The sequence below is a fragment of the Rattus norvegicus genome, chromosome 7 (genome assembly GCF_036323735.1).
Source record: "Rattus norvegicus strain BN/NHsdMcwi chromosome 7, GRCr8, whole genome shotgun sequence".
Classification (NCBI taxonomy): Eukaryota; Metazoa; Chordata; class Mammalia; order Rodentia; family Muridae; genus Rattus; species Rattus norvegicus.
Window position 1 is genome coordinate 71529608 of NC_086025.1, and position 72089 is coordinate 71601696.

At 42.7% G+C, this 72089-nt stretch overlaps 1 protein-coding gene and 2 long non-coding RNA genes across 8 annotated transcripts in view; 2 read left to right on the plus strand and 1 right to left on the minus strand.

Moving 5' to 3' along the window:
* Positions 1-10103: 10103 nt before the first annotated feature.
* Azin1 (antizyme inhibitor 1) lies at positions 10104-36908 on the minus strand. 6 transcript variants are annotated; one of them, NM_022585.2, is made up of 13 exons: positions 36518-36908; positions 32449-32586; positions 26842-26999; positions 22102-22298; positions 21108-21281; positions 19755-19927; positions 18515-18649; positions 16603-16684; positions 15743-15817; positions 14836-14998; positions 14079-14194; positions 13384-13598; positions 10104-12430 (listed from the first exon to the last, which is right to left on the minus strand). In NM_022585.2, exons 4-13 carry the CDS (start codon positions 22201-22203, stop codon positions 12319-12321), a joined length of 1347 nt encoding a protein of 448 aa, NP_072107.2. In that variant the 5' UTR covers positions 22204-22298; positions 26842-26999; positions 32449-32586; positions 36518-36908; the 3' UTR covers positions 10104-12318. The 6 variants fall into 6 exon arrangements, with proteins under 6 accessions (NP_072107.2, NP_001288631.1, XP_063120248.1 ...); XM_063264178.1 differs by having other exon boundaries at positions 10129-12430; positions 14079-14191; positions 26854-26999; positions 36518-36658; XM_006241568.4 differs by having other exon boundaries at positions 10129-12430; positions 26854-26999; positions 36518-36658.
* A 3850-nt stretch (positions 36909-40758) lies between these two features.
* LOC120093640 (uncharacterized) lies at positions 40759-52059 on the plus strand. The gene is made up of 3 exons (XR_010053786.1): positions 40759-42861; positions 46404-46528; positions 46617-52059. It is a non-coding gene; the product is annotated as an uncharacterized LOC120093640 (long non-coding RNA).
* Positions 52060-60524: 8465 nt separating this feature from the next.
* Positions 60525-72089, plus strand: part of LOC120093641 (uncharacterized) — a 13838-nt gene continuing 2273 nt past the window's right edge. The window contains exon 1 of the long non-coding RNA XR_005487070.2: positions 60525-70490. This is a non-coding gene — a long non-coding RNA (uncharacterized LOC120093641). The remainder of the gene's footprint in view (positions 70491-72089) is intronic.

The window sequence follows — 72089 nt, forward strand, 5'->3', positions numbered from 1 at the left end:
CCAGCTGTTCAGCTTGCTTCTCGTGTTCTAGTTCTGGCTAGGTGTTACTGAAGGGCAGGGTTTAGTTGGAGTTTGGGAATGTGGACAAACTGCCTTCTCCACTCCCAGCCTGCCACTCTGAAGTCAGTAGACCAACACAGGTTTCCCCTTCCTCTGGAGTCCCTTTAGGACTAACGTTTACACTCGCGCCCTCTTCTGGGATTTTGAGAGAAAGCAGCGGTGGCGTGATTTACTTTTCTCGAACTGACCGCTAGCTTGGGCAGGCCCTTCCAGACCAAAGTGTGCGGCCAAAACGTGCCACATCTCCAGTAATAGGTTTTAACACTTTTCTCTCATATGCAGCCAACAAGAATGGCAGTATCCCCAAATTGTTTGGGAGCCTCGGGGGCTTGCCCAGCTCACCCATTCCCCCAACACTGGGATTTTCATTCAGTTAATCTTATGGCTTCTTGGTGTGCCTTCCCTATTCACTCAAGGTGCTCTGCATTTAAACACCTAATTTACTAGGCACAAGGGTTTTTTTTTCTCAGTCCTCTTGTTGGGCATCATCTACACTTTACCCATCCTTAAAGGTTGAAGAGTTTTACAGAGATGTCTGATCCTTGTGTGCTGAGCCAGATGGTTTTCCCAACTTACCCCTTTAGACCCCTGCACGCCTTCAGATGCTTCTCTAGATCTTGAGCACACTCGGAGGTTGGTGTTACATCTGCAATGAAATCTTTGTATAAAGGATGGGTAGGACGTCTGAAAGCCCGTCATTCCAAACAAGTGCCATTCGGTCTTGGGATCCAGCAGCTAAGGAGATGCAGTGCAGGAAGGAGGGGTGTACCAAAAGAACCCTCACTTCCATCACATGCCTCAATTGTCTCCTTTAAAAGCTGACGCCCGGGGCTGGGTGGCCCAGTGGTTAAGAGCCCACTAAGCTCTTGCAGAGGATCCCAGCTCAGTTCCCAGCAGCCAAGTGGCTTACAACTGCGTGTAACTTCAGCTCCAGGGAATTCCATTTCTTCTGGCTCTCAGCTATCACATACACAAAGTCATGCCCAGATGCACATAATTCACACAATTAAAAATTAAAATATTGGATTGCAGGCTGGTACAAACCACTCTGGAAATCAGAAAATTCCTCAGAAAATTGGACATAGTACTACCTGAAGACCCAGTTATACTTCTCCTGGGTATATACCCAAAAGATGCTCCAACATATAACAAGGACACTTGCTCCACTATGTTCATACCAGCCTTATTTATAATAGGCAGAAGCTGGAAAGAACCCAAATGTCCTTCAACAGAGGAATGGATATAGAAAATGTGGTACATCTACACGATGGAGTACTACTCAGCTATTAAAAACTATGGTGTCATGAAATTCATAGGCAAATGGATGGAACTAGAAAATATCATCCTGAGTGAGGTAACCTAGTTACATGGTATAAGTGGATATTAGCTCAAAAGCTTGAAATAACAAGATACAATTTACAGACCACTTGAAGCTCAAGAAGGACAACCCAAGTGTGGATGCTTTAGACCTTCTTAGAAGGGAGAACAAAAATACTCACAGGAAATATAGAGGTGTGGAGCAGAGACTGAAGGAAAGGCCATCCAGAGACTGCCCCACCTGGGGGATCCATCTCATATACATACAAACACCAAACCCAGACATAATGTAGATGCCAAGAAGTGCATGCTGACAGTAGCTTGATATAGCTGTCTCCTGAGAGACTCTGCCAGAGCCTGACAAATACAGATGTGACAAATACAGCCAACCATTGAACTGAGAAAAGGGTCCCCAATGGAGGAGTTAATGGATTGAAGTAGCTGAAGGGGTTTGCAATTGCATAGAAAGAACAATATCAACAACCAGACCCTCCAGAGCTCCCAGGGACTAAACCACCATCCCAAGAGTACAAAGGGATGGACCTATGACTCCATCCACGTATGTAGCAGAGGATGGATTTGCTGGGCATCAATGGGAGGAGAAGCCCTTGGTCCTGTGAAGGCTTGAGGTCCCAGTGTAGGGGAATGTCAGGGTGGGGAGGTGGGAGGGAGAGGGTATGTGGGTGAGGGAGCATCCTCAGAGAAGCAGGGAGAGGGGGATGGGATAGCGGGTTTCTGGAGGGGAAACCAGAAAAAGGGATAACATTTTAAATGTAAATTTTTAAAAATCCAATAAAAAAATTAGTTAAGAGTAAAAAAAATTCTAGCACAGCTACAACTGTTTAATACACACTTGTGTTTTAAGCAAAGCAGCATAATGATAAAAACAAAATAAATAAAAATAAGGGGGTTGGTGAGTGGGGGAGGAGCATCCTCTCAGAGGCAAAGGGGAGAGGTGATGGGGGAAGAACTCTGGGAAGGGGGGCAGTGTAAATAATTTAATAATAAAAATTGAAAGTAAATAAAAATAAAAGCCTATCTTTATAAAGAATAGCGTTGGTAGAATGCATTACTTCATTCAACTCTGATGCAATTGTTCTCCATCAGCTACTTTAGGTTCATGTGCTAGGGCCCTGCCTCATTCCTCCCCTGGTCTGAGGCGCTCAGGACTAGAAGCTTGCTCTATGTATCCTACCAGAGTGAGGCAAGAGTAGGGTTAGGCTTCAGGCTCCCAGCGTCTGACAGACTCTGGACTGGCTAAGCCTGTCCGTTGGCTACATTGGCTGCTGGGAAGGCCCTGGAATTGAGTGAACAATCTCCACCCCAGCACATTTTCTTGCAGGGGAGACGTGTACACAGCCTCCTCTTGGACAGTTGCCTTTCCCCAACACAGCATACACAGAGACGTCACCCTCTGAGTTGCTCTGTTCTATCATTCATAACCCTATTAACATTTGCCCAGGTGGGCAAGAGGCTCACAAGTGCTCGTCTGGCTTTCTGTCAACATTTTCTTTAGGAATTCTGACTCAACACAAGTCTTGCCACGTTTGCCCTGCCTGCCTCCCCTTTACAGTAGAGCTCTGTATAAACCTGGTTTGCATGCCAGTCTAAACCATTCCAACCTGCCAGAACCTTTTCTACCTTGTAAAGCTCATGACTTACCTTTGGACTCAGCAAAGCTACTACTAATGGCTCCATAAAGTCCCTAAGGTCCCTGCTGAATTAAATTGCTTTGAAAAATAACACATTCCTTCATGCCATAGTGCATGAGAGGGGGATCATTCACTGGGGTTGGTTCTCTCCCTTCCCCATGTGAGTCAAGGAATAAAATTCATGTGACTAGTGCCATTACCTGCTGAGCCATCTCACCAGTCTGTAAATTCTTTAATTCTCCTATGAAAGCAGTCCCATCAGGACCAGTGACTGGCCATCAAATACCACAGCCACCACTTGATGGGGATGTAGTGCCCACAGTAAAGCCTGTCCTTCCTTCAGAGTCTCCAGTCCCTGATATCCATGGGGACTTGAGTTCGTGACAACCAAGTGCCTGTACACTTGTGTAGGTTACTTTCTGTTGCTGTGACAACACACTATGACTGGGACGGCTTGAAGGAGTGTGTTGGGGCTGACCGAAACTTAAAAGGTCACATTGTCAACTGCAAGCACAAAGCAGAAAGAGTGAACTGGAATTGGGTAAAACTATGTCCTCTCAAAACCCAACCCCAGTGACACACTTCTGCCAGCAAGGACACATTTTCTAAACCTAACAGCACCAGCAACTGGGGCCAAGTGTTCAAATGCCTCAGCTTATGGGGATGTTTTTCATTCAAAGCACAATGGCTCACATGAACCGGCCCATCAAAGACATATTATTTCCCCTCAGATTGCCTTAGTTCTTAGGCTCTTTACTCCCACAGGGCTCACACGGATCCCATCCACTCCTAGGTCCTATAGCCTACTAATTATGTTGCAAGAGGGTCTTTCACATTTTGTTTGAAACTCTTTCCTGCTGGGCAGCACAAGTCTTTAACCCCAGCACTCTTTACTGGGGGAAGCAGAGATAGGTGAATCTCTGTGAGTTCAAGGCATTGTCTGCAGAGTTACATAATAAAGACCCTGTCTCAAAAAAAAAAAAAAAAAAAAAAAGAAAGAAAGAAAGAAAGGAAGGAAGAAAATAAAAAGGACAATGTGAACAGTGTCTCCCTGGTTGTTAGAATCCTGTACTGCTCACTGAGAGCTTGGCCTAAGGGAGGGGCTCCCTTCCTTCTCCTCACTGTCCAGTTCTTCCCCTAGGTTTCGGGATTTTGGATAGCAAGGGCTAGCCCAGCTCTAATTTGTTTTCCCACCCTGCAAACCTAAGAACCCCCTAAAGATAAAAACAGCAAACTGACACCTCCGGCCCCGCCTCCTTCCCCCTAGCCAATCCAGAGGCCAGTGCAGACATCAGCATCTGCATGTCTTCTTTTGTGCATCACTATATCAAGCAAGCTCTTTTAGGGCAAACTCTTCAGCCTCAGTTGCATGCCTTTATCTCCTATAGCAAAGACCACAACACAGATGCCACACCTGCTTATAATCCACTCCCGTAAGCACCTTACAGATATTACAAAATTCCCAGCTCATGTGGCAGGCCTCCATTTATCAAGGAGGTATGTCACTCTACCATACAGAAATATCACCATGGACCTCCCTACACAGACAACTCTATCTTTTGATTGCTGTGCTTTGGTTGTATGTCTTATGGTTGCCCAAGGCATCTTTAGTTGTTATGTCGTTTGGGTGCCCTGTTTGGGTTCTAGGGACACATCAACAGATGTCTATTCACCCCAGGTACAGCACTAACAGATCAAATAAACCTATCCAAGTCTGGCATGGTGAGCCAGTGCATTTCCTGAGGTTATACAGGAATGTAGGTTAACTGGTTACTTACAGGAGATGGGTAATTTATAAATAGCGAGCAACTGCTAGCTAGCTAGTAACTACTAGCTAGCTGCTACTCTTGAGGTGGGAAGATACCAAGTTCTGGCATGGCCTGAGGTCCTAGAGCTGTAAGGGTAAGGAGGGAGTGAATAAAGGGCAAACACGGGGCTGGGGATTTAGCTCAGTGGTAGAGCACTTACCTAGGAAGCGCGAGGCCCTGGGTTCAGTCCCCAGCTCCGAAAAAAAAAGAACCAAAAAAAAAAAAAAAAAAAAAAAGGGCAAACACATGGACACATAGACAAGCTGGGAATGGGCTCTGATGGAGGTCAAAGGATCCTGGAAGCTCAACATATTTATCATATGTGATAGCATGCAACTGTACAAGGAGTTACTTTAGTCAGATAAACAAGGCAGGGTTTAATAGGTGATATAGGTTATATATATCTAAACAGCATTATATATATCTAAACAGCATTAGGAGGCAGCTAATCTCAGCAGGAGTCGTCTCTGTAGGGGAACAGTTGGTCAGGCTGTGAACATGGCAGAGTGGGATGGAGAGTGGAGGCTACAGTGACTGTTTTCTGCATACAGTCAACATTTCCTCGTTAACCAGAGGAAGGCTTTGCCATCCCGAGCCTCACTTGAGAAGGCTTTGCCACTCTCTGAGACATTGGTCCTTGACATGGCTTTACCATGTCACACAGTACACACTCACAAGGACATCACAAGTTCCCTATAGGGGATGTCTTCATGCACCCTCTCATGACTCATTTTTCTCTATTTCTAGGAGAGGATGTTTGTGCCCAGCCTTGTTAGGATGCTTAAAGGAGAATGCTACAGCAAGCATGTCTCTCTACATGACACTTCTAGGATGCCTCACAGAGAATGAGAAGCAAGCAATTTAGGCTACTGAAGTGATGTGTGGTGCAGTTCCTATAGCAATGTTTGTGACTACTTGCCCCATCTCCAGAGTCAATCTCTCGCCTCCTCCTATCACTCTCACTGGATTTCAACCACCATGCATCTCTTTTAGGTTAAAGCTGGACGTCCCTGGGAAGGCTTTGTGATGGTTTGAAGGAGGATGGATCATAAGCTTGTATATTTGAATGCTTAGTTTCTAGCAAGTGGAACTATTTGGGAAGGATTAGGTCTGCCCTTGTTGGAGGTGTAATTAGGGATGGGCTTTCAGGTTTCTCATTAGCCTTTCTCTCCTCTGCCTGGTGCTTGTGGATCAAGATGTGAGCTCTCGGCTACCGCTTCAATGCCACCCACCTGTCTGCTACCATGCTCTCTGCCCTAATAAATATGGACTCTCATCCTCTGGAACGGTGACCAAATTAAATGCTTTATACGTTGTCATGGCCATGGTGTTTTGTCACAGCAATGGAACAGTCTCTAAGACAGGATTGCTGAGTCCTTAATGATGACTGCTACATCTCTACACACCATGGCATTGAGCTTCAAAGACTCTTCAATCCCCATCCCAGGACTTTAGTGCTTACAGTACCTCTGAATTCTCCCTCTGCCTTACTCTGGTACTTCATTCACATCTCAGTGCAATTGCCAATTCCCCAGAAAAAGCTCTTGACCAGGCCAAAGACCGCAGCATATGTTGCTTTTCAAAGACATATGTAGCTAAGACTGGCCTTTTCTATGTAGTAGAGGATGCCCTTGAACTTCTGATCCTCCCTCTTGTCCTAGCTAAGCACAGGGCCCTGCACATGCTAACTGAGCACTCCCATTGCCTACTGGCCCTGAACCAGGAGTGGATAGGGAAAAGGTAATACCATTGCATTCAACCTTTCAAAATGAGTTGAGAATGTGGCTCAATGCTTGGCTCAAGCATGTACAAGCTGCTGGGTGGTAGATTAGAAGAGACTAAGCAGGGAGCAGATGGCACTGACTGCAGACTATACAGTTTCAAGAAGACAATTACAAGAATGAGTAGGGCAAAGGAAAATCTTAGGATGGTAGAGAGGGACACACAGTAAGAGAGAAATCAGACCTGACAGTGAGTGGGTTCCATGTATACATGTCTATAGGCCCAGTCACACAATAGGCTAATTACATAGGATGGCCTAAGTCCAAAAGTTCAAAGCCAGTCTAGACAATATAGGAAACATTATTTAAAAAAGAAAAACTTTAATATTTTAAGACAGGGTTTCTTCTGTATAGGCCTGGCTACCCTGGAATTTACTTTGTAGAAGAGGGTTGCCTCCAACTCTCTTGGAGACTTGGTCTCCTACAAATCCTGTTGACTTGCCTGCTCCTACCAAAGTCAATGGACTTTTACACGGCCACACAGTCTGCCTGCCTGAATTAATCAGCCAGATTCCCCTTTCCCTCACTCAACGAACAATGCCAGCTATTTCTTGCTTTGCAAACAATTCCCACAGCCACAGAACACAAACCTTTTTTCATTTTTAGGCTTGACTTTTAAAGCCTTTGCTTAGTTGTTTCAGATCCCCGACACCTTCCTAAACTTCCCCTGTGGTTCAGTACAGCTGAGTTCCCAGAGTTTTCTTGGTTCTAACTTTTGTTTGTAATCTGGACTTGCAACAGATATTGCTACTTGGGATGTGTTTTTTGGGATGCAGGGAGGAGTGAGACCGAAATCTTCCTTTGCATGACACTCAAAAACATGGAACAAATAAAAGGACAGGAAAAGGCAGGGCACTGAGACATATTAGTAAAACAACTTTACAAAGTACCCATAGGACACAGGTCTATGTGCTGTACCAATGTGGTCTAGGAGCGCCATCTAGTGAAATTATCAGCCATAGATTTCTTGTTTTTGTTTGTTTTTTTTTTCCTGAGACATCTCTATTTAGTCCTGACAGTCTTAAGATCACTCTGTAGAATAGGCTGGCCTTAAACTCAAGAGATCCACCTGCTTCTGTCTCCTCAATGCTGGGATTAAAGGCACACACCACGTCCAGCTAGTTTTGTATATAACGTTTAAAGCCCGCTCCTCTGTCACTGGCTTATTACTTGTTCATTCTTGCTTTCTGTTGACATTCTGTGTAGTTAAGACTGGGTTGGAAGGGGCTATGTAGCCTAGGATGGTTCACCAGGGGCAGAGATTTACCTATGCTAGTTTCTTCCTTACATGATTTGGTGATCAAAGCCTCAACTATGTATTTGCTGTATATATGTGTCACTGTGATGAGCCTGTTCCTTCCACCAGGTTAACTCGCCATCTACTACATGGCACTAATTATACTCACTTTTTCCTACTTCCTTTTTTTATGCTTGGACCAGGGTTTCTGTGGAGCTCCGGCTGTCTTAGAACTCACTCTGTAGATCAGGCTGGCCTCAAGCTCTTACTCCAGAGTACTGGGATTTAAAGCTGCTACAACTGAGTATTTATTTCTATATTTAAAAAGCCCTGCATGTATATGCCTTGTGAAGCCAGAAGTTAGCATTGAGTATATGCATCCACGTTGACAAAGAAGTGTCTTTCTCTAAACCTGGGCCTTGCTGTTTATCTAGACTGGAGAGTTGACCCTTGACATCCATTTCCCTCTCCTAAGCTGGATGTCTGTGACCAACAAGTAAAGAGACCTCCTCGGGCAAGGGTCATGACCTCCACAGGCAGCTGCACACCCTGAGAGGTTGAAGGCAGCAGGTCCCACAAGTGCATGGCTGCCACCACCCTCCCCCTAGCAACAGTCTGTGGAGTGGGAAATAATTTTTCATGCAGGGTGCTACTGACAGTGGCAGACCTTTAAAGCCCATCAAACCCTCTTATCCTGCTGGTCTTCAAGAATGCTGCCAGATGGCCCATCGCTGGCAACAGCAGACTTCACAATAATGACATTTTCACTAATTAGTTGGCTGGGGCAGTTTTTCCTTGCAGTTGACAAATTACACTCCTGGCTGCTATTTAGATCTCAAAAACCCATTCAGATACAAGGGTTATCAGATACTTGAGAAATATCTCCTAATGGCTAACTTACTGAGCCCCAGTATGGTCTTAGCACTGACAATTCCCTGGTTTGGTGGAAGTGGAGAAGTGTGGCTTAGCTCAACATCCTGCCTTTTGAGGCCTTCTACTAAAGGGGCATCAACTGCACACACCTGCTGTTTTCTCCGTGACTAGGGAATTACATTCACAGCACTTTACACTGTAGGCATCCACCACACATAGGCACTGTCTTCTTGTAAAAGAGTAGTTTAGGGGGTTGGGGATTTGGCTCAGCGGTAGAGCGCTTGCCTAGCAAGCACAAGGCCCTGGGTTCGGTCCCCAGCTCAAAAAAAAAAAAAAAAAAAAAAAGAGCAGTTTAGTTATACCTTAGGCTGGATGTCTTCTAGTCTGGCTTTTCCAGTTATTTCCTCAAAGGAAACTAATTGATTGGAAATAGCCATCTTTAAAGCTACCTATTAAGACTTTTCAAACAAACCAAAATTTAGAACAAAACAAACAAAAAACCTCATTCACATCTAGCAAATGCCAGTTGAGAGCAGTTTTTCTTTGATATGGTAGTACACATCTTCTGTTATCCCACTCAGGAGGCTGAGACTAAGATTAACTACCAGGTCTGAGGCTACACAGTAGTTTTCAGGCCAGGTTGAACTACGATTCCCAACAAACAGCATCCACCCCAAATCTAGCTGAGAGCTTTTAATCCCCAGACAGGCTCACCCTCACTGTGAAAGCCGCACTGCAAGCTTGTATGACATACTGCCTAGCTGGTTGTTAGGCGAGACTGGTTAAATGACAGCACTTTCAGATAAAGCTCAGTTAATGTTATTCAATCAGCTATGTGGCAGCAATGTACAGTAGGCCAGGGCAAAAAGGAAGAGTATACGATGACTTCTGTCATTTCAATCATTTGTCAGACAAAGCAACTGCTACAATTCCCAGTGAGCTGGCACCTCAGCAACTGTGAGGTCCCCACTGGTTCCTGTGCACAGCATTACCAGTACACAAAGGCTAGGTGTCTGCCTCTGCTAGAACAGTCAAGTGCCAGACGCAGGGTTAGAAACAGACAAGACGAAATCAGTCTACACCTCTTTTACCCACAAGGCTATATACACTACTCTATTACCTAAACAATACATCCTGGGAAAATACTAAGAGTAAAATTCCTGTCATACCACCCAGTAGCAAACAACTGAGGGATGATTTTCATTTCAGCAGGCCAAACAGTCTAGTAATTATGTTGGTTTTTTTAATCTAAATTTATACTAAATAATGACTCATCTTCGCCCAGGTTTAAAAGGTGGTCCCATGAATATCCACTCATCAAAAGCTTCATTGTGCTAGGCAATTCCCAGATCACTTTACATCTAATAGATTCTGAAAGAATGTGGGCAGTATACACAGAATTAATTCATAAAATTTCACATCTATTTCATGATAGAAGCCATCAAAGTAAAGCATGAGGAATAAAAACATTGTATCTGTGTATTCAGAATCACACACAAGTTACCTTGACAGTTCAATTTACTATATATAGAAATCATTTGGGTTTTATATTTGCAATTAAATTTGAACTGAGATTACAATATCATATAAAAAGATTTTACATTAATTATTCTTAAGCATACCAAATTGAAATACATAGGTTTGACTTTAGATTTATGGCAAACAGTCTTCAAAAACAATACAGACATTCTTATGTTTACCTATCATTCACATGTGAGATAGCAATTCCGGGCTGTGTTACATACAACCTTTCTCCTATGCAGAAGGCAAAACTGATGCCACAGAGACCACGCCTGTACAGTCAGGCCAAGGACTCAGGTTGTACCACGCTTTAAGTTTTGGCATTCCTGGACCACAACAATGCATATGGTAGCTTCAAATTTTGCATAAACCCCATAGTATACCTTGGAAAAAAGTCCAAGGGCAACTAGATGACAGTGGACTGGGGTCCTTAGTTGTTCTTATAATTAATAGAACCCATGATATTCAAGTGGGCAATATTCAAATCAAAAATATTAAGCACCTACTGGTTTGATTTGAAATTAGAGATTCATGATCAATTTCTTTCCACCTTGAAATCAAGGTGTAAAATCCAGCTATTCAAGTGTATCCCACACTTCTCCTATGTAGCACAGGTAGAATTTCCTGTCCATTGGCACCAAAGTGAAGTCACATTTCCTCTTGGAGGTCAGGAATTCCACTTGTGAACATAGAGTAAGGTAGGAAAAGTGACCCCTGTAAGTTGTCTCATTACTTCTGTGATTCTGAGACTTAGGACTAACACACTAGCAGTGAACAAAGCCAAAATTCCTGGCAACAGTGTCAGGTTAGTGAAGCTAACTCCTCCCCCCACCCCCCACCAAGCTTTAGTACGAAGGAAGAATTACTAAGCTTGAACAAATGGGAATTAACAAGAAACTAAGGGACTAGGTTCAAACCAAGATCAGCAACAACAAAAAAATTGCAATTTGATACCATTACAAGTGAGAAATTGAAGAGTGTGCTTCACCACCCCAAAGCCCTCTCGATTTAAATGTCTGTGCGAAGGGGCATCAGGATGCTGGAAATAGACATAGCCCTTCTTTAAGGTTAGGGTTCTGCAGTCTTCTGCAGTCTCTCTCCCCATCCCCGACCAAGTTTTCAGTGTTTAATAAAATCTTTTCTATCAGCCAAAAGATTTGTGATTCAAAGATTTACTAAGGTACTCTATGCATCCTATCTATACAGAAACACCTATTATTATTACAATTGGTTTATGCAAGATTAACATTTTCTGGTGTTAAAATTGTTAAACATCATGCTTACTGCACATCGACTCTCCATAATGAATCTGAACTTCACAATGATTACCAAACACTTTTTACTTAAATTACTAATTAAATAACTAAAAAGTATATTGAGCCAAACCAAACAAATGGACTATAAAGAAAACTCTCAAAACAGACCATACACACAACTAGTTCAAAACTACCTTTGCTAGCTAGCCCCATTCCCAAATTTTTAGCCTGAAAAAATGGTAAAATCTACACAAAGTTTTATTGCAATCATACAAGGTTACATTAGGTCAAATACAACAAATACTATGATGCAATTTTACATTTATTAAACTACAGTCCAAAGCACAAATTTACACACTCTAAATACACTAAACGTATCTAATGAAGTCACACTGGTCTTCCACTCACATGTGATAGATCTGGGTGAAAGACATCAACTTTACAAGACTTTTAACAGGAATCCTTATTATAAAAACTGTGTACTTGTATGTAAACGATTTGATGGGGAACCCAATTAATGGGCTTCCATCTCCACTAAGTCATCCATTTTGTTGCATATTTTATTTTAAACGCTTAAGGGGTGGGTCAAACTGGTATGTTTAAATCTGGATACATTATCTAAATAAATCCCCTATTACCCCCAATGAATTATAGATGAAAGCTGATTTTGTCTGGTCCCAAACAGCTATTACTATGAATTTGTTTCCAAGAAAATTAACAGAATAAAGATTGATTGAATTTTTCCCCACACTGGAATGTAGACCAGACAAGCTTAACCTGCGACTTCAGATCTAAAGAAGCGTTAATGCCTGTTTAAGCTTCAGTGGAGAAGTTGTCTTCTTGGCTCAGCTGAATGCAAGAGGGTGCAAAGAAGAAGTTTTTCATCATTGCATCTGAAGTAATTCCAGCATCTTGCATCTCATACCTGTATTTATGAAGAAATAAACAAAACATCATAAAAAAGCAATGAAACAGGTCAGTCCCGCCTAGAACACTGTCTACTTCTAGGCCAGGGAGATGGCTGGTGAACACTTGCCATGTAAGTCTGATAATACATCTCTGAAACCCACTGCTAGGAAGGGTTAGGTGGCTTGGAAGAAGCTCTGTTCACTGACTGGAGATGTGAGTCTGTGTGGGAACAGTGCGTTTTTCACATGCCCACATACAGGAATACAAGGGCAAACACAAATGGGGAGAGGGCAGAGTATCTACTAGCAACAGGAGGCACGTATGTTAGAGTTTGTGTTCCAGGTCAGCAGTCATCCTCTGGTATCTTCTCCAATTGCTCTCCACCTCATCTTTTTGAGACAGGGTCTCTATCCTGAGGCTAAAGCTCTAAAACTGGCTAGTCAGCCAGCTCCAGGGATCCACCCATTTCTGGCCTTTTTCTTACCACTCAACTCCATACTAGGGTCACCCCAATTCAGCTGCCTGGGTGGCAGCCATCTCCACAGCCCTAAGACTTATCTACTTCTACTGAAAAGGCTGAACAGACATTAAGAAGAAATCATCATTGGGTGTGACCACAGAAGCTGTTAATTCCAACAGACTTAATCAATCCTAGAAGGATGCTGTCTCTGAGTTCAAGGTCAGAGAGAGAGAGAGAGAGAGAGAATGAATGAATATGTGTGTGCATGCACCCGCCCACCCCCACCCCCACGACAACCAGGATTATATATGTAGAGATTCTGTCTCAAACAAAACAAAAAGAAAAAGAAAACTTACTTTTATCTGTAATTCTGTGAAATTTACATGAAATGTTCATTTGAAAGTTTTTCTTAGTACTTTAAGTTTTGCATGTTTGTTACATAAGGTATCAGAGCAAATCTAAACTTGTCACTCACATATCCCATCTGCTTCTCGATAAAACCACCTTACCAATCACTGAGTGACATCATGAAATAAATAGCTGGCCTCTGAGTGTCACTAAAAGCAGACGGTCCGTGCAAAGAATCTGCTCCCATGTTATCAAAGATAAGCCAATCTCCCACGCTCAGCTCAGGAAGAAGACAACTTTCCACAATTTGATCAAGCTCGTCACAGGATGGACCCCAAAGGCTGCTTGTAAACAGAGGCTCATCTTCCTTGTATTTCTGTAGAAAAAGAAAATTTGTCAAATTCTTTATTTAAGGTATTGAATCTGTAGATGAGTAAAAAGCAGTTTCAGTTTCTTAAATCTCTTATATGCATGGGAAGTCAAGGGTAAAACATAAGTCTCAATTACTGTCATCAACTCCACAACAAGGAGATAAACTGAAAAGACCAGGACATGAGTGCTAAGGAAAACACTCAAAATAAAAACATGCTGAATAGACAAGGTTTAAGGAGGTAGGATTCCTGGCAGCCGAATCCAGGTCCTTGTACATAATGAGAATAATGACCTCAAGTTACATTGATTTCCCTGTGTGTGTGTGTACTTGTGAGGCTCAGAGCGTGAGACTGCATGACTGCAAGTCAGAGGACAACCTGCATGGATCTCTTCAGTTGCCATGTATAGGTCTTCCCCACTCAGCCACCCAGCAGGTTTGCTTTTTTTGTTTTGTTTTGAAACACATTCTGGGAATCAGACTTGCCTTGTGAACCTCTGGAACAGTATTTAAGTCCTCAGAAAGCTTACTTGCAAAAGAACCATAAACACCGTCATTCATGTAGTACACGAAGGCTGGCTCGTCACTCCCATTTTTTTCTACTGAAATAAAAGGAAGATGAATTTAAAAACAGCAAACAAACACGCCTTAACTTACTCAATACATAGGAATCCTACTCTCAATAGAATCAATATCCCCTTCTTAGGTTTTAAAATTCTTCCCACCAGAAAAATAAGCCAGGGCTCCATGGAGAAAATGAGTCATTATAGTACTGACTGGGACTGGAAAGAAAGAACAATGGGCCCCAACACCTTGTGCACCAAAAGCACACCGAGGCCTGTGTGGTCCATGTCTGCAATCCCAACACTTCATATAGAAGGAAACTTAGCCACACAGCGACTTAAGAGAGGGAAAAAAAACACGAGTAAAATATGCTGGACTGAATTCTAAGAAAAAGGAAAAAGCAGTAAAGAACAGTAGTGAAAGGCAGCTGTTCTATGGAAGGTTACCCCACACTGAAACAATGTTTACTAATGTACTTGAACAATGACACAGGCCAGCTTTTGTTCGTTTGACTTGAAGGGAGATTTAAAGAATTCTTCTACCCCTGAAGTAAAGTATGAGGTACATTCTCCACCCAAGACAAGAGGAATGTTAACAAAACCACAAAATACAGGCTTTTAGAGTAAAAATCACAACATGGAAGTTTTCTCTAAAACATGATATCAACTTTATAACTTACCTCCAGAGGATAATTTATCATTTTCAACAACTTTCTTAGCAATAATATTGACTGCAAGCGTAAATGCAGAAGATACATAGTAGCTTCCAGGTTCGGAAATGATCTGAATGCCAGATCCTTCAGGGAAGTAAATATCCAACAGAGGACTGATAACATGATTAACCTATGGGGTTCAAATTATAGAATTAAATTTCAACACTGGACTATAGAATTCTAGTTTGAAAGGCTACTAAAAGTTTCCTAAGAAAACTATTCAACTCCAACTTAATTCTCAATTAAGCAAGCTTTTACATAAACCTATTTGGAACAATTCCAATAGCATTAATTAAAAAATAAAATCAATTCTAATACTGTACTTAATTAGTACAAACAGAAAAATAAAATTCACAGCTTCTAGATATTACAGAGTCAAGGCAGGAGTGATATGCATCTTGCTATTAAGTTGGGACTCATATGTGACAGAGATCTAATACAAAAAATACAACTCAAACATACATACATTTGGGGTTGGGGATTTAGCTCAGTGGTAGAGTGTTGCCTAGAAAGCACAAGGCCCTGGGTTCGGTCCCCAGCTCCGAAAAAAAGAACCAAAAAAACAAACAAACAAAAAAAAAAAACAAAACAAAAAAACAAAAAAAAACCCCAACATACATTTATGACCTATAGGCGTAGCTCAGTAGCTGAATACTTGCCTAGCTTATGAGATTGAATTTGATGCTTAGGACATCAGCAAATCCACAAGCGTGGCTTTATGATTTTGTAGTATTCATAGAAGTTCAAACTTTAAAGTAACTAGGTCTAGTTTCCTGTTTATATTACTATAAAAATTCTGGTCTAGGTACCCACCAATTATGTACCCAAGAGAATGCAGATTATCACAATATAGTCAATGCCTGAAAAAATTTACCTCTTCCAACTGAATTTCAGTTCCTGTGAAGCCTCCACCGATGTCTAACATGTTCATTGTAAAGCCAAACTCCCCCTAGAGACAGAAACCTCAGTTTTCAAATTGTAAGGTATATGAAAATATAAATCCCATCTTCCTAGTTTCTGACTTTTAGTTTTCTTATTAAAAATTTTTGTTGCTTATTCTATAACCAGCTTTACACTTCCTTTCCAGACAAAATCTTTATGTAGGCTGCCCTCATCTTCTGGCCTCAGCTTTCTGAGTACTCAAGTTACTAGCAGGTGTCTGCTATCAAAACTCTTGTTTTTTGATTGTTACTACCAGGAAGAAATTATTTTGTCTCCTTGATCTTGCCTGTGCAAGACATTCATTAAATTTCCACTTCATCCTTTTGCCCACCTAAAGCATTATTTATTGTATGGAGTCCTTGATCTTTCTAGTATTAAAAGCAAGGAGCCAGGTGTGATAACCCACACCTTGAATCCCAGCACTGGGACACAGAGTCAGGCAGTTTAGAGGACAGCCAGGGCTATATAGAGTAACTCTGCCTGGAAAAAAAAAAAAAAAAAAAAAAACCCCATAAAATAGACTAAAAGGATTAAAAATCAGGTATGCAGGACTAGAAAGATGGCTCCGTGGTTAAAGACCTTGCTACCTGCAGAGGACCTGGGTTCAGTTCCAGGAGCTCTGACCTTTGGGGGCACCAGGTATAACATGGTGCACATACATACATATGTATGCAAGCAAATCTTCACGAAATCTAAGAAACATTTCAAATTATGTGTGCTATAACTAATTTTAAACAATTAATTCATACTAGCTAACACCCTGGTTGAGAGCAGGAGAATTAGAGAACTTACAGCCATGTCAAACACACATCGAGCATCAGACAGGGCATGGACATAGACTTGATATTCTTTGCAAGCACTTGAAATATGAAATCTGAAAGAAATAAGGTAGTAATTAATAGAAGCATGGCTTTGAAGCACTTTCCATAATTTCTTTCAACTATCACTCAGTATGATACTATATTTTTAACTTTCCCAAATATTTGATACAAGAGTAGAATCTAATTACCCAAATTATGCTGCAAGGTTTAAAAAAAAGTGTAACTCTATAAACAAAGTGCAATTACAGGCATCAATTACTACGCTGGCTAGGTTTTTGTTTTCTTCCTTAACTTGACACATAAAAAGTTACCTAGGAAAAGGGAAACTAAAGAATCTGCCTCCATCAGATTGGTCTATGCACATTATCTGTGGGGCACATTCTTTTAACTGATATGGATGGGAGGGCCCCAGCCCAGTATGAATGTCACTTATATGGACTTATAAGTTAGGCTGAGCAAGCTAGAGATAAAGGCAGGAGACACTGATCTGTGGTCTGCTTTAGTACTTCCATCCAGCTTCCTGCCTTGAGTCCCTATTTTGGCTTTCCTCGATGGACCTGGTAAGTCAAAAAACAAAACAAAACAAAAAACAAAAACAAACCTAAAAAAACTTTCCTTTTCCATAGCAACAGAAAGCTAACACAAAACAGTCATAGTTCACAGATTAACATGACTTACTTTTATGTATGTGACAAAGTAACAATCACCATCAATCAAATGGCATCACAAACTCCTTCATTTTAACCCTAAATCATCTAATTAACAGAGCTGTAGACTAGCTGGGCTAGAGAGCAATATCCTGTCCTATACAAAACAAAACCCAAATCAATCACTCTGCTCTGTCTTCATGTATAAGAGGGCATCAAATCTTATACAGATGGTAGTGAGCCACCATATGATTGCTGGGAATTGAGCTCAGGACCTCTTACCCATTGACCCATCTCTCTCCAGCACCAAACCACCCAATTGTGTCTTGGTTTCTTAGTATTTAAAAAAAGGAAAGGAAAAAGAAAAAAAATGAAGAAAGACAAAAGAAAGCCTACACCCCCAACCCTGTTTTTGGAGACAAGGTTTGGCCTTAAATTCACAATCCTCCATCCTGTCTCTAATCCCTGAGTGCTGGGATTATAGAAATCACCATACCTAGCTTCAAAGTCTGACTTACTGAAGTGCCATTGAGGGATTAAGCGACCCACCCCCCCAAAAAAGAGAGATACAAAATGACCTGCGCAATTTATAGGTTGAATGCCATTTTAAAAAGTATTAGAGGGCTGGAGAGATGGCTCAGTGGTTAAGAGCACTGACTGGTCTTCCTGAGGTCCTGAGTTCAATTCCCAGCAACCACATGGTGGCTCACAACCATGTGTAATGGGATCTGATGCCCTCTTCTGGTGTGTCTGAAGACAGCTACAGTGTACTCATATGAATAAAATAAATCTTGTTTTAAAAAAAAGTATTAGAATTGGGAGGAATTTTCTCTCATTCAAATTAAGATAATCATACATCAACAATCCCAACACTTGGGAAATAAAGCAGGTTCAGTCCAGAACTACATAGTAAGACTGTCTCAAAAAATTGAAATTCAATAAAGGAGAAGAGGTGTAGGCTCATGGGTGTGTAGTAGAGTTTATGAAGCAATAGCTTGAATTCAATGCTGGCACTGCAAAACAGTGTTACCTTGTTGCTTTAATATATAACTTTACTTGTAACAGTATAATTCAGGAGGCAAAGGCAGATGGATCTTTGAGTTTGAGGATGCCCTGATCTACACAGTTGCACAGCTAACTCCAAGACTACATAGAGAGACCCTGTCTAAAAAAAAATAATAAAATAAACAAAAATAACATGTTTATTCTTTTCTGTACTAAAAAAAGTATACTCACTTAACCCCAATTATTTGGACATCAAGTTCCTTGGCACATTCCAAAAGATGCCTACAGTTCTTCAGTGTAGTGCCAAACTTCATATTACCATCTTCACCTCCAATATTATCTTCTGTTGCAATATGTAGTAAGACCCTAAGAGAAGGGGAAGATGATTGGGGCAGAGTTGGTTTACATCATCATCAGCACATGTGAAGCCTGAAGATTGTAGGAAGTATGTTGTTTATGTTGCCAGTGTTCCCAAATCCAGCGATGGATGAATCAAGTGAACCTAATGAAAAACAATCCTGTATAGAGAAAAAACTAGCAATTAGGGCCTAAGGCATGAAGCTTGCAAGGATGGGATTATGGAAAATGCAGCAAGTTAAAACTCTGTTGTAGCAGCATGAGTGTCAGTTGGGCTCTGGAATGAAAGATGACATTACTTCCAAATGAAGTCCATCAGTCCATGAATCCACCAAAAAGACTAAATTCAACAGCAATGCCATCAATGTCTTTCAACAAAAATAAAAGGGCCTTTAAAATTATCAAATTTCCTTGAGTTTTCTAGTGAGCTGAACAAGCCAAAGGTTGTCTGTTTTCTGAAGAATAATCACGTAAACATTTTTGAGAAAAACAAGTGTTTTTCTGTAAGTTTTTCCCCTAAGACCTTTATCCAAATGTTTTCAGGATGATGAATGTCTTAATACCATTAAAGCTACTAAGTTAGACCACTATCTTTCAAACTTCCTAATGCTACAACAGTTCCTCATGTTGTGGTGACCCCTAATGGTAAAATCATTCTCATTGCTACTTCACAGCTGTAATTTTGCCACTATTATGAATCATAATGAAAATAGATGTTTTTCAATGGTCTTAGGCAACCTCTGTTAAAGGGTCATTTGATCCTCAAAGGCTGACAATCAACAGTTGAGAAATGCTTAATCAGGCACAAGATGTACAAGCTTTTAGGAACATATATAAACTTTTAGGAACACACAGAGTTATGGCCATAATTTGGTGATCATACCATGGAATTTTCTTCCATGAGCTAGTAAGTCATATCCCAGAATGTGTCACTGCATCTCAAATCCATAAAATTGATCACAAGTGGGTGAAAAACAAAATCCTGCCTGCCAGCCTTTTTCATAAATCCCAAATCATGCTAAGTTACACTACACACAGACTCTGCCATTGCTCCCCTTCAGTAGCTCACAAACTAATGCTATTAGCTACATTCTCAAGTACTTAGGATACTTACTTGGCATTTGGGTGATTCCTCGCAATTTTCTTTAATTCAACTTCATTGTCACATGTCATAATATTTACTCCAACTTTTGCTGCGTACTTTATCTGAGATGCTTGCTTACAAGGACTTGTATAAATGATGTTTTCTGGAGATACGCCTAATTCTTGCACTAAAGCCATTTCATTCTGTAAGAGTTAACACAATCATTTAACACAAAAATGTTAAGTTACTTTTGAGTACTTTTACTTTATCCTTTTTTTCCCTGTCAAAGCTGAGGACTGAAATAAGAGCATATCATGCCTTCTAAACTGTTCCATAAATTAATTTTATCTTTTAGTTAAACCAATATATTGTCACAGAATTCACATTTTGGTACTGTTTCCCTACTCTTGTGTTCCAAAAACAAATAGGAACAGTGAGCTTGCTCAGTGTAAGGGTATATGTTGCCAAGTCTGATTACGAAGACTGAGTTTTAATCCCCTGGAACTATACAGTAGAACAATGAACCTATTATCCCCCAAGAGTAATCCTGACTTTCACATGTGCACACAGAACTTGTCAACGCCACACGTAAATACAGTAAAATTTAAAAATACAATTTTACGTGTGTGTGTGTGTGTGTGTGTGTGTGTGTGTGTGTGTGCGCGCGCGCGCGCGCGCGCGCACAGAACCAGATGAATTGGGTGTAGTAGTAGTCTCTACCTGTCCTTAGCACCTGGGAGGTAGAGGTAAGAGGAGCAGAAATTCAAAGACATCATCAGTTACACAGAAAGTTTTAAAACCATCTTGAGCTGTCTCAAAAGAGTACACAGAGAAGAATAGATATCCTAAGAAGAATTGTTATTTTAAGAGGGAGTTTCCACACCTAGGCGGCTCAAACTCATTATGTTACGAAGACTAGCTTTAAACCTGCATCTAGCTTCAAAATGCTGGAATTAAAGGAACCAACTATCACAGCTAAGAATAAAGAACATTGATACTCTTACAGAGAACTTAGGTTTGATTCCCAGCACTATTTACATGGAAGTTTACAAACATCCATGGATCTATTCCCAGGGAATTTAACAATCACTTCTGGCCTCTGTCAGTAGCAGGTAAGCAATGTGGTATATACACATACACACAGATAAAGATTTTTTAAAAAGCAAAATCTTTTTTTTAAACATTCTTCACTGATAAAAATATTTCTTCAGCATTCACCAGTATAACATCCCTTTCATCAATATACTTGAAAAATTAAGACTTCCTATGATTAAATTAAATTAACTAGTAAAAGACTCCATTTAAATAGTTATTTTAAAACCCCAACATCAAACTTCTTCTATTTGTTAGTGATGTCTAAATGCTTTCAGTGGAAATACTTACTTTGCTGGAACAAGCAAATCCAGTTCCAAGAGCTGCCAAGATCTCCAGTACGGCTGGAGTGGAGTTGCACTTCACCATGTAAAATGGCTTTATCTGAGCCACCACGTTCTGCCACTGACTGTGCTTCTTCACGATCTTCCCAAGATCCCCCACAAAAAATGCATTTTTTCCTGTCTATTGACAATGAAAGAAAAAAAAAAATCAAAAACTACAGAAAAGTAGACCCACTATGCTGAAGTAGTTAAGGCTGGAGGACAAACTGTCACTAAATATGCAATGACTTTAAATGTCAAATATAATGGATGTAAGTAGTATTTCTACAGGACATGAGAAGAGTGCTAACAATATGATATGAATAGCTTGTTTCCAGGGCTGCGTTTCTAGCATCATCAAGTCCTACAAGAATCCTAGTAACAGGGGTTGGGGATTTAGCTCAGTGGTAGAGCGCTTGCCTAGGAAGCGCAAGGCCCTGGGTTCGGTCCCCAGCTCCGAAAAAAAGAACCAAAAAAAAAAAAAAAAAAAAAAAAAAAGAACCAAAAAAAAAAAAAGAATCCTAGTAACAAAGTAGAAAAGATGTCTGCTAGGAGACTTGGTCACATTTGTATACTGAAGGTCAAAAAACTACTTTTACTGAAAACTAGCTTTAGAGCTCTTCAGGAAACCTGGAGAACACAAGAAATCTGGCTTTCAAAAGAAAAACTGTGCCACACTGTTCACATACATAAATGGAAATAATCATAATAAAATGAAAATAAATGACTTAAAAGTAGTAATAAACAGGGTTCCGTGCACATTTCCTGGTAGTAGATAGGAACCAGAATAAGTGATCAAACTGTATCAACACACACTGGAAGGACAAAAGAAAATAAAGCTCAAGTGTCACCTGGGCCAAGTTCATCAATCAGATCAGTGTCTGAGAAGCATAGCCAACCATGCGTTTTCAAATCTGGAAAACTGCCAGCATCATTCTTGACTAATATGATGGCACACTTACCAGGGTATGTTCATAAACATAGTTATCAATAACATTTCCAAGGTTTGTTCCTTCATCCAACAGGCCAACGGAGTAGTTTGCATCGTCAATAAATCCTTTCATCTCAGCCGTATTCCACAAAGCCGAAAGTCATAAACCAGGAAAAACAAGAGACGGGCCACCAAGCCTATGTCTGGGTCCTTAGAATATGCAACAAACTGTCAAAACACAAGTTAGAGCAAACTCTGCATTATTTCAGTAATTAAAACATGGATATCTTAAATGACTCACTAAGATTGCATTCAATTCTGTGAGAATTTTTGTGATCACTCAACACCTCCAGAGACACTATTTTAAAAGTAAATTAAATGAGGAGGTTGAAAAGATGGTTTAGTCAGTATGTGCTATATAGAAAGACCAAGTCTCAAACAAACAAAAACGTTCAGTATAAATATTTGTATTCTAATAGTTGGGCTTAGTAGCTTATGCTAGTAATTCTAGAACTTGGGCACTCGGGAGGCCAAGGTAAGAGATGACCATGAATTTCAGGCTACCCTAGACTAAATGTACAAAGTGAGAGACATACACGCACACATGCCCTAACTAGGTAAAAGGAAGAGGGACAGGTAAGGGACAATCTGAAGGTCTTAACTTCAAATTAAAATTAAAGCCTACCTGCAATTTAGAATCAAGAATATGGAAAATTCAGCTAGTGACCTATGTAATTAAATTACCATTGCCACTTCCTAAGAGACTGGTCTAGCAATGACAGATCCAAGGAGGTTCATGGTTTTAAGTGCCTGTGGCTCTGAATGAAGCTTAAATGAATATTTTCATGTAATAGTTAGAATTCCCTTTGTTACAAATCTAAAAGGCTTATGCCTCATACATATAACCATTTGGGATCCATTTTACTTTCATACAACAGATGTAAGAAGACATTAAAACTGAGACAAAAAACAGACATGGACACATCTTCCTTAGTGCTCGGTTCCTTTTGCCAACCCACCTCTCACTGCCCGTTTGAGACCACCTCAGGTGATGGCCCTTTACCCTGAACACCATTTTAATGGCTCCTAAGCAGTGTTAACTTTTTGGCTACATCAAAATCAACCATTTGCAAAGCAGTAGTAACTGAAATTTCATGAAATAACATTCAGTTTCAATTTAGAACACACTAACAAATCATTTCCAAGGAAACTACATTAAGTTCAGTAAATCTTGTGCTATGATAGAGACTAAAAACGGACTTTTTCTTTTACTAAGGAGTTTACCTATAAGATCCACATTAGAGGGTTGGAGAGATGGCTCAGTGGTTAAGAGTACTACATGCTTTTCCAGGTCTTAAGTTCAATTCCCTGCAACCATATGGTGGCTCAAAGCCATCTGTAATGGGTCTTTCATGCCCTCTTCTGGTGTTTCTTTCTGAAGACAGTGACAGTGGACTCATACATAAAATAAATCTTTTAAAAAAAAAATGAGATCCACATTATATACAGTGGATATAGATCAGAGACATTCTCCAAAGGATGCTATACTATGATTGGAATTTAGGATAGACACTTTTAAATAATGTAACTCCAGCTAGAACATCAATTTTAGGGATATAATCAATCAGGCAAAGAGTCATAGAATGAAAAGATGAAAACACCAAGATAAATATAAAAAGTACAGGTAAAGAACTTCCAACTACATTTTACATCACTTGACTGTTAAACAGCCAGCTTTATTTAAGCCTTCCCCAAAACATACACAAATACATAATTAATAAGCTAGAGAGATGGCTCAGCAATTAAGAGCTCTTTTATTCTTAGCTGGGAATTGTACTGTATGCATGTCTTTAATCCCAGCACTCAGGAGGCAGAGACAGGTTGATCTCTCAAAGTTTGAGGCCATCCTATTGGTCTATAAAAGTGAGTTCCCTGACAAACCATGAATGCTACACACAGCAAAAATTCATCTGGTTGGGGGAGACAAGTTTGGCTACCAAAACACACATGGTGTCTCACAACCATCCTTAACTACAGCTCCTAAAGATCCAATGCTTTCTTTTGATCTCTACAGGACCAAGGCATGCAAATGCGTACACACACACACTAGAGAGAAACTTATACCCATATCAAACTTTTAAAAACTACAATCAATATCTTTAGCCTAGCCAAGTTTGATAGGAATGCACATCTACAATTGCAGTACTCAAGGACAACAAGATAGACTTAAAAGCTGAAATAATCTGAATCTTGGTATCTAAAGGCAGCTACACTGTACTTATAAAAATGTACTAATATGAACAACGTATAACCTGGTTCTCAAAGAAGCCAGGGGACTGTTCACTCATCTGTAAGGTGCAATTGTCACTTCATCAGAAGCAACTACACCACTGTTAACCCAACTCTGGCTGCCTGACAGATTGTTAGATGTATATTGGTAAACAACCTTAATCTGGGCACACAGGAGGCAGAGGCAACCTGATCTCTGTGCAGCCTAATCTGTTCAAGGAGACCTTACCTCAATAAAGTATAATACCTTCCGATCACCATACACCTAAAACCACACAAACCAACGGAAATGACATGCTGCTTCATTTTCGTACACTGAGACCCAAAATAACATAAAGGTCAATGCTGCAGAGCTTTGTTGTATTTACCTTCCTTCCTGAGATCCCCACAAATTACAAGCCCACACCCGAGTCTCAAGGACATATGGACAATAAACCCCATATTAAGAATTCTGATGTTTTGTTTTTACAGACTGGGTTCAAACCGAGTGGCTTATATAACCCTAGTTATAATGGAAAGTTCTCATAAGAGATAGTAATACAACAAAATCCCTGTGGGTACCAAGTTCATCTCCCAGGAGACTGAAGCATCCAACATAGTAAGCACCAGGCCTTGGCTTGATTCCCCAGCACAGCGTAAGCTGCACAAACTGGGTGCTAAAGAGCCTATAGTTTTAGCCCTGGTGGGGCCAAGGTGGAAAGACCAGAAACTTAAGATCTCTCCCCAGTTATAAAATGAGTTCAAGGTTACAATGGCTACATGAAACCAATCACAAAAGACCAGAAAAAAAAAAAAAAGACAAATTCGTCTTTACAATCTTAAAACTGCTATAAGGCCCTGTAGCCTTACCACACAAGCAACTGATAAACTGTTAAAAGTTAAATGCTAAATCCTGAAAAACTTGATTTGATAAAGAATTTGCGATATATCCTCAAGAGACCAGTTTTCTATAGTGCTCTAAGTCAACAAATTCAAAATGTCACTGGGCTTGAGACAGGGCAAATGAGGAGTGATGCAGAACTCAGTTGGTGCTTGTCTAGCCTTCCATAGGCTGAGGCTCAATCCTGGCCCAGCACAGACAGGGCATGGCAGTACACATCCATACGCCCAGTACTGAGGAGGGGCAGCATTGGGGACTTTAGGCAATTGCTGGCTATACAGTATGTAAGTTTGAGGATAGCCTAGGCTAAATGATACACTGTATCAGAGAGTCCTTTGGTAGCGGTGTTTCAAATTGGAAAGGGGTATGCAGAGTCCTGGTAGCTTGACCTCCTGTCCCTCCTCCCTCCATTATACTTTACTTTCACCAACGCAGGCTTCAGAAGCTGGATAAAGACTCCAAGGATCTTTGCTTTTAATTGTTTATTTTAAAAAATAGCTTCTTTTGTGTGTGTACTTGTGCATGCACACATGTGGAAGATCAGGACAACTTGAAGGAATTAGTTCTCTCTACCACATGGATTCCGGAAATTGAATTCAGGTTGAGAGGCTTGGCTGCAACAAGCAACTTTACTTGCTAAGCAACTTTCTTCATTTTCGAAAAAATATTTTAAATCTACTTTCATGAAAAGACAAAAAAAATTGCTTAAAACTGCTGAATAAAGATGTATTTTGTTTTTAAGAGGTATTAATATTAAAGCCAGGTATGATAGAGTGTGCCTTTGATCCCAGCACTCGGGAGGCAGAGGCAGGCAGAGGCAGACAGATCTCTCAGTTCAAAGCCAACCTGGTTTACATAAAGTCAATCTGGTTTACATATTTTTAGGAAACCCTGGACTATAAAGAAAGAGAGAGAGAAAGAGAGAGAGAGAGAGAGGGAGAGAGAGAGAGAGAGAGAGAGAGAGAGAGAAAGAGAAAGACTAACAAATCACCAAAGGGAGGGAGGGAGGGAAAGAGAGCTCATGTAGTACTGGAAAGTAGGAATTGTTCATACCACATGCCAGACTTCAAGTTAATCCACAAGAGGCTGCTTTCCAAACCTTTCAATTTTCTTCACTAAAAACAGATTTTCTTGGATGTGTGGTGCAGGCCTGTAATCCTAGCACTAGAGAAAGTCTGAGACAGGAAGATTGTTTCAAGTGTTAAAAAACGATTACTAAAAAGTATTGTTTACTACCTACCATATTGAAAGCTACTTACTTTTAGCACCCAAATACCTATTAATGACTAAAAGTTCATTTAGTGTTGTTGAAATCCCAACACTACTGTTGTAAATAATTTCCTTTTGAACTCATGACTCAAAAAAAGACCCAAAAAAACAAAAAACAAAAAAAAAAAACAAAAAGAAAACCAACGGTGTAATATTTCTTATTTACACCTACACATTGGTGTTTTGATTTTGAAATGCATTTTCCATGAAGCAGCTGCCAAAAGAAACAATGGCTCCAAAGAACCACATGTTGTTCCCTGGAGTCTTCCATGAGGTGGCTGAGTCCTCATGCTCACTCCCAAGAGCAATGGCTGCTGGCAGCTCAGCACTTGCCTTGTTACACACCTGCTACAAAGGCTTCTACAGTTGACTGCACTTCAGAAGAAACTGATACATCTTTCATATAATCACAAGATAATCCTGGCAGCAACAGCCCACTTGACACCAAGCTGGATGAATGTGAGTCTTGGGTTTCTGAAGTGAAGACCTCCCTGGAAGTAGAACAGGGAGAGCTGAAAGGCTGAGAGCATTGTTTCATAGACGTCTATCAGGAAACCCAGCTTTAATAAAATCAACCACTTTCAACAGGACCTTTACTCACTATAAATGAAAAGAAAACATGTACTTTGGAATGTATACTGTCCTGTAGAGATGCCTATCACAAGCACATTACTGTTTGGCATGTAAGCCTTGGCTTCAAACCTGTACAGGAGTGTCTAAGTTCCTCTCAGCATCCCATCTGCCAACAGAAGACAAGTGGTACCACACAAGAGAACTTTGGAAGAAACTGACTAAAAACCACTAGAATAAGCTTCCAAAGAATGATTGCACTATAAGGACATCCAGGAGGAAAAAAGCGCCAGGAAGCTACATAAGTAAATAAAGGAGGTAGCTGGGATATCCAATGATTGGTAAAAAGATAACAGTACTTTAGCCATTCGTGGATAAAAACTACCTACATAGAGTACTCTTGATATCCAGAACAGGGTTTACCACAATAGTCAGTAACTGGAAAGCTAATAACCACAATTAAAAAACATTTTCTTATGGATCAAACAACTCACTGTGCCAGACAAGAAACATTTTTATGAAGAGTTATATTAAAAGAGAACAAGAATGGGCAGAAGATATGAGAAAAGGGATTGAGGAAATGAGCCCAGCTTACTTTAAAATATAAGATGATTCACAATAAACATCTAGAAACTTTGTTAAAAGATTTATGTTTAAGAAAAAAAAAAGATTTTAAAGAAAGATTTATGTCTTGCCAGGCCTGGCAGTGCACACCTTTAGTCTCAGCACTTGAGAGGCTGAGAGAGGCAAGCAAATCTCTTCAATGCCAGTCTGGTCTACAGTTAAAATTACGTCTATATTTGTGTTGTACACATATACATATGCCTATAGAAGCCAGAAGAGGGCACTGGATCCCCTAGAGATGCAGGCTGTTATAAACACAACCTGACATAGTTACTGAAAATTAAATCTGAAATGAATTCCCTGCAAAAGCAGTAAGTGCTCTAACTACTACTGGGCAATAAATATCCCACTGCCTGATTTATTTCACCTATGCGTATAGATGTCTATGCAAAAACATAGGTGCCTGAGAAGGCTCAGAGGCCCTAGTTCCAGTTCTGTGACTGGTAGCTCACAACCAATCACCTACAACTGCACCAGCTCCAGGGCATCCCAGTGGGATAAGCCATCTCCTATGTGCCAAACCTTAAACATCTCAATGACCAAATGAAATATAAAGGGCTTATACAGCCTGGTCAAGGAGAGAACCAACTCTAGCAAGTTTGCTGACCTACACACAGCACGGGAATGTGTATATACAAAATACATGTAATTTAAAAGAAATGTTTTAAAGCTGAATTCTTTGGGACTTTGCCTTCAAAAAGCAGAACAAGTGGCTGGAGAGATGGTTCAGCAGTTAACTGCATGGCTACTCTACCAGAAGACCTGGGTTCAATTCCTATCATCCACACGGAGGCTCAGTACTGCCTCTAACTCCAGTTCCAGGGGATCAAACATCCTCATAGACATACTAGAAAGCAAAGCACCAATGCACTTAAAATTAAATTATTTAATTTTAAAAAAGGCAAAACAAAGGAACTTGGTTTATACTATTTTCTAACTTTTTGGGCCCTCCTAGCAGAGCGTAATTTCCCCCGATCAAGGATACAATATAACCATATTAACCAATTTGGTAGATTATAAGCTGAAGAAAGGTACCACTAAATATTGCTTATGAAGATCAAGGACACAGATACTGCAATGGTTGGTGTTAACTGCCTCTGGGCTTGCTGTTGCTAGTGAAGATTATCTCAATAAGATCTATGACCCCAGCTACTCTAGAGACTGAGGCAGGACCCCCAAGGACTGTCTGTTACTGGTCTAGGCTACGTTTCAGGCCAGTCTATGTTGCAGAGTAAGTCCTTGTCTCAAATATGAATGAGTGGAGGGTCGGTGACTATAATACTGTGTGAGAAACCTAGTTTTCAGATACTTAATGGAGTGAACTAGCTCAAAAATTGATGGTTGATTTAAAACCTTATCCTGAAACCAAGTGTATAATAGTGTATGTCTGTAACTACAATGCTTAGGGGGGCTGAAGCAGGATTGAAGTTATTTCCAGTCAAGCATTGGCTACAATAGTGAGATCTTGACTTTTACTTATTTATAAATAAATGCCAGGGAAAGGGAGAAAAGAAAACCCATCCTGATGTCCAATCCTAGGGACTAATTAATACCTGCACAAAACTACTACCAGAGTACTGGACACAGATCAAATATAGTTCATATAGTCAAATATCAAGTATTTCCATGAAGGACAATGTTTTAAACTCTTCCCAAGGCTTCCCAATATTATTGTTGAGCAGAAGATTAATCCTATGATTCCCTACTTGCAGTCCAGTGACACAAACTATCATACACAAAGATACTATATTTCTGAGGAACTATATTATTCTAATGGAAAACCTTGAAACAATGTATCTATGAATTTATTAAGAGCAATCATGGGGTACATGTTAGATATTATGTAACACTCTACAAGAGATTGAGTTAACATGGTACTTCTAAAACAAAATTCAAGAACATTAAAACGAAATAGACACAATAAAAATAGCTTCAAGTCAGCACAGATTCGGGTTAAGTTTTTCTCCCAAATTAGTTTAGGGTTGTCACATGCAGCAAGCCTAACACTTGTGTTCAATTCTAACGACCTTCATGGTGGAAGGTGAGAACGCCTATAGGTTGTCCAGTCTGTGGCATATGTCTAGACAGACACACAGACACACACACACCTCAATAAACAAATGTAAATATTTGCAAAAGAACAGATACCAAAAAATAGCCCTCTCATATCCACACAACAATAAACAAGTCCAATACTGAATGTTCACTGAAGCAAAAAATGAGTTAGGTTTCCATACAAACTGCCAAACTTGGTGGCACAGGCCTTTAATCCCTGCACTTGGGACAGAGGCAGGCTGATCTTTGAGAGTTTCAGGGCAGCCTGTTACATGTAGTGAGTTCCTGATCAGCTAAGGCTAGTCTCAAAAGGAAAAAAAAAAAAAAGAAGAAAAAGAAAAGGAAAAAAAGTTTGTTTTTCTACCTTACATCTACTATCCTCTGAAAAGTCTACACCCATACTCCAGTATGTCTCTCCTCTTCCCTGGAGCACCTCTCGTTTCTATTCATCCCTACCCTAAAATCTGTTCAAAATCTTTTTTTTAATAGGCTGACAATATGACTCATCTGGAAAAGGCACTTGACATGCAACCTGGAAACCTGAATACCTAGGATTCACGTGGTGGTTTGACTCCCACAAGCTATCCATTAACCTCTGTAAGTCTGCAGTGGTATGTGTACTACCACCCCACACTCCTCCCCATGCACCAATGTAAAAAATAAGCCCCAACTGGTGAAAACAAAACAAGCAAACAAGTCCACCTTATAATCTATTATTTATTACAATGAATGAGACAGAGTCTCATGTGGCCCAGACAAGAAGCCATGAGTTCCGACCCACTCTTTATCTCCCAAATGCTTGGGCTGTGTACAGTGCATGGTTCTGAAACTTTTTATTCAATAGAATCTATATTATAACCAGAATATTACACAACTTTAACCTTTCAGTTTTCCTGAGACATCTCCCATTTCCTGCCCCCATCTTTGGCACCAGGCTGGCCTCAAGCTCAGAGATCTGCCTACCTCTGCCTACCAGATGCTGGGATTAAAGGTGTGTACCACCACCACCTAGCTTGATTTTTCTCTTTTTAAAAAGAATACTTTATTGACTACACTACAAAGGAGCAACAAGCTGAGGAGTAACTTGAAACTGACCCATCTGAGATTTTTCCTAGTACTGCTATTTTTTTTTCTTTTTTTCGGAGCTGGGGACCGAACCCAGGGCCTTGCGGTTGCTAGGCAAGCGCTCTACCTCTGAGCCAAATCCCCAACCCCCCTAGTACTGCTATTATTCCCATGAAAAACCCACTTAAGTTTCAAAACCCCAAATTTCAATTTCATGAAACCTGGAAGCAGAATTTCTAACTTTTTACAATGTAGTTATTTGTATGTGCAAGTCATGTGTGTACACAGAGGACAGAAGTAAATTTCAAGTGTTGTTTCTCAAAAATCATCCACATTTTCAAACAGAACCTCTCACTGCACCTAGAGCTTATCAATTAGGCTAACCTGGTTGGTCAGTGAGTCCCAGGATTCTTATCTCCATGGTCCCAGCACTGGATGGTAGCTGGAAATGGTGGTATATATAGCACCATAGATCTGTGAGCACAAATCTAGCCTGCTTTATACAGGGCAGCAAGAGCTATAGTGAGAAAACTCATTCTCTAAAAAAGAATTAAATAAACAGATAGATGGGCCCCTCAAACTTAAACAAGCTTACTAGAAAATTAAGTTCCAACAGTGGCTCCAGTCTTAATCTATGCACAGAATATCAATTAGTTAAAAAATATTCTTGACTATCTAGAATGTGGCATGCTGGGAGTCTCAAATATTATCTTTCAAATAATTGGTTTCTACAAACTTAGATGAAACCACTTATGAAAGAAATATACAACTCTTGAAAAAAAATAAAGCAAAACATTTGACCAGCAAGGTGTGTTACTGTATGTTACTAGGAAACACACTCATACTCTTAAGCTTCACAGGTAACAGCACTTTCTGCCAAGTCTGAAGACTTGGATCTGATCCCTGGAACCCACATGGTAGAAGCAAAACTTCTAAGTCCTATGAGCTACCCCCCTCATCACTTTACACACTACACACAAAGGGAATGTTTTCTAAAATGTCTTTGATTCTGGGGAATGTTAACTCAATGCAGCACATATGTAGCCCTGGATTCAATTTTAAAAAGTCTGAGTTTTTTATGATTCAGCCAATACTTACACCTACTACGTATGTGACTGAATGAGAAATTATATCCTAAAGTCAAAATCCATTCTCCAAATCATATTAAAACCTGGACTAGTACAATTTAAAGAAGAGATTTTACTTATTTGTACTTATCTGGTTTATGCCCATCTCTGCGAATGAGAATGTGCATATGCATGCAGGTGCCAGGAAGTCAGATGGGATGTCAGATCCTCTCAAGCAAGAGTTATAGGCAGTTGTGAACAACCCAACAAGGGTGCTGAGAACCAAAATGGGGTCCAAGAACAGCAAGCACTCTCCACTAAGCTGACCTCAATAAAGTATCTTAATACACTAAATATAGCAGTACTTATTATACATTCAAATCAAAGTTACAAGTGATTCTATTGTTGGTAAATAATACATATAACATACCAGTCACATCTGTTAACTAACCTGTTCAATTTTAAGAGTCTGAAGAGGGAGAGATAATTCCAAATTCTGAGAAACACTGAAGCAGTATTTCAATTGTATTAAGATCTCCTTGGATGTGAAGATACTTACATGGACAAGTTAGGAGATGGAACCCCCCTATCATCAGCTAGGTTCCCAAGGTGGCTCAGCGTTAAAATCGAACTGCTCTCTATACAGCACTTCTCCTAGGCCTTCTGGGTAGTTGTATACTCGGTCAGAAAGTTCGCCCTAAAGAAACAAAGGAAAATAGAAAGTTCTGTGTTTTAAAAATTAGGTTGTAATTCAAGCAGTTTAATTTAAATGACTTAATAAATTTTAGTTTATTTAATAGTGTTCTATTAAAGTGACATTCCAGTTGTTTATGGTACCATATACCTGTAATCTCTGCACTCGGGAGGCTAAGCAGGAAGTTCAAGGTCAGCCTAGGTTACATAGCTAACTAAGTCCTATCTTAAACAAAATGACAAAAATGACTTTAAATGTCCCAGCACAATCTTGGAACTACTTGGAATACCTTTTAGGTCAAGTTCATAGTATGCTTTGCTACAAATTCCTACTACAATACTAAAAAGTTAGACATGGTGGTACACACATGTAATCCCAGGATTTATGGAGTATTTTACGGATTCATAAAGACATCTTACCTAAGCAAGATCTAGGCAAATCTAAACAAAGTAAAAAAATATTCTACCTAATGAGGAAAACTGACCACTCTTAAAAGCATTCAGGGGGCTGGGGATTTAGCTCAGTGGTAGAGCGCTTACCTAGGAAGCGCAAGGCCCTGGGTTCGGTCCCCAGCTCCGAAAAAAAGAAAAAAAAAAAAAAAAAAAAAAGAACCAAAAAAAAAAAAAAAAAAAGCATTCAGGGTTGCTGAGAACTCATATCTGATGTATTGCAATGCGTGACCTAGGGCTGTAATCTTCAGCACTTGAAAAATCATTGAAAAAGCACAGAAAGATCAGGAGTTGAGGGCCACCCTCACCAACATAAGGAGTTGAAAACTTAAGTCTAGGCTATATGAGATGCTATCTCACAACAATTTGTAAAAATTATGACTTTCCGATTCTAAATAATACACTGAACTAGCAACTTTGTTACCATACTATATATTGAACCCATGGTCATCGTGGATGCAGGTACTTGACTAACAAACTACATTCCCAGGTTTTAATCTATAAAACATTCTACTTCTTCAAACACCTAATTTTAAAAACCTAATCATGCTAGGAATTAGCTCATCTTAACTCTCCTAAGGAATGTAACAATTATCCTGTACAAGACATCATTTTCTTATTTTACTGTTATTTTGCTGCTTACAGCAATCTCAGATCAATGCTGTGAAACACTGAGGACATGAAACTTTAGACATTCACTAGTGTCCTTCAGTGATAGCTAAACTTTCTCATTTAACAGAGATACTACTAGAAATGAAGACTCCCTGATCCTAAAGACATTTAATAGCTACTAAAAGTATGCATAGGGTAAGGTGGGCCTTAACATACAGAGTGAACGCAAATGTTAACCTGGAAAGAGAAAATATAAAGGAAGGGGAAGTGAAATGAGGATGAAAGGCAATATGGGAAAAAACCAAATTCCTAGCCAGGCAGTAGTGGCTCACACTGTGAATCCCAGCATTTGAAAGGCAGAGGCAGACAGATCTTTGAATTCCAGGCTGGAACTAGAGAGTTCCAGGATAGCTGTGCAGTTTCAAAACCCTGTCTCAAAAAAAACCAGAAAAAAGAAAAAAAAGAGGAAAGAAAGACAAATTACTTTCCTTTAGAATGACCTGTGTGAACTGGGGAGGAGGTGGAGATAAGCTGAAAAAAGCTGCCTTAGACTGGCTGGCCCTAAACTTTTGTCAAACCCTGATCCTCCTGCCTCCACTTTCTCAAGTGCTGACTGAGATTACAGTGAATGTCAGGATCAGGATCACAAATGTGCTTCTTCCCTGCTTTTTAGAGCGCTGGAAATCAAACCCAGGGCTGGAGATTCTAGGTAAGCACCTGACCAACTGCAAACCTAGCTCCACCTTGACACTCCTCAAAACTGTTTTCCCCTCGGCATTATCGTCACAAATGTTACTACTATTTCTGCAACTTTCCCATTTTTTGTTTTGTTTTACTTTGGTTGGCTTTTGGATTTTTATTGTTTTGTTTTGTTTTTTGTAGACAGGATTTCTCGGTACAGCCCTGGCTATCCTCAAACTCTCAGATCTGACTAGCCCTTGCTTCCCTAAAAGCACTGGGCCAGGCAATGTTTTAATAAGTATGCTATTAACTTATTAACATACAAAACCATGTTAAATAAAAGCCTTTTACACAAAAGAGGACATATCAATTGATTCCATTTAAGTCTTGATATAAAAAACAAGATAAAAACAGAAGACTAAACAGGCCTCACACAAACTGAGGTGAACTCACTGTCAAGAGCTTTGTGGGGGTGTTAACAATGTTCTATATCTTGACAGATTTAAAGCTGTCTCTCCCCTCTTTAGACACAGAATTTTGCTTTTAAGTGGCCAAGGCTAGTTCCAAGAACTTCCTGGAATTACAGTGTACAACCCCCTGAATCACTTTGTTAAAACTTCCTAAACACAATAAAAAAAATAAACAACAAAAATAAAAAACTTCTTAAACACAAGCCAGACTGGTCCTGAGCCTGTAATCCTAGCACCACGCTGATGTGGGAGGTAAATTGACAACTCAGTCTGGGTTACAAAGTGAGGCCCTGTTTCAAACAAACTAAAAATAAAAACTAATCAAACGGAACAAATAAGTAATGGGAATTTTACTGCCAATTACTAAAAGCTGAGTATAGAACTGTATTTAATATATTGGAATACTAAAGTTAGAGCTATGAACCATTCTGATGTCTGAAATGCAGAATTAGTAAGATGGCTGGAAGGTAAGTATAGCAAAATGTTAGCTGTGGAATCTAAATTGGAAAGTACCACTCTGATTTCTTTGTTGGGAATCATACTAAAACCTTAGGAGAGAAGTAAATTGATTACTCGATTAATCTACCATTTTTTATTTAAACATCCTTTTCTACTTAATGTGAACTCCTCAGGGTACCAAGCATTCTGTCAGATCTATTTCTGCCAGGCTAGTTCATAGTCCACATAATCCTTTCCTGAGTAAGGGAGTTAATCAGCTCTCACCCAGTCTATATATTAATGGTAAAACACGACAGTACACAAACAACCTAACATCCACCACAAAACTGAGTTCAATCTGTTCAAATACCTTGAAGCTGTAAACACCCCCCCCTTCTTGGTCGTTTAACCAGTAACAAACACACGTTCACGATATATGATCCCTGTAAAACGTTTCACCACCACCAACTGCTGGCAGCCAACATAGCCCTTAATAAGCCGCATCAACCTACCCCTTGCCCTCTTTCTGTCCCGCGATCACAGCGAGGACTAGAAAACGAAGCCATGGTGACTAATCTCCAGGCTTCAGGAGGTGACTGGGGTAAGTGAAAGCGACTTGGCCCAATCAGCAGAGCCGCAGGGGCGGGGCAGCAGCGCCGAGGTTTCCAGAAGGGGCCAAAGGCCTATTCGCTTGCTACTTGACACCGGGGCTTCCCCGCCGCCGGGCCCCGAGTGAGGTCAACTTTCCACCGCCAGAGGGGGAGCGCGCACTCTGCACCCCATCCCCCGCCCGCAAGAATCCAGCCTCCTCCCAGCTGTCACCAGATGCCGGCTCGAGGCCCGCCCCGCTTCATTCATAACCCGGAGCCCCGGCCGCCGCAGCCGGTCCACTCCGCACCACAACCCCCTGCAGGCACTGAGACCGAGAGGGGGCGATGGGACCCCCCCAGCCCTCAGTGCTGCCGCCGGACCCCCCTCCCCGGAAACAGCAATGCACCACGGGAGTGGGGTGGGGGCCGCATGCCGCCGAGAAGGAACCGCGACCACCGCCAGCCTGCCCCCGAGCGCGGGGCCCCACGCGCACACGCCCCCTCGCCCAACCGCGGCAGGCTGCCGCCCAGAGTCGCGAGGCGCTCGCTGCCGCCGGGGCCACCGGCAGCCGCCACACACACCGGCGGCCGCCATGTTCGAGGCCGCCGGCTGCGGGGCACTGCGGGGACACCGAGGGCGGCGTGGCCCAGCCCAGGCGCCCGACCCTCCCGCGCCCCTAAGCCCGGTACTCACGTGAGATAACGGCCCAAAGAGTCGGGTAAAGCGTCTTCTCTTTTTCGGCGGAATTTTTAAAGAGGGATGTGGTTACCTTGAGCAGAAATACCCAAGGCGGCCTGGGCCATAGGCTGCGGGGACGACGTGGGGGAAACGCGCGGCACCGACACCAGCTGAGCAGCAGTGGCGGCGGCAGCCGGACTGGAGAAATGGAGCGGCGCGAGAAAAAGAAGAAAAGCGCGAACTGGGTGGGGAGAAGATTCAGCCTCGTCACTCCGCAGAGCAGCAGAGCGAGAAGGATGAGAAGAGCAGAGCAGGCGACAACCAGGGAGAGAAACGGAAACACCGCGGCCGAGAGTTGAGCCAGAGAGTGTGGGAAGGCGGCGCCGGAGACGCCAGTATTTATATTGAGAGGGCGGGGCTTGCGACGTCACAGACGGCTGGTCTGCCGCGCGAGAGGGGTGGGGCCTGTGCCGCCGGGGAATGTGGGAGGGGCGGAAGAGGAAAGACAGCCTTGCGCAGTTAGGGGGCCAAGGGGCGGGACCACTGGGCCTTGCAGGTGCTGGCCGGGCGCTCGCTTCCCGCCCTCGCGCTACCGGCCGCTCCCCGGCGGGTTGCTAGGCTCGTAGGCGGGGCAGAGGGCGCGCGGCCCTGCGGATCGCAGAGCGCGCCTTCGCCCTTGAGGCGCCTGCGCTCCACGCTAGCAGTTAACGATCCGCTTTGTGAACCGGCGGCTAGTTCATGCTAACAGCAGCCTTCGGGACGGTCCTGGGTCCTCGGCTTAGCGACACCAGTATTTCACGAGAGGCGGGTGGGCGCCATCACGGGGCTTTCTCTGTGCACTAGTTTATGTAAGAACTGTAGACATGCCCGGGGACTGTATTCCGAGGAAGAGGTTCCCGCCTCTCCACGGGATGCGGAGCTCCGTTATGGAAACGGGTTCCCCGTGGCCAGCAAGAACCAGTCCGGTGTGGTTACTGAAGCTTTGATCGCACCAGAATGTTCCTCAGTGTTCGCGTGTTGCAATATGGTGCAGTAGAATTTTTTTTAATGTGGCTTTTCTTTGTCTTCATTTTCAAAAAGGATTGATGCAGTCATACCTAACCCTGTTAAAATGGGGCAGTGTTACTAAAGTTACATGACTTTAAGGTACATCTTTTTAGTCCCCTGTTTTTCCCCTTTGAAGTCATTATTTTTTTAATTCTTTTGTTTCTCTCGAAAGGGTTTCTCTATGCAGCCCTAGCTGTCCTGGAACTCCCTCTATATACCAGGCTAGCCTTGCATGCTACCTGCCTCTGTCTCCCAGGTGCTGGTACTAAAGGCATGTTCCACCACACCTGGCCTTTTCTATTCTTTAATAAACTTTTATTACCAAAGTAAGATGGCCTATGTAACCTTAAATGGCTCACATTTAAAAAGCCTTTTTCTAGCTGGATGCAGTGGTGCATGTCTTTAATTTCAGCACTAAGAAGGCAGAAGCTGGTGGATCTCTTGAGTTCGCAGCTAGCCTGGTTTCTAGACAGCCTGAGCTACACATTGTGAGACCCTGTCTGGAAAAAGCAAAACAAAACAAAGGCCATTTTAGCACTAGTGTCAGTCCTAGCCTGCTAAATCTTTGTAACTCCAGACTCAGCACAATGAATGGGAGGGACAGGCAGACAGGGTACTTCTCTGCAGCTGAAACTGACCTCCAGTGAGTCTCCTGCCTCAACTTCAGGGGGTTAGATTACAGACTTGTGTCCTGTTTACGATGCCCCTCCAAAGTGAGATCTTTTAAAGTAAGACCCTGAACCCCTCTCCCCTTCACATTCTTTCACTCCATTCATCTTGTAAGCAGTTTAGTAATAAATCCACAAGGTAGAAGGAAAGGAAGAGCCCTTGCAGGTCTGGTAGGGCCAGAATGTTTCAGAGGTAGAGAGCATTACAAGTTGGGAGGTGTGAGCTCAATTTCTGGTTTTTGTTTTCCCTATTCTTGACATGTCTTAGCTTTTTCTTACCTCCTCCCTCTCCATGCTTCTCTCCCCTCTCCTTTTCCTTTTTCGAGACAGGAATATGTTGCCCATGTGGGCCTTGAATTCATTTCAATCCTAAAGTGCTGAGATTTGAAGTTATGATCCACTGTGCTCAGCCTCTAACACTGTCGTTATGTTCTGATCCACTCAGACCACAGCACCTTCCCAAGGAAGCTTTAGCCCACCTGAACACACCATTTGACATTTTATTTACAGTCTAGCAGGAGAAATGGGATGTTCGTATAATAACCAAATTATTGGCAGAGAACAAGGTAAATACTGCAAGGAACTGAGTAAAAGGAAGAAGTGGCTGCATCTGAGAAAAAAGTTCCCAGGAAATAGTTCAGGGTGAATCCTAGGGCCTATGTTCCAGGGAAACAGGATTCTGAGAGCCAGTGTTCTGGCAAAGGAAGCAGATGAAAGAAAGGACAGAAACGGGTGGGTAGGAGAACTGGGAGTGGCCTTTCTGCTTCCACTCCAGAGGCATTGGTCACAAAGAATAAATAAAAAGCTCTGTGAGGGAGAGATTGAGAAGGGATGAGAACTTGTCCTGCATTCTAGAAACATTTTAATTAGGGGCCTAGTTGAATATCATACTCATAATGTCACATACATATGACTAAATACCCATGATATGCTATTTTTATTTGATTCGTGGTCTTACTATGCAGCCCATACCTCCCAGTCATCCTGACTCTGCCTCCCTATTGCTGGTATTAGAGCGGCATACCACCACACCCAGGTAAAGAGATGTTTAAAAGATCATGCAGTGGATGGCAAAGTAGAGAGATAGTTTGGCAGAAACAAGCACAGTCTTACTAAGAAATTCAGCATGTTGGTGCATGTGTATAATCCCAGAACCGGGGAGGCAGAGACAGGAGGCAAGTTCCAGGCCAGCCAAGTCTCCGAGGTAAGACCCTGACTCACAGTAGTGATACTCACTCTCACCACCCTCACCTCCAAAAACCCCAAAGCGGATGTGATGGTACATTCATGTAAGCCTAGCACTGAAGGGGGAAAGGAGTAAAAAGCAGAAAGAGTGCCATAAATTTTTAGACCATTTCTACTTCAGCTTGGATGATGAGCCTCCTCCTTCAAAAGAAAGAAACCCAAATTCAGATAGTTCCCTGGAAACAGGGAAATGTAGAGCCCTTTGGTGAGAGTTTGGGAGCCTTTGTTACGGAAACAAATGAAATGTTGCAGTGTATAGGAGATGGATGTTAAGCAGAAGATCTAGAGAAATGCTAGGAAGAATGGCCATGGGCAGAAAAAGCCAAGAGTTCTGGTTAGAAAGCAGAGACTTAGAGGAGTATAATCTCAAGTCACTTAAGAGTGGGGTGTTTGATTCAGTACAGAATGATTGTCATGTCCCTGACATAGGATGAAAAAGAGCTTCTGGTGTTAGCAAGTGGAATAATGTTGATGAACGCCAACCTCACATTGTCTGGTTTTTTTTATTAAAGGCATTGGGAAAGACAATCTTGAGAGTTAATTCCTTTTTAGAAAATATCATAAAGGTGGGAAGAAAAAAATGAGTTTTGACAGGAAGAGCATTTGAGAACCAAATACAGTCATTAGTGGAGAAAGGGTCAGAAAAGGTATTTGAGATTTCCATGTCCCAGTTTCAGTGGAGTAGGAGGGCAGGAGGTTGCAGGAGTTCAAGTGAGAAAAACTTAAGGACAGAATGCTGACCCCTCTGGGTGGTAGGTTACTGAACTGGAGCCTAATCCAACATTTACAGCGGGAAGGATTCAGCAACATAATTGAAACTATGTAGCCATGTGTATTCAAATCGAAAGACCAATGTTACCTTTTAATGAACACAATAGAAACTTGTTGAACTAGACAACATAGTAGGGAACTAAGGGAATGATAACTATCTAATGAGAACAGCATATTTAATTATGTTCGAGGTTTGGGGTTTGGGTTATTTTGCCAAGTTAGGTTACTCATACACAAATCCACAGGCAGTGCCAGTGAAAATATTAAACAGAGAGCCCCAAGATTAAAATCATAATTACATTTACACTTAGGTCATTTTGATCCATTGATTCAAGCCTACTTGCTTCTGTGCCAATAGATTTTTTTTTTTTTTTTTTTTTTTAGTTTTTTCCGGAGCTGGGGATCGAACCCAGGGCCTTGCGCCTGCTAGGCAAGCGCTCTACTGCTGAGCTAAATCCCCAACCCTGCTTCTGTGCCAATAGAAAAGATTGCATTTATAGATAAAGGTAAGTCACTCAAAAATAGGGAAGCAGGGGCTGGGGATTTAGCTCAGTGGTAGAGCGCTTACCTAGGAAGCGCAAGGCCCTGGGTTCGGTCCCCAGCTCCAAAAAAAAGAACCAAAAAAAAAAAAAATAGGGAAGCATAAAATCACTAGTCTCTAATAAAAATCACATGTAGTCAGTCACATAACTAAATATAACCAATAATAACTGAAACCTCAGTTAATAAGAACTGTGGTTTGAATGCTTACATCCTGATGTACAGTATTAGCAGGTGGAGCCTAATGAGAGGTGATTAGATCCTATGGGTAGAGTGATTGGATGAATGCCATTATGAAGAAAAGAGTTCCTTCTGTAGGAGCAAGTTCAATCCCCACTCCCTCCCTCTTGTTCTTGATACTCCTTATTCTATTAGGAGATCTCACAGCACAAGTGTCCTTACCAGATCCCAGCCCCTCCATCTTGGACTATTATAGCAATATAAAACAGGACAGTCTCAGAAGTTAAGGCCAACCTACACTATATAGCAAGACCCTGTTGATGGGGGAGGAGGGTTAATGCAAATTTTTAGTAAAAGGAGATTGCTAAAGTATTCCCTATTCTATAGAAATGGAAAATATATCCATTTTGAGTAAAACAAACACATTTTGAAGCATGAGGTGAGTGTGTGTAGCTCAAACATAAAACATTGCCTAGCTTGTGTAAGCCCCAGGTCAGATCCTCAGTTCTGGAAGAAAAAAAAAAGCCAAGCAAATAAACAGAAAATATCTGATAGTCAGGGATAGCCTTTCATGAGTTATCTCTGTGCCTAGGAGATAGCAACAGGAGAACTAGGAGTTAAGGGTCATCCTCAGCTGCAAAAGTCAATCAAGGCCATTGCGGGTAACCTAAGACTGTGGAGGGTAAGGGGTTGGGGATTTGGCTCAGAGGTAGAGCGCTTGCCTAGCAACCGCAAGGCCCTGGGTTCGGTCCCCAGCTCCAAAAAAAAAAAGACTGTGGAGGGTAGGGTGTGTGTGTGTGTGTGTGTGTGTGTATGTGTGAGAGAGAGAGAGAGAGAGAGAGAGAGAGAGAGGGAGAGAGAGAGAACATTTAAAATGACTCCCACACAGATTGTCCTCTGATCTCCATGTATACACACACACACACATCACAGATAATTCGTAGTATTTAATACTAAAAAGTAAAGGTTGTTAAAACAGTTCTTTGCCAAGTATAAAGTTCAGATTATATACTGTTCTCTCTGAAATGAATATGTAAAAAGAGTATCCATTTATTTTATAAATCTAATTCCTTTACTTGGGTGGGGTTTCACTTTGGATAAGGAATACTTTTATTGTGCATTTATTTACACACAGTGTAGGAGCAGATCAATAAGATCATATTGCCATTCAGTCTATCGGTGCCCCAGCACTAGCCATCAGCCAGGTCCACATCTACCTAGAGACAGGATGCATGACAAACAAAGGGGACTAGATCCCAGTTTCAACTCCAAGTGTGAGAAGTTCAAGATGCCCTATTTTATTCCAGTGGTTGTGTGTGTCACTGGATGTAGGTCAGCATTTTAGCTTTTCTGAGTGACCTGGATGGTTTCTAATAAGCGAGTCACAGGCAATACTCTGACGTCTTCTGTTACTTCAAGAAACAACAGATTACTCACTGTTAATTTAAGAGGACTGATTTAGAAATCTACGTCAGAGGCCAAAGTGATAATCAGTTTTACAAGTTAAATGCAATCTTGCATGACCCATAACTCTGATGTTATGTCTCCCTGTGTTCTTTGGAAGTTAGGAAACCCTTGGAAAGTTAATCTCATTTGCACTCTGCTGCTAGGCAGTATATTGTTTGTTGGGTAAGACAATGCATAGTCAGGTTTGTAGCTCTTATCTCAAAGCTGTTGCCTGGGCTAACCTAACATTTGTGGTAGGGGCTTAGAAAATAGGAGCTCTGAAATCAACTTCTCTGCCTGAATTGTGGTTTTCTCTATATTCTTTAATAAGTAGTCTGGCTTCGTGAACTAATTCTACTGCCTAACTGATTGTTAATAATGGTATCAAGGCCAGTGGCTGAGCTGGTAAAGGCACCTGCCATCAAGGCTGAGAAGCTGTGTTCAACCTCAGGGACTCACATGGTAAGAGAGAATCAACTCCCCCCAGTCATCCTCTGATAGCCACACACAAACAAAACAAAATAAAAAACATCCCCCAAACCCTCAGGGATACAGGTAGCCCTGGATTTGTTCACAACAACAAACGAAAATTGGGAGGAAGAGAGGGGAGTGGAAGAAAGAGGTTGATGTGATTCTCAGCCTTTTGGTTAAGATGAAGTATAGAAAGAGAGACTGGAGAGATGGCTCGGAGGTTAAAAGCACTTGCTGCTCTTCCAGAGGACCTGGGTTTGATTCTTCAATACCCACATGTGTAGTTCCGATTCCAAGGGATCCAATTCCTCCTCCTGGCCTCCATGGAGGACACCATTTGATTGACTCCTCCTCATCTCTAAGAAAATTACTAATTTTGGGGAGGAGGAGGCTTTGGTGCACTTATAGTTCACATATATTCCCAGCACTTGGGACACTGAGGCAGAGGATTGCTGTGCATTTGAGGACAGCTAGAGCTGTATAGTGAGTTCCAGGGCAGCCTGGGTTGCAGTGTGGGACCATATCTTAGAATACAAAACAAGATGCCGGTGAGATGGCTCAGCTGGTGTGTTTGATCCCTGGAACCCATGTAAAAAGCCAGATGTGCAAGTTTACACATGTACTCACAGGACAAAGACGGGAGGTTGTGCCAGCAGAATGGCTGGGGAGCTCCCACCTTCCATGCTCCCAAGCCTGCTAGCAGCATAAAGTACCTATCCAGTCCCCCAGAGCCAGCAAGAGAGATCTCCTAGTTACCATTCTAGTCCTGTGACAAGACACGATGGCCAAGGCAACTTACAGAAGGAAGGGTTTATTTTGGCCTCACAGTGTTCTAGAGAGTGTTCTTATGCCAGCAAGCTCCAGGCATGGCGGCAGGACCAGTTGAGAGCTCATGTCTCAAATTACAAATAGGAAGCAGAGAGAACGAACTGGAAACAACCAGTCTCTAAGCTCTCAAAGCCTGCCCTTAGGGACAAATTTCTTCTAGCATGGCCATACCTCCTAAGTCTCCCCAAACAGCCACAACTGGGGACCAAGTATACAAAGCCCAGGATGTGGGGACAGCTCAGCCAAACTATCACAGAGAGAGACCTTGCTTCAAAATCAAGGTACAAAGAGAGAGCCACTCCCAAAAGTTGTCTTCTCACTTTCATAGGTAGCACAAGTATCCCCACACATGTACACACCTATTGCTGCCACCACTAATACTACTACTAGGAATAGTAACAAACAACTATTGCTACTACTACTACTACTAGGAACAGTAACAAACACCTATTGCTGCTGCTACTACTACTAGGAACAGTAACAAACACCTATTGCTGCTGCTGCTGCTGCTGCTGCTACTACTACTACTACTACTACTACTACTAGGAACAGTAACAAACACCTATTGCTACTACTACTACTACTATTAGGAATAGTAAAAAACACCTATTGCTACTACTGCTACTAGGAACAGTAACAAACACCTATTGCTACTACTACTACTACTAGGAACAGTAACAAACACCTATTGCTACTACTACTACTACTATTAGGAATAGTAAAAAACACCTATTGCTACTACTGCTACTAGGAACAGTAACAAACACCTATTGCTGCTGCTGCTGCTGCTGCTGCTGCTGCTGCTGCTGCTACTACTACAACTACTACTACTACTACTACTACTACTACTACTACTAGGAACAGTAACAAACACTTATTGCTACTACTAATAATAAAAGCAGCAAAAATAGAAAAACATTTGAAGAATGAATAGTTTTTTTCAAATTAAATTTTAGTCATACAGTAGGAATAAACTCCAAGTTTAGGAGTTTTGTGGTTGGGAGCTTAGCTGGCCGTTGGGGTTCATGCTTCACACCAGCAAGGCTTGAATCCACTCTCCAGCAGTCCCTGTCCCAAACACAGAAAAAAAAAGTGGGGTGTTTATTTTTGTCTCTAATTACTAAGAGTGTTTGCTATCCAAAGAAAGTAAATGAATTGAAAATGAGGGGCATTCTTATAGTACGAAATCTAGAGTGCTTAAGAAGGAGGAGGAGGAGCCTGGGTCATTGTTCTTTGTACACAAGAACAATGGGCCTTAACAGTAAATTGTGTCCTAAGTTAAATTTCCAGCTGCCAGTGGCCGCTCAGTTTGGGAGCTGACTTATTGCAGGAGGGTCTGAGTTGTGGTATCCCTCCACTTCCCAGGCACTGTAAACTTCTGATAGAAAGGTTTCTGATAGGAGGGTCACAGGACTATTGAACCCTGACATCCAAACTGTGGATGGTATAATCACTGTAAAATAATGAGCAAAATTGTTAAAGCACCATGGTCAAAAGGCAAATTCAAAGGAACTGGTATGGCTTAGGGCTGCCTCCTGGCTGCTTAGATCTCAGGGAGCCTGGTTACATAGGGAAGGGCTTGGGTGATCCGACAGCTGCAGACAGTAAACTAGACTGCAGGGTAGACTAGTTGAGTGACATGGCCTACACTGATGGCTTTCTCACAGGGAGAAACCATTGTTCTAGAAAAATCTATGGCCTACCCCAGATGGTGATGACACATCACTTTAATCCCAGCACTCAGCAGGCAGACCTGTGTGAGTTCGGGGCCAGCAAGGACTACAAAGCAAGTTCCGGACAGCAGGGCTACACAGAGAAACCCTAACTTAAAAAGGAAAAAGAAAGCCTACATCTTGTTCTGACATGGTTGACCCTTAAGCAAACTACAACACTTGCCTGATGGAAATCCCTCCATTCTGTTTATGCTAAGCATGCAGAATGCAGGAAAAAAGAACAACAAAAAGCAAAACAAAAACAACCCCCAAACTATCAGCAGTTGAAAATGCAAATGTGGTGGATGGGTGAGGGAACTATAGAAGTGGCTTAGAGGATCTGAGTTCAACTCCTATGACCTGTGGTCCCACTGCCTGTGAGTCCAGCTCCAATGGTCTCAGTGGCCCAGTGGGCACCTGCTCTCACACTCACACACTCACACAGACAAGCACAAAGATATGCAATTAAAAATAAATCCTCAAACCAATGCAAGCTGGGCTGGAGGGACAGCTCAGTGGGTAACAGTACTTGCAGGAGTCTGGCGAACTAAGTCTGAATCTTCACCATCCCCTTAAATAGTCAGAGAAGCAGGGCAAGGTGGCATACACTTTAATCTTAGCAGCTGATCCAGGCCAGCCAGGGCTACATAGTGAGACCTAGTATTGGATAAACAACAGAGGAAGGAAAAAAAAAAGTGAGGCATGACTGTGCAAGTGTCAGTCTCACTTAGCAGCTCTAGCTGGCTTGGAACTCACTATGCAGGCATAACTACCCTTGAATTCAGAGACTTACCTCCTGTGGGCTGGGCTTAAAGGTATTTGCCACCATGCCTAACTAGTCCCAAACCTTTTAAACTAACTCTCTTCTCTCCACCATTCATATGTAGACAAGGAAGGTGTGTCCTTTTCTTGATCTGAAGAAACATTTCTCTGCCTCAACCCACTTTGCACGGGTGTGTCTCAAACCGATCTTCCTTAAATGCTACTTTCCAGGGGCTGGAGAGATGGTTCAGCACTTCATAGCACCAGCTGCTCTTCAGAGGACCTGGGTTTAAATCCCAGCACCCACATGGCTGCAGACCTAGTCCCAGGGGATCTGATACACATAAAGGCAGGAGGTCTGTTTGCATGGTGCTCAACTTGACATCACAGATCTCTGCAGGTCCACAATTCCACCTAACAAACTCTGCTATTCCCGTTCTATAGAAGCTAATGTGGCAGTGCCTCCACGAAGCCACCTTCTCTCTTCACTGATGACAGTGTTTGGTGCCTCCTCACATTCCCTTCTCACATCATTCTTCTGTGCCTGCTGGAACACAAATGCATGGTGAGAAAACCATCCCAGACCCCCAGCCCTGTCCTGCCCCTCACTGAAATCCGGTCACTTCCTCTGCTGCCATCTTGAAGGAGACCAGAGAAAAGGAATTGCTTCAGTGCTTCTCCTGTGCTTTGGGAATGGGAGTCGGGGCTGGCCTTGTCCTGGCTCCATCATGTGAGATTAAGCCAACTACCAGGTCTGCCCAGCTCTCTCCCCATCTGTCCATGCCTGTATCAGCTGGAATCTTACTACCAAGAGTGTAAGAGAGAGGGCAGGGCACCTGGGTAATATTAAACCTCTTCTTCAGAATTAGTCTCTAAGTTACAGCTGAAAACCAGCAATCTTTTGTGTCTGCCATCCTTAAAGGGCATGTCAATAAAAGTCTTCAGTGATTCTAAGTGTCCCTACCCCATTCCAGGCATGGCCACCATATGCAAGTCAGTATGTATTCTTCCTCTTGGACTTTGTTTTGTTTCGTTTTGGTTTTCAAGATAGGGTTTTCTCTGGGTATCCTTGGCTATCCTAGAACTCACTCTGTAGACCAGACTGGCCTTGAACTCAGAAATCCTCCTGGCTCTGCCTGCTGAGTGCTGGGATTAAAGTCATGTGCCACCACTGCCCAGATATGTATCCTTCCTAACAGCAGTCTTGTCTCCCTTAAATCAGGCACTTTGTAGATTCCCCTGGGGCCCCTCACCATCTTCCCGCTTTTGATTTGCTCAACTCCAGGGACTCCAGCTACCCTACTCTATTCTGTACTAAGTAAGGTTTAGAACTCAATGCTGTTCCCTCTGCCTGCAGCCTCCTTGATAGTACTTCCCTTAAGCAAGTACTATCAAAATCACAGTGGCTCTGTTTTGCAGAATGTACTAAAATTCATAATCTTAAGATCTCAAAGAGACCTACAAAAATCTCGAGACCTACAATAGCAAAAGCAACCTTGAATAAGAACAAAAATGGAAGCTGTGGTATGGTGGTGCATACCTATTATCCCCCAGGAGGTGGAAGCAGGAATGTCAAGAGTTCAAGGAGAGAGAGAGAGAGAGAGAGAGAGAGAGAGAGAGAGAGAGAGAGAGAGAGAGAGAGAACTTCAGGGGCTGGAGAGATGGTTCAGTGGTTAAATGTAGAGTGAATCTTTTGTGCAATGTGTGGAAGCTTTATCTATCAATAAAAGGCTGTTGGCCTATGAGTTTAGGCAGGAAATAAGGAGGTAGAAGTTCTGGGATACAACGGAGGATTTCTGGGATAGAATCAGATTCAGGAGGTTTGCCCCAGAACGCTGATGGAGATAGTCACGAGACTGAAGGATAGGTAACTAGCTGTGTGGCTAGTTCAAACAGGGTGATTGAGTTATGAGCTAGCGGAAATGAACCAAAGCTATTGGCTTAGGCATTTATCCATAATAATCCGGTCTCAGAAAGGTTATTCCGGGGAGCAAAGTGGCCAGGTAATACATATCTGGTTACAGTTAAGGGCACTGGCTGCTGTTCCAGACAACCCAGGTTCATTTCCCAGCTCCCACATGGAAGCCCATACCTGTTTGTAACTCCAGTTCCAGGGCTTCTGACACCTTCATACAGACATACATTCAGGCAAAACACCAATGAATATAAAATAAAATAATAAATTATGAAAAGAGGCTAGCCTGGTCTACCAACAACAGTAACAACAACCAAACAAAATATAAAAAACCCGAGAGCTTATGCTTGGTTTTGCAGCTTACGCTGGCCTCAAACTTGATTTTCTAGATCTATGCATATTTGCCACGTGTTCTATCACCGAGCTATATGCCCAGCCCTTGCCTCAAACCTTCAATCCTCCTGCATCACCCTCCCAAATGCTGGAGTTGAGAGTGTGTACACTATGCCTGATTTATATTTCATAATTTGAAAGTTTTCTGTAAACCAACTTCAGTCAAAACGGGCAGACACATAAGTCAGTGGACTAGGACAGTAGGTCCAGAAATAAATCTTCATAAATATTATGTGCTTTTTAGAAGGGAGGTCAAAACCATCCACTGGGCAAGAGAACAGTCCTCAACAAATGACACTGGGAAAAACTGGATACACACATGCAGAATGAAGTCAGGCATGGGGAAAAGCACCATTGGGGGTGTTTGGCTAACACACACAAGGCCCTGGCTTCCAGCTCCAGCACATCGTAAACTATAAACTGGGAGTACCCGCCTGAAACCTTAGGACCTGGGAGCTGAGTCGAGCCTAAGAAGTTTTAGGTCGTCCTTGGCTACTTATTGAGTTCAAATCTACCCTGAGACCTTATCTCAACCTATCAGGCTGGGAGCATGTGTATGTCAGTAGGAGATCACTTTCCTTAATTCAATAAAAACAAAATGAAGAGGGAAAAAATCCACTATGAACACTGTAACAGGGCAATCGTAGAGCCAGAGAAAATACCGCAAATAACACATAAGGAATCGATATCTAGAATATAATACATATAATTTATCAATTCATTTTTATATTGCATTATGTAACTTTAACAAGCAAATACATTTTTATGGTGCTGGAATTAAATCCAGAGCCTGTGAATACTGGGCATGTCTTCTACTACTGAGCTAAGCCCACCCCAGCCCCACAAATGGTTGGTTTTTCCCTTTTAAATGCAAAGTTGGAGTTTATTTTGTTCTGCTTGTTTCTTTACTGGCCTGGAACTCACTGTTAGGTGAAGCTGGCTGCAAATCTGTCTAGCCCCAGATATCAACCCGTTTCCACCCCTTACGCTGGAATTCTAGGTATGGATCACCATGCCTGGACATTTATGTATATGAGTACGTGCGTGTGAGTACAGATACCGGGAGAAGCTACTGCCATAGGTGTTCCTCGATCTGTGATCTGCCTGCACGGTCCTGGAAGAGCGGCAAGTGTTCTTGACAGGAAGCCTTCATTCATTCATTCACTTAACACGGGTTTTGGGATAGAATTCAGCCCTTCATGTTCATGGCAACAACTGAATTATCTCCCCAGCCCCAAAGTTGGGGTTTAGCAATAGAAAGTTTTGCTATGCTAGCTTAGCTACAGCCCCGCCCCAAGGTCAGTGCCAGGGCTCCAGTCACCACAGCACAGCTTGACTACTACTCTTTTCCTCCTACAAGAGGCTCTCTCAAGGCCCAGCCAGAGGTGGGGTGAGATGGGCTCTGTACTGCCCCCCCCAAGGGCTAACCTGCTCTAACCCTGCAGAGCACTGCTGAGTCATGGCTCCTCCCATAGCTGTTGCCAGCAGACCACAGGCTTCTTTCTCAATTCTGACAGAGAAGAAAGTATTGTGCAAACTAAGAGCTGGAGAACACCACCCCCTCCTTCCCACCAAGAAGCTCTTTACATAACTCAGAGATTAACCAACAGAAGGTACCTGTGGGAAAGATCCCAGGTGGGGAGCTGGTTTGCTACTGAGGGGGCTCCCCCCAGTTTGCATGTTCAGTAAGGAGAAGCACTGAGGGAGGGTATGGCTTGGAAGAGATGCCCTTAATTAAGCAACATTACTGTAGCAATCGTAGCATCCACTGACAGATAATGCTAACAGTAACACTGGGTCAAATCCTTTATGTGCACAGCGTGTAAAGCCATCACCTTTGCACCTCACACAAGTCAAAAGCGCAGCAAGCTACAGGCAATCAGTATTATCTTATGTTTCTCTCTTGTAGCCATTTCTTCCTTCCTTCGTTCATTCATTCATTCATTCATTCACTCACTCAGTTTTAACACACAGTCTCATTGTTTAGAGTGGGTTAATCTTGAGTTTCCATCCTTTTGCCTGGACCTTCCTAAGTGCTGGGGTTATAGCAAGGTGACAACTTTGGTTTTGTTTACTTATCCTTAGAACCATCCCCTGGCCTCTGCTGTGCTTTGCACGTAGTGGATCCAATACATGGTTCACACAAAGAACACAATTCTAGTATCTCTTGAAAAGGACTTTGTACATGTCATTATTGAAAAAAAAATCCCAGATACAGGGAAAGAATCTCTTTCCGATGTCATGAAGAGATCAGTGTCCAACCTAGAGTTCAGGCCTAGTTTACCCACAGAGCTTACCAAACCAGATTGTTACGTTGGCCAGTGTGATTGAACTTTTGAAGCCACGTCCTGTTTGCCCTGAAAACTCGAGTGTCGATGTTCCACCTCTTGGACGGATGAGGAACTTCTCTGCCAAGAAAGTTTCCTTTTTAAAGATTTATTTATTCTATGTATATGAATATACAGTCACTGACTTCAGACACACCAGAAGAGAGCGCTGAATCCCATTACAGATGGTTGTGGGCCACCATGTGGTTGCTGGGAATTGAACTCAGGACCTCTGGAAGAGCAATCAGTGATCTTAACCACCGAGCCATCTCTCCAGCCCCAAGAAAGATTTTTAAATCTCGAGTATTCAAACTCAAGGATAAACTCAAACCTCTTAGATACTTAGCAGAACAGGACAAGAGGCACAATGGCATCCTTCTTAGTTCCATGGTGCCTCAAGTGAAAGAGGAAGAAGCACGAAGCCAAGGGGCCTCCTGTTTCAAAAACCCTCCTGAAAAGATGTTTCTCCGTTGATTACATCTAGAGATAACATGTTTTGGGGATTTTGAACCATCAGTTTGTGAGGATCAACCTTTATTCTTCCTCCCTGTCTAAACTCTGTGTCTTGCACTGTGAGAACGTTAAAGTTGATGCATGATTTGATTTTGGTTCTCAGTGAAGAAACTAAAATGAAAGCAGATTCAAGAGGAAACCGTTAACTTTCTGACCTCCTGTACTCACTCGAAAGAGAGTGTGTGTGTGTGTGCCTGTTTATTTTCTTAGTGTCTCTTGCTTATGTTTCTCAGTTTGGTTTCATAAGTAAAATGTTCCATTCATCTATTTACTTTCCAGACCTAGTCCCTAGAATTTTAAGTAGGAGTGTTTCCCAAATTATGTTTTACTTTAACCCACACAGATATATACACATTTCTAGATATATATTCTCTAGACTCAATAGTAAAAGGAGAGAAGCTACCCCCAAAATTTGTCCTCTGATCTAGAGCATGCACACATATATGTGCATACATGCACACACATAGTAGTGGGAGTACTACTATGTGGCAGCAGTAATTATGAATAATAAACATTGTAAAGCAGTGTCTTTTGCAGGGCATAATGGCAAAATATCTGTAATTTCAGCACTCATGAGACTGACAAGATGGCAGAGTCCATAAGTTCAAGGCCTGTCTGGGTTCCATGGGAATTTGAGGGCAGCTAGGGTTACACAGCAAGAGCCTGTCTCAAAATAAAACAAAACAAAACAAAACAAAACAAAACAAAACAAAATAAAATTTTTTGGCTGTACATAGGAGCTGTGGTTCTTTGTGTTTCTTAACTAAACAGTGATGTGGTTTTACATTCTGAGCCTACTTTCCTATGCTTGAGGTAGGGGTACTGCTCAATGCGGAGTGTGGACCTTGGGGTTTGTGGCTTTAGCATCCATCTGGGAAATCTCTTTGCAAACTAGGATGAATGCACCAGACAGTGGAGCAGGGCCAGCCTCACTGGTGACTGGAATCCAGCAATCTCACTGAGTGGAGATGGTGAGCCAAACCCATGTCGTGCCTTGCTGATACATGGCTGGGCTGAAGAAAGAACTCATTGACTTGTTTAAGGAAAAGAGTGGTTCCCAAAAGGCCAAGCTGGAGAAAGAGGCTGCCTCTGGCCGGCACAGTGCCTGGCAGAACACCAGGTCCAAATGCTCCATCAAAGCCTCTCAGAACTGCCTCTCTGAGCAGTGTTTTATGTTATAAAACCTGGGCATCACAGAGACATGACAGATGGGGACCTTCAGTTTGTATCTGTTCATTTGTTCTTCACGATTCACACATGTGTCAGAGGTTGTGTGAGCTGCAGCCCAGCCTGCACGTAAGAGAAACCCCAGGCCTGTGTGAGCAGGGGATAGGTATTCACATTACCCCGGCCTTCCTAGAACCTTGCTTCCTACATACACAGGGAGGAGCCAGAGACATTAGTGGCTAGGACTGTAGTCTAACCCTGGATCCACTGAGTAAATGAAATCATAAAATAAAATTGATGACATACCCGGAATTCCCCTCAGCACTTTGTGTCTCATCTCAGTCTTCACATAAGCTCTAGGTACTAACACCATCTCTAATATGTAAAGAAGGAAACAGACACTGGATACCTAGGCAGCTTGCCCAGTGTCTAGTGCTGGTAGAATTAGTGTTTGACCTGACTGTATTGGGAGCTGGAATCTTAGGGCTGGGGAGGTAGGTGCAGGAGATTCAAAAGTTAAGGATCATCAGTGGCTACATGCTGAGTGAGTTCTAGATCAGCCTAGGATACATCAGACCTTATTTGGAAAAAAAAAAAAGCAAAGTGTCAGCACTGGGCAGCTGTTACAGGATGGTCCAGCTCAGGCCTCCTCCCTGGGGTGCTGTGATACTCCACGGGGATAATCCGTTCATGGTGCAGGCACACTGCCTGCATACTAAACCCTGTTAGCAGTTAGTACATTAGAGCAATCAGTCAAGGCTTCTCTGCAGCCTGGATGCTTTCTCTTGCTCCCCTTTTCTGACTGAACTCCGAAAGATATATTGTCTTTTTGGTGTGTGTGTCAGAGGCAGAAATAGAAGACGAGAATCTCTGGAGTGGAGAGGGCAAGCAGGGTGTGGTGGGAATTTTCTCCTCACTTAACCAGCAGTCCTGGGATCTTTTAAGGACCGACATTTTAAGACTGAACTCTTAGGAGTTTATTGAGAGAAGTCTCTCTATATCAGCCAAGGGAATTCTCCTTGCTGTTGTGGCTCACCCTCACCAAACACACAGACAGAAGGCCAATCATTTGATGGCCTGGAAAACACATCTGGAAGGAAAGGTTTTCCTTTTTTGTGTTATTTGATTATATCCTGGAACTCACTATGTAGACCAGGCTAGCCTCAAATTCATTGAGATTCTCCTGCCCCTGTCTTCTCATTGCTGGGATCAATTCCTTACTTCCTTCCTTCCTTCCTTCCTTCCTTCCTTCCTTCCTTCCTTCCTTCCTTCCTTCCTTCCTTTCTTCCGTCCTTCCTTCCTTTTTTCTTTCTTTTTCTTTTTCTTTTCTTCTCTTTTTTTGAGACAGGGTTTTACAATGCAGCCCGGGGGGGGGGGGATTACAGATATAAGCACCATTTCTGGCAAGAATTTATTTTTCTAAGCAGCATTAGGTGTGTGTGTGTATGTGTGTGTGTGTGTGTGTGTGTGTGTGTGTGTGTGTGTGTGTGTATAGAGGTGGGCTGTCCCACTTTTTTCTTCCAAAACTCCCAATTCTCCCACAAGTCCAAAGCTAAAATAAGAGAGGGTGACCCCAGCAGAGAACCCCATCTCCTAATCTTGATACTTTTACCCAGGAGATTCTCAAAGCTTCCTGCCAAGTGGGGACTCCTGCAGGTACAGCCCAACCCTTCCAGGGCATACCCATAAGGAACTTGGTTGGTTTCCAGTCTGGGATTTGTGGACAAAGTGTCCCCCTCTGCTCATTTAGATTCTCTTCCTAGTCCTATTGGTCTGGCATGCATTGTTATATGGTCACTGGGAACTATAGGCTCAAAGGGACATTGTTTACTTGGGCTCTCCACCTGGTTTTAATGGTTCCAGTCTGATTCCAGCACTCCTGGACCACTGAGACCTCTGTAGAGGGTCACTCAGAGAGGATTGGAGTGAGTGGCTGCTTCCCTTAATGCCATCAAACCCCAAAAGGAGCTGGTAGTCTATGTCAGCAACCCATAGCAGCCCTTCTGAGACACAGCCCTGCTCCTTCCTTGCACTGGCTCTGCAGGTGTTAGAGTCAACTCCAAGAAAACAGTTCGCCAGCCTGTGAGCTGCTGCAGGCCTCTCATGGTTTCCCCTGTTCAGAGGCTTTGGCTGGTGGAGGAGGTACTCTGCAGGACTGGGGCGTGGTGCTGTGAGTCCTCATGATTCCTTTCCTGGAGCCCACAGTTGTGATAGAGCTTGTTTGCCCTCTAAAGCTTTCCAAGGAACCCAGGGTTAGAGGGAATAGAAGGAAGGAGCCTGAGCTGAGCCCATCATCCGTGTGACTGCGTGTGCATCCATGACTCCAGGGGTGCGGTGCACAGATAGGGGATCCCTGAGGCTGCTGGTCAGTCGCCTACCCAAACTGGCGAGCTCCAGATTCAGTGAAGGACCCTGTCTCAGAAAATCAGGTGGTGTGTAATGGAGAAAAATACCCAACAGGCCTCACATGAACACACACACACACACACACACACACACACACACACACACTAAAAGGGGGTGAGGGTGGGGACCAACACTAAAGAAACTAGTGAGGTTTCTCACTGGAAAGTTAATCTGGATGAATTTAGATCTCCAAGCTCGTCTAGGGAGCAGGTAAGATAAGCATGTGCATGGTTACAACAGTTCTTGACCAGTTAGGTCAAAGGGCAGACATAGCAGTACACACCTGTTGTTCTAGTTCTTGGGAAGTGGAAGTCAGAAGATTGGATCTGCTGCTTTCTGATAGTTGAGGCTAGCTTGGGCTGTGTATAGGAAAACAACTCTAGAAGAAAAAGAAGAAAAGATGAAGGAGAAGGAGGATGGAGGAGGAGGAGGAAGAGGAGGAAGAAGAAGAGAAGGCGAGGAGGAAAGTTGGGGCTGCATATGCAGAGATGGCTTGGTGTTTAGAGAGCTTGCTGCTTTGGCAGAGGATCTGGGTTCAGATCCTGGCACCTACACTGGGAAGTTCACAGCTGTCTGTACTGCGTGTTCCAGGCAGATCCCACACTCTCTTCTGATCTCCATGAACACTTGTGCATGTATGATGTGTGCTCCTGTAGGTACATACACACATAAATTGACAGGCTAGAGGGTCGGGTCTGGGGGCAGAGCTCAGTGTTGGTGTCAGGGGTGAACACAGGCCCTGAGTTCAGTCCCTGGTGCCAAAACAGAGCTATGCCAAAGAGATTTCTGCTGTTTTCCTCTTTCTGTCTGCATCCCTACCCCCATTCAGCAGAACATTCTAGAATGGCTTAGACAGCTAGCTGTGACTCAGGATTCAGCCACATGACATAGGTTTTCATGAAACTTTAGGAGATTCCTGGCCAAGTGCCCCAGGGAAGGCCATCGAGGAAGATGCGGCACTGGCAGAGAGCAGCTTGGACTGAAGCACTTCCTTTCAGGCAGGGAAGGCTGGACTTGCTTTCTGAGATAAGCATGGGCCTTGCTGACCCTCTTTTGGCCTCCATTTAATATTAAGTCATCTAGACAAGAAGGGGAAAGCTAACCTCAAAGAGATAAGGACTGTTTTCCTTTGGGTTTCTCTTTGTTTTGTTTTTTTCCAGGGATCCAGGTAGAGCGAGCCCATTTTAGCCCTGGAAAAGGTCACCAAATGCCCTAGCTTTTGTTGTAGTAACTGTTTCTCTGAACTTGCCTGAGGTGGGAGGCTGGTGGCACACCGCTGGATGTTTTTGTTCTGTTTTGCAAACATGGAATAGTGAGGACTTTAGAGTTTGGTTTCCCTGGAGTCAGAAACAAATACTAATACCATCCCTTCTCACCCTGGCCTTCCTGGCCCACCTACATCATCAGAACACAAGGACCTGGGCTGTTTCCTTTTCCTTAGAGTTCTTGCCTCAGCTCAAGCCTCTGGGATTCTGCTATTGTATTCTCCATGTATACCATGGGGATGCTCTACAACCTCATCCTCATCCCTTAACTCAAATTACTTCACACATACACAAAAGCAAAATAATAGTTTCTCCTGCTACAGGGTCCCTGACTATCCGAGCAGCTGAAGTAGTTTGTTTGAGTATGCTTGTAATTTTAGACCTACCTAAGCTCCACTCAAATTTCAGTGAGTTGGTAATTATCCCACTCCTAAACCTGGCGAATAGAAGGACAGGGCATGGGGAGGGGGTGGAGAAGAGCAGCTGCAAGGCCTGGGCCTGCTCTCCCCTGCCTGCTAATAATAGCTCAGGCTGGGCTAGCACAGCCCTGCCGGTTTGCACTGAGCCCTTCTTTATCGCCTGTCTCCTCCAAACAGTGCTGGCAAATGGGGGCGATTCCCGTTTAGGTGAAGAAGAGAGCAGGCTCCGGGAAATGGAAGAGCCTTAACTCAGAGCCAGTGAGAACTGAAAACAGGTTGACCTCAGGCAGATTCTCGAACCCTCCCCTTTTATTCAACGTAGTACACCGCTGCTGCAGGCCCGTGGGTTTAATCATAGTGGGTGCCAGGAAATACCAGGGAGACAGGAAACAAGCCATTGCCAAGATGCCAAACCGAAAGGCATCTGAAACCTGAGAATTAGCAGCTCACTGCCACAAAACAGAAGAGGGTGTTAGGAGTACTCTGAGTGGTGCCACAAACTGTGGGCTCCACATGTCTGGCTGGAAACATAAAAGACCCCAGGCCACTGCTTGCCAGTAACTCAGTCTGGAAATCCCAGTGGTGTGTCGGACCGTGGATGATGGATTTGAGAATTTATTTTAATGTAATCTCTGAGCCAAAGGCTGCTGGGCAAAGATAATGATGCTGAAGGCCCTTAAGTCATATGCAAGTATAACGCGACTTTCTTCGGAAATGTTTTCAATGGAATGAGTGTCTCTCCCACCCATAACTCAGGCTTCCTTCTTGCTCCATCACTTCAGCTTCCTGTGCTGCCGGCTGCAGGTGGCTCAGCATGATAGGAGGCAGTCATTCCCGTCAAGCACCATAGTGAGACACAGCACAAGCTATCATTTCCTTCACCACATAGCCAGACAAACTGGGCTTGGTAGATTTGGGGTCACCCTGGACATCTGTCTCTCTTTGATAGTTACATTTCTCTTCTACCACTGTGTGTTTAGCTTTGGATCAATCCCAAATAGTGTGTGTGTGTGTGTGTGTGTGTGTGTGTGTGTGTGTGTGTGTGTGTGTTTTACTGGAGCTAACCCAGGGTTATGCTAGGCAGGCACTTGTCCCACTGAGCTACCTGTTGAGAAGCATTCACTGTACGGCCAAGCAATGTTCCACGCCCTACATGTATGCTAACTTTTTATCCTTGTAAAGCAGCATGGAGTGGGTAATAATGCCATCTCCTTTTGATAGATGATTAAAAATTGGGGTAAGAAGTGATGGAGTAAGTGGCATTGTCTCATGGCAGATGCTTAGTGACCTAGGTTGTAATTCCAAGGCCCGGTATAGCTCTCCTTCATGTGTTAGCCTTGTCCATGGCTGGCTACTGATGCTATTCCTGGCTTTTGGCTACAACCTCAAAATTATACCAAGTTCCCAGGAAAGTGGGATGCTATTTTAGGTGGTAAGGGAGAATCTCACAGAGTGCTGCTGAAGTTCTCTGCAGGGTGGTTCCGGTGATTCTCCTTCTTCTAAAGGGTTCACTTTTCCTGGGCATCTGGGCACCAAGACTTCCTAACGTTATCAAATATGAGCTTTGGCTGCTTTTGTCTGCATCAGTGCCTATTTGTAGAACATGTAGTCAGCTAGCTGGGAAAGACAGAGTAGAACTCCATAGAGGGGCAGGCAGTATTAGGGTCACTCACAGGGCTATGCCAATTCCAGGGCTCAAGAAGAACATTCAGCCAAAGAGGTGTAATAATAGGAGAGTAATGATAGCTAGCTAGTGCTTATGAAGCCCTACGCATGCGCCATTTTCTGAACCGTCTCCTTCAATCTCGCCTCAACCTGGATAAAGGGAGGTGTCTCCTTCCCCAGGGTTCTGCTTGGGAGCCTGGGTGGCTTCTCACCCATCTTGTCACTGTCTCCATTTCAGCCCCACAGGAAGGAGGCCCCAGAAACAAAGTGAACAGAAAACCTGGTCTGAAACAATTTTGCATGAGTCCAAAATTAGAATCAAGGTCAGGTGTGTGTGTGTTGGGGGTGGGGATGGGGGTGGGGCATGGGGCACTCACAAGATCGTACATTCAGAGGCGTTTCTCTAACTGATCCCTGGAGGGAAAACCAAAATAGGCTTTGTCAGTCAGTATCCTTGGTACAGGCAGGGTGGAAGGGGCAACTTGGGGTCTTTTCCTCCAGCTCTCCGGTTCTTTATAACAGCCCTGTTCAGTCTCTACTCCCACACCTACCCGTACCGAGTGCCCACTCTTGCATCTGCTGCTGGCGATCGCTTGTGGTCTGTTCAAAGGTGCTGATAGGAAGAAAGAGTCTCCAAGTTGGCAATGCTAGTGTCATTTGAGATTTCCAAGGCTAGGCATCACTCTGATAGCTTTTAAATATATGTAGATATAGATATAGATATAGATATAGATATAGATATAGATATAGATATAGATAGATATAGATATAATTTTTAAAGTTTTGTTTTATCTTTGTGTATATGTGTGAATGTATCCCATATGTGCCTGGGTGTCCCTCTGACCATCTAGACTTACTGGCAGTTGTGAGCGGTCCAATGTGAGTGAACCAAACTCAGGTCCATTGAAAGAGCAAGCAATTGCTCTTAACTCTTTTTTTTTTTGTTTTTTTTGTTTTTTTTTTTGTTCTTTTTTTTGGAGCTGGGGACCGAACCCAGGGCCTTGTGCTTCCTAGGTAAGCGCTCTACCACTGAGCTAAATCCCCAGCCCCTGCTCTTAACTCTTGAGCCACGTCTTCAGTCCCCTTTTAAATTTTACTTTTGCTATGTGCTCCAGGTTGGAACTTGCTAGGTAGCCCAGCTGGCCTCAAATCCCCAGTCCTCCTACTCCAACCTTCCCAGAGGCATTTTTACAAGCACACATATCAATGTCTGGCTCTGGTGGCTAGTAATTATATTACTACTATTTGGACTTATTTTCTTTTTGCTTAGAAATTTATGCAAAATGCTAACAAACCATATGGGCGGGTGAGATGTCTCACTCTGTAAAGGTACTTGTCACCAAGCAGTACCCACATGAGAGAAGGGAGAACTGCCCTGAGAGCTGCCCTCTGCTCTCCGTATGTATGCTGCAGTATGCACATGCCTGCATACGGACACAGTTTTAAATTTTTCAAAGAGTGTTTGTAAGGGGGAGATGGTTCAGCTATGAACTGTACTCTGATCCTCAGCACCCACAGGTGCTGTCAGGTACAGTGACACACATCTGTAACACAGTGCTGAGGGCTGAGGGTAGGGTAAGATAGGCAGACCCTCCCTAACGCCTACCCCCAATCAATAAGATGCTGTTTAATGAGAGATCCCTTTCTCAAAAAGTGAGATGGAGAGTGATCAAGGAAGACATTCAATATCCATTGCTGGCCTCTAAGTTTGCAGCTGCTGTCTAATATGCACAAAGCACTGGCTTTGATTCCTGGCACAGAATAAAGCTGGGTGTGGTGGTGCATGCCTCTATTTCCAGCACTCAGAAGGTGGAGAGGCAGGAGGATCAGAAGGTCATTTTTCCTTAGCTACATAGAGAGTTTGAGGTTACCCTGGGCTACACAAGACCCTATTGTAAGCAAGAATGTTCAATGAATTTGAATAGTCATTTCTCTGATATAAGTCAATGTGAAGAGTTTTTGGGGTCGCTTGGCAGGAATTTGACATTGGGCCAGGACAGGGAATTTAGCTCTGGCAGGAATCTGATTTTGCTCAGGTATCTTGGTCATTCTGATAAGCCCCTAGAAGCAGTGATCATGGAACTTTGTTTATTGCCTTGCTTGTTCCTTGACTATTTATGTTTATCCTTAGCCTAGAACTGACCTTATTACTTGCATGCAATTAAAATGGTATAAAAGCAGAATTCTTTTAATCCTCACTCTGAAGCTGGTGAACCTGTTGACTGACTGAGTTGGCTTGGCCATGCCAATATGCACATATTTTTTCATTCATTTGTTGCTCTTGTATATATGTGGATATTTTTGTGTATATACATATGTCTGTATGTGTATTCATATGTATTTGTGTATGTGTGAGTGTGTGCATGTGCTTGAGTGTGTGTGTGTGTGTACACTTGAGGGTGTGCCACAGGATTGTCTGCTTCTACCATGTTGGTTCCTGGGATATGCCAAGTCCTCCCATGCATAAGAGTTGGAACAACACAGTTCCCAGTCCTGGAGCAGAGCTAGCAGGGTTTGGGCCTCCAAAAGTGCTGATGGTTGTTGTGGGTGTGGGGCTTGTTTGTATAATAATGTACATATTTCCATGTTCCTCCTTTGAGGAATGTTCTGGGTTAATGACTTCATGATAATGAGAAACAGCATGAGTCTGGGAGGTTAGAATGTGTTCTGCAACAAGGTGGTGAATGCTGTGACCTTCAGGACAGCCGTTAAGGCTGTGGGAAAGAACTCTGAAAACATGAGTTCAAGAATGTATAATTTTTCAGCTACGCAAAATATAAAGATGCAATATGAATTGTATGAGGGGCTTCATGGACCTAGAAGAACAGAGACAGCTGCATTAATGAGCCAGCTTATCAGTAAGATATTAAGGAACGAGATAAAGGAAATTTGGGGAATGGTGATCTCAGAGTCAGATCCACAACTACCTAGCTTATTGTAAGCTTATACTTACAAAGGCAGGCAGATTCCTGAATTCAAGGTCAGCCTGGGACAGAGCAAGTTTAGGTCCAGGCATGACGGGAATGGTAGTCTCAGGAAGGGTTCCCACCCAGCTCAAAGTATTGTTTGTGCTAACAAAGGCAGGCAGATCTCTGAGTTCTTTTGGTATGTTAAAAAAAATATGTACTTGCTGTCTCTTTCTAAGAATCAAGGGGCTAAGGTTACAAAATTCTGATTTCTGGGATAATCAAAAGAGAACCTAGGGTAAAGATTGAATTGATGTATAAATAAAAGACTGGGCTTTAGTCTGCAAGAGCTGAGCTATCTACACAGCTATTTGGAGAGCCAGCTTGAGCAGAACACAGAGCTGTCAGCTTGTATCCATGATTGACTTCCAGTTATTCTTTCGCTGTTCCCAAATACCCCTTCCTCAAGAACCCCTCTCCAAGCTGAGGCTGGTCCTTGGCAGCAATCAGGTTGTCAGAGAGCACCTCTAGCTGCATATTGAAATATATTCAACACCAGTAGTCGTTGTTGAAAGAAAAATCTAAACGATAAAACAAATTAGGATTGCTAATATACATATATACATACATACATATACATACACAGAAACACACATACCTGTGAAAAAATTTTTTTAAGATTTTATTCATTTATTATATATAAGTACACTGTAGCTGACTTCAGACACACCAGAAGAGGGCATCGGGTCTCTTTACAGATGGTTGTGAGCCACCATGTGGTTGCTGGGAATTGAACTCAGGACCTCTGGAAGAGTAGTCGGGTGCTCTTAACCGCTGAGCCATCTCTCCAGCCCGAAAATTTTTAATGTTGGTAAGGATGTAGAGAAATTGAAACACTTGAATGTTGCCGTTGGGAATGCAAACTGATGGAGCCACTGTGTTTTTTTTTTTTTTGGTTCTTTTTTTCGGAGCTGGGGACCGAACCCAGGGCCTTGCGCTTCCTAGGTAAGCGCTCTACCACTGAGCTAAATCCCCAGCCCCGGAGCCACTGTGTTTGGAGGTGAGGGATCTGGCTTTCCTTGGAAGTTAAACTGAATTGTCATATGATTCCACATGTAGGTTTCCACAATTCCACTTGTAGGCTTACAGCCAATAGAATTTAAACCATGGATTTATAACCCCTTAAAACAGCCAGAAGGTTGAAACCACATGAATGCCGCAAGAGAAGACAGGATTAGTGAGACACGGCACACATACATGGGATAGTATTGACTGTAGAAGGCATGGAGTACTGATATTTGCTACAAAAGGACAAATACTGAGAACATTACAGAAAGTGAAATAACATAGCCACAAAAGGACAAAACATTGTACAAAATGCCCATGGTAGGTTAATTCAGAGACTGAAGAGAAGTTACCAGGCACTAGAGGAATGGAGAGGTAAAGTTTAATGGGTATTGGCAACAGATATGGTCTGAAATGGACAGTGATTGGAGGATATTAGGCATCTACTTAGTGCTACTAAATTTGTTTGTTTGTTTATGAACAATCAAAGCATCTATGTCTATGACAGGAAGCTTGGTCTATTTGTACACATGTGGGAGCAGGGACTCATGTAAGGCAGTCTGGAACTTATTGCTTCAGATAGGCTGCTCAGTCAGGAGCCCTCAAGGCCTGCCTGGGTCCTCTTCCATTCACCTGGGTTACAGTGTGCATTTCTGCACCCAGGTTTTTTCCCACAGTGCTAGGGATGTGAACTCAGGTCCTCAAGCTTTCCAGGTACTTACTTTGCCTTATCCATTGAACCATCCCCCATCCCAATGCCACTAAATCATAATGATATTAAAACAAATCTGGGGACCCACAGTAACCCAGTGTGAACAGATTCATTTGGGGAAAATTCCAAGGAGGAGAGGAATGGTGGTTTTAGTTCCAGCCGGAAACCAAGTGTGGTCTTCCCATGGAATGCCTCTCCAGGGGGTAGTGAGATGTCTGTAAGCTGCTTCAATATTAAAGCCCATAGAAACTTTTGTAGGTTGCTACTGTATTTCTGTGCTGTTACTAATGAAGGTTGCATGCCCTGACTTCCAATGCATTCACAGGAGTACTCAGACCTTCCTTATGCCTTTAGTCTAAAGTCACATCTCCTTTAAGTATTTAAGCATTATATAACCACAACAAAAAGGTACTCTAAGGATTTATCGGGCTAGATGGAAAGGCAATCATTATTTAGACAGGAAGAGAGCCAAGTGTTCAAATGATGTTGCTATTTAGACAGGGACAGAACCAAGGTAACAGAGTTCTGGAAGACAACCTTCACCTTGGGGCACCCCAGCAATCATTCCATGTGGCTGATCTTGAGGATCCAATTCAGGGAGAACTGTTCATCCACTTAGAGCTCAGGTTCCCCTGTTTGCACAGGGTAGCTCCTGCCCTTTGGAAGCTGGGAAAATGCATACATATGCCAGGCATGGTAGCATATGACTATGTTCCAACACTTTAGAGGCTGGGACAGGATGGCTGATATGTCCAGCCTGGCTACACGAGACCCTGTCCAAAGCAGACATAGAAATACTGCTAACAGAGTAATATAAATGCTCACTGGCTCCCTTCTGAAGGACTGTAGGCTCACTGGTATCAGGATCAGGTGGCAAGAAGAGAGGTCATTCTTGGTCATAGAGGTGAGATGGCTCCTGAGCCAAATCCTGAGAGACATGGAACTTTCCGGGTGACCAAACACATAGGGACATTTCCTGTAGGAGGGATGGCATAGGCAAAGCCACAGTGTAAGGCAGGAAGGCACATCTGAAAACCACAGACTGGTGGCACACAACAAGTAAGCAGGGGTAGAGGGTTGGGGAGTCAAGAGTTGGGGGGAAGATCCTGGAGAAGGAACCCTTTACTTCTTGAGACAGTGTCTTGTATAGAGCCCAGGCTGGCTTTGATCTCACAATTGATCTTTCTGCCTCAGCCTCTAGAATTCTGGGATTACAGGCAGGCCACTGCCGTGCCTGGTTTGGCTATCTAGGTTCTATATTACCTTTTATTTAGTCTCTTTTTATTACACGTTTATTTATGTTATGTATGTAGCCATGGACACCCAAATCACATGTGTGGAGGTCAAAGTTTCTTTTCTTCTACTATGTGGGTTCTGGAAATCAAATCCAGGTTGTCAAGTTTGATAGCAGACACTTTTACCTACTGAGTCATTTTGCTTGATCTCCTGCTTGGTTTTTTTGTGTATGCACACATGCTCATACATATATGCTTGTATGTGTGTAGACATATGTAAGCATGTGTGTGAGCACGTGTGTGGAGGTCAGAGGTCAATGTTGAGTGTCTTCCTGAATTATCCATCAACTTACTTTTTCAATCTAGAGTTTGGTTGTTTGAATTGGTTAAACTGGCTGGCCAGTAAGCCACAGGGAACCTCTTGCCCTCTCTGACCTTTCTGTGAGTGCTAAGAATCTAGCTCAGGTTTTTAGGCTTGTTCAACAAGTATTTTATTAAGTCATCTCTCTAGCTTCTTGTTAATTTATTTGAGGGTATCAGATCCCCTGAAACTGGAGTTATAAATGGTTGTGAGGGGAAATGGGGGTGCTGGGAATTGAGCCTCTATCTTTTGGAAGAGCAGCCAGTGCTCTTAACCTCTGAGCTATCTCTCCAGGGCATTCCTCTTGGAAACGTTTTTTAAAAGACAAAGTCTGCTGTAGCACAGGCTAGTCTTGACAGTACCATTCCTGATGCCCCTAACCTCACATTAAAGAAAGGCCCTGAGGCTACTGTTCCACATGGAAGATTCCTAATGTCTTCCATGACGTTTAGCTATTTCCCCTGGATCCACCCATGGGACAGGTAGTTGGACCACAGGAAACTAGCAAACCGCATTGTTCTTAGAACTCTCTAGAATGGAGCCCCACTTTACCCTTGAGACTCTCCACAGAACCTAATGTCCTTTTCTGCCAGCCAATCTCACATGGAGCCTGCATCAGAGAGAGGCACCACTTGGATTTTGATTTCATTGCATCCATACAGAGAGTTCTTTGCAAGTTGGCATCTATGGAGAGAGTACTAACTCACTTCCCATGCCAGGAACAGCTCAGTCTCCAGGTCTGAGGATAGAGGGAAGCTTTTAAATTTCATATGATCGAGGCTGTTCTTTTTTAAAGATTTATTATTTTACTTTATCTTATATGTGTATGCCCGAGTACTTGTATGACACCATGTGTATGCAGGATCCTACGGAGGTTAGAAGAGGATGTTCAATCCTAGACATCTGTAGTTAGTGTAGGTGGTTGTAGACCACCGTGCATATGGGTGCTGGGAACAGAACCTAGGTCTTCTGCAAGGCAGTAAGCACTCTTAACTGTTTAGTGACCTTTCTGGATTGGGGCCATCTTCTTATTAGTGGGTAATATGCATAGATAATAAGGTGAGGGAGGAAATTCCTGAAGGGCTTGTGAGGTGAATTCAGTTCTGGGCATTTTGAGACCTTTGTATGACCCTTTGATTTCCTGTCATAAATCACAAGTGTTAGGGGGTGGGGTGGGCTTGTCGTTCTTTTTATAGAGACAGGATCTCACTGCAGCTCAGGCTGACCTAAAATATCCAGCGGTCCTCTTGTCTGAGGCTCCCTCTTGTCTGAGGCTCCCAAGCACAAGCACATGAGCTACCACAGTGTGATAAATAGTGAGGATTTTGTTTGTTTTCTTTTAAGACAGGACCTGACTTAGCCTCTAGCTCACCATGTGCCTGAGAATGACCTTGAGTTTCTGATGCTTTAACTTCCTAGGGTTGGGATTATAGCCATGTAGTTCTGTGCTTGGCTTTCCATGGTTGGTACTGAAGATTGACCACAGGGCTTCATGCTAACCAGGGAGCATTCCACCAACTGAGTTGTGTCTCCAGTCCCCTTCCCTGGATTTTTTTAAACTAAGGAAAGTCACATTCCATAAATCAAGATAGCTGTTTTGAAAGACTACACTGTGCTAAATGTGGTGCCTGTAATTCCAGCATTTAGGCAATAGAAGCAGGTGGGTCAAGAGTTCAAGGACAGTCTACTAGTGAATTTGAAGGCAGCCTGGGTTACGAGAAACCTGTCTCAAAACAAACAGGCAGAATATACCAATTGAGTTAGGTGACTCGCTCCTAATAATCCCAGTATTCTGGAGGCTAAGACCAAAAAAAAAAAATAAAAATAAAAAATAAAAATAAAAAAAATCATAAATTCAAGGTTAGAATGAGTTTCAGACCAACTAGATGCCTACATATCAAGACTGGAGCGGGGAGGTGGGAGCTTGGGAGGAGAGATTATAGGCATGGTTGCACTTGGAGGCAGAAGGATTGTCACACGTTTACAGACAGCCTGGTCTTGATAACAAGTTTCAGGCTATTTAGGGTGGTTCGAATACTCTTGCCCCGTACGGAAGGTAGTGTTAAGAGGTGTGGCCTTGTTGGAGGTAGTGTGTCTCTGTGGGGGTGGACTCTGGAGGTCTCCTCCTATGCTTAGGCTCTACCCATTGCAGAAGAGAGCTTCCTCCTAGCTGCCTGAGGATACCAGTCTTCTACTGGTTACCTTTGGAACTCTCAGCTCTTCCACTGCCATGCCTGCCTGGATGCTGCCATGCTTCCCTCCATGATGATAATGGACTGAACCTCTGAGACTGTAAGCCATCACCGATTAAATGTTGTCCTTTATAAAGTTGCCTTGGCCATGGTGTCTCCTCACAGCATTGGAAACCCTAACTAAGACAGCTATATACAAAGTCCCTGTCTCAAAAAACAAGAAAGCAGGGGTTGGGGATTTAGCTCAGTGGTAGAGCGCTTGCCTAGCAAACGCAAGGCCCTGGGTTCAGTCCCCAGCTCCGAAAAAAGAAAAAACAAACAAACAAACAAACAAAAAAACCAAGAAAGCCAAGTGTCTTCTTACCTTACAATGCTCAGGGGCCATGACTTGGTACCTGCCAACTGTAATAAAGTTCAGTACTTAAACAAAGAAGATACTTAAAAGCCACAAGAAGAAGACGGCTGTGTGGAGAACGAACTTAGAACTATACATTGTCATCACTCCATATACACAATGGACATCCAATGATTTCCTTTCAGTGGTAACAATGGGTAACTGAGTAATGAGCACTCACCATGAGGCATACAACCATCTAGCCATTTATATACCTCATCCACACCAGGAAGACGTTGTTATGCGGCTGTAATTGTCCTTATCTTATAATAAAACTGAGACACACAGAGGCTAAGGACTTTCTTTACTTACTTTGTAATTTCTCAGTTATGCACGTATGTGAGTATTTTGATTGCATGCATGACTGTGAGCCATTTGCATGCCTAGTACCCATAGAAGCCATGAGAGGGTGTGAAATCCTTCAGAACTGGAGTTACAGATGCTTGGGAGCCACCATGTGGGTGCTAGGAATCAAAGCAGGCACACAAGGCAAGTGCTGTACCATTGGGCTAGCTTAGTAGCCATAACCCTCATGTATGCATTTAAGACAGACACACAGACATGATTCAGTTTGTAATTCTTCCAGTGAGGGTTTCCTGTTGTAGTTTTTGTTTTTGTGTTTTCTTGTCATTGTGAAGCCCAGGCCTAGAGCTTGCTACGCATGTAGCCTGTGTTGGCCTCAAACTTGTGATCTTTCTGCTTTCATCCTCCAAGTGAAGGAAGAGATTGTAGGTGTGTACAACTATCTCCAGCCCAGCAAAAGGCTTGTGCCAGTGGGAATAGGGTGACGGTTTCCTTCATTCATTCTGGATAGTCTTTCGGCTTTTCAGTTCTTTCTTTTATTTAAAAAAAAGTATTGTGTATAGTATATGTGGTGGGTTGAATATGCTTGGCCCATGGGAAGTGGCACCATTATGAGGTGTGGCCTGGTTGGAGGAAGTGTGTCACTGTGAGTGTGGGCTTTGAGGTCCTGTGCTCAAGCTCTGCCCGTAGTGGTAAAGAGACCCGCCTCCTGACTGACGGAAGAAGACAGTCTCCTCCTGGCTGCCTTCAGATCCAGGTGTAGAACTCTCAGCTCCTCCAGCACCAAGTCTGTCTGGATGCTTCCATCCTTCGAAATCATAATGATAATGGACTGAACCTCTGAAACTGTAAGCCAGCCCCAACACATGGATAAATAAATTTATAAGAGTTGCCTTGCTCATGGTGTCTTTTCATAGCAATGGAAACCATTACTAATATATGCCACACTTGTTTTAAGATGTAATGTATTTTTAATTGTGTGTGTGTGTGTGTGTGTGTGTGTGTGTGTGTGTGTGTGTGTGTAAGTTGAATACATGAGTGTCTAAGGGGGCCAGAGGCTGGATCCCCTGAGGCTGGAGCTACAGTTGTGAGCCAACTGATAGAGAGGGAAACCAACCCAGATCTTTTCCAAGAACAAGTACTCTTAACTACTGAACAATCTCTCCTGCCACTCATTTTCTTTTTAAGTTTTTTATGTGTATGAATGTTTGCCCAACAGCTGTATACCACATTAGTGACTGGAGTCCATGGAAGCCAGAAGACATCAGATCCCCCTAGGACTGAAGTTTATGAGCTTCTGTGTGGGCACTGAGAATCCAGTGGCCAGTGCTGTAACCAGTGGGCCATCTCTCTAGCCCCTATCTCTTTTCTTTTTGTGAACTGTCAAAATCCTCACACTTCATGACTCTTAGTATATATAATGAGACCATTAGTTTATTACTTTCTCTGGCTCCATATGAGAACCCAGTCTTTGATACAAAAGCAAAGAAGCTGGGATAACCTTAAGAGAACACAGAAGGATCCAGGTACGGTGATGCATGCTTGTAATCACAGTGTTTGAGAGGTAGAGGCAAGAGAATCAGAAATTCAAAGTCATTCTCAACTACATAGTAAATCTGAGGCTAGCCTGAACTATATGAAACCCTGTCTCAAAAACTCCAGGATCATCAAGATAGGTCAGTGCAGTGGGTAAAAGAACTAGCCAAGTATGCCTGACCGCCTGAGGTCAGGCCCAGAGCCCATGGTGGAAGAAGAGAACCCATTCTGAAAGTTGTCTTCTGACCTCCACATTTGAACCAAGGCATATACACATGCCTATCACACACACACACACACACACACACACACACACACACACACACACACACACACACAATCAAAAGAAAAAGAAAAGCAAAACCCAGGAATATGTAGAACCAAACATGATGGTGCCTGTAATCCCAGTAATCAGGAGGCAGATTGGGAAGATTCAAGACTAACACAGTTGATTATATTAAGTGCAGGCCAGCTATGGCTTTATAGTGAGACCCTGCCTCATTCCCTAACTCATTCTGAAACAGAATAGCTAGAAGGTATAAGATCACTTAGGCTTTGTACACATCAAACATGTGGGGACTGGAGAGATGGTTCAGCAGCTAACAAAGACCTTGAGTGGGAACCCTAGCACCCGTCTGGTAGCTTACAGCCATCTATGTAACTCCAGTTCCAGAGGATCCAGTGTCCTTTTCTGACCTTCAAGGGTACCAGGTATGCATGTGGTACACATCTATGCCCTGCAGGCAAAACACACATAAAATAAAATAAATCTAAATTTTTTCAAAGTTATGGAATTGTCATCAGTTGATAGCTTTGATCAAAAGACAACTTTGATTTCACTGGTTCCCAAGTGCCCTGTTGTAAGGTTGTCCTGACAGGAGAGCATCAGAACTGTGGTGCTCCTTCCTGACCGTGTTTGCATAACCATACACAATGCCTTTCCTCCCTCTCACCCTTTGTCGAAGCACTGGAGACATTTCATCAAACTAATTTTATATCATAGCCATTCAGTGGCGCCTTCCTGGGGTGGCACGCTCAGCTGTGCGGCATACCGCAGCAATGAGGAAAGTGTTTGTGTCAAAGTGGGGGGGGACTGCCAGGGCAGTGGCCAGCTATTGGAAGACATGTGGCTGGGGACAGTTAAGTCTGCATTTTTGACATGGATGGCTAGTAAGCCAGTGGTATGAGAAGAGACTACTTAATAAGGCAGTCTTTCTGACCATGTGTTGAACAAACGCTGAATGCTTGTAAATAACTATTTCAACGAATCCTAACAATAACCCTATCAGATCAGTAGGGATATCCTGGAAGCATAACATCCTACACGTCATTCTCATGAGACAAAGGCCTACTCCTCCAAGTTACAACCTGGGTCCTCCCTCCTAAGTACAAAGCACAGCTAGATTACATTGTTTTCCAACGAGCCCTTTGTGAGCCAATGGGTCACTCAAGATGTTGTGGGGCTGCTTCTCCCAAGGGAAGACACGACTCCTCTGTCTATCATCAATACACCTTGTGCCATGTGGTCAGTGCCTACCAAAGAGGTAGGGAGGGAGGGATATTATGTTAGAGCTGGTCTTACAGTGTAAGTGGGATGCTGAGATGATCCAGACAGAGGTCATCACAGCTATGAGGACCAGCATGGATTACACGATTTCTCCAGAGAAAGCTGAGCAGAAAGCAAGCACTGGGCAAGGCAGATGAGGTGATGATGGAGGCCTTGCTTTGCTATTCTGATTATATCTGCAACCTGGAAAGCTGGAGGAGGGGATCTGATTGGGTGTGAAGCCAGACATGAAGGACTTGCTGATTTGGGGACAGTTATTGATAACCATGTATAAGAAAGTGAAAGACTCCTCCTTTAGAGAGAATTTTGAATATTAGTGGGCTATTACATGTAGAGGACTTTGCACAGTGCTTGGAATACAGTTAGTGTTGAATAGTGAATACTTTATATATCATATATACATATACATGTAGATGGATGGGGTGGTGGGTGGATAGATAGATAGATAGATAGATAGATAGATAGATAGATAGATAGATAATTGGTTCTCACACTGAATGTAATCCAGGCTGGTCTCTAAGGTAATCCACTTGTCCACACCCCCTGAATGTTTGAATGTTGGGAGTATAGGCATGAGCCACCACGGCAGCCTCTTCTTTTTTCTTTTTTCTTTTCTTTTTTTCGGAGCTGGGGACCGAACCCAGGGCCTTGCACTTGCTAGGCAAGTGCTCTACCACTGAGCTAAATCCCCAACCCCCACAGCAGCCTCTTAAAGGCCTTTCTGATTCAGGCTCCTGAATAGGTAAATGTATGCACTATGCACACCCTTGGGGTTCACCTATTCCCTAGAATTGGATTCCAAATGAAGAATCTTGATGTGGGGGCTGGAGAGAAAGCTCAGCAGTTAAGGCTGCTCTTCTAGAGGACCCAGGTTCAATTCCCAGCACCCACATGGCAGCTCACAGCAATCTGTAACTCTAGGACCCAACACCCTCACACAGACATACATGCAGGCAGAACACCAATGCACATTCAATAAATAAATAATTACATATTAAAAAATATATTTTAAAAATCTCATGCCTTTTGGTAAGGGGAGTGGCTGATCTTTGGACAGTAGTTGTTGTTTATTTCTTTTTGAGGCAGGGTCTTAGGTAGCCCAGACTAGACTTGGACTTGCTGTGATGCAAGGCTGGCCTTCAACTCTCAAGTGTGCATCATTGAATCCTGCTTTTTAAAAATGTACGTTTTTTTTTTTTAGGACAAGTTTTGTTTGTTGTTGATTTTCTATTTTATTTATATGTGTCTGCGAGAATGTCTACTATGTGTGTGAATGTATGCAGTGTATACTTGTGTCTGTATGAATGTATACCATGTATGTGTATGCTTGTATGCACACCTGTGGAAGCAGGAAGAAGAACTATATCTTCTGGAGTTACTGCAGTTGTGAGCTGCCCAGCACAGGCTGGAAATCAAACTCAGGTTTTCTGGAGGAGCAGAATGGTTAAGTGCTCTTAACCATTGAGCCAGCTCTCCAGTCTTTAAATTCTAGGTTTAAGGCAATATTCAGAGAGATACAGTGATGTTCTGTAAACTTCTTGCTTCACACACGTGTATGTGTGTGTGTGTGTGTGTG

What these genes read in the sequence shown, in the direction of transcription:
- Azin1 (NM_001301702.1), bottom strand. Translation starts at nt 22,203, where the DNA reads ATGAAAGGATTTATTGACGATGCAAACTACTCCGTTGGCCTGTTGGAT. An exon ending in GTCCAAATAATTGGGGTTAA is followed by an intron (nt 16,685 to 18,514) that starts GTGAGTATACTT and finishes TATTTCTTTCAG; the next exon opens with ATTTCATATTTCAAGTGCTT. An exon ending in ATGATGTCACTCAGTGATTG is followed by an intron (nt 12,431 to 13,383) that starts GTAAGGTGGTTT and finishes TCATAAATACAG; the next exon opens with GTATGAGATGCAAGATGCTG.